The sequence below is a fragment of the Staurois parvus genome, unplaced genomic scaffold, assembly GCF_062004578.1.
Source record: "Staurois parvus isolate SC_StPar_1 unplaced genomic scaffold, SC_StPar_1.0 ptg000097l, whole genome shotgun sequence".
Lineage (NCBI taxonomy): Eukaryota > Metazoa > Chordata > Amphibia > Anura > Ranidae > Staurois > Staurois parvus.
This window is the reverse complement of record NW_028317893.1, coordinates 8,707,801-8,779,889: the sequence shown is the minus strand read 5'-3', so window position 1 is coordinate 8,779,889 and position 72,089 is coordinate 8,707,801. Positions and strand designations below refer to the sequence as shown.

At 40.0% G+C, this 72,089-nt stretch overlaps 1 protein-coding gene across 1 annotated transcript; it reads left to right on the top strand.

Annotated features, from left to right (window-relative positions):
• The first annotated feature begins 30,558 nt into the window (after window positions 1-30,558).
• On the top strand, window positions 30,559-39,395 carry LOC149467916 (uncharacterized). The gene is made up of 2 exons (XM_089671066.1): window positions 30,559-30,686; window positions 35,824-39,395. Exon 2 carries the CDS (start codon window positions 35,826-35,828, stop codon window positions 38,541-38,543), a length of 2,718 nt encoding a protein of 905 aa, XP_089527192.1. The 5' UTR covers window positions 30,559-30,686; window positions 35,824-35,825; the 3' UTR covers window positions 38,544-39,395.
• Window positions 39,396-72,089: the final 32,694 nt, after the last annotated feature.

The following is a 72,089-nucleotide window of genomic DNA, read 5'->3' as shown; positions in this document are numbered from 1 at the left end:
ACTTAATATGGGGGATGAATTAATATGGGGGATGAATTACTATAGGGGGGATGAATTACTATATGGGGGATGAATTACTATGGGGGATGAATTACTATATGGGGGATGAATTACTATATGGGGGATTAATTACTATATGGGGGATGAATTACTATATGGGGGATTAATTACTATAGGGGGGATGAATTACTATATGGGGGATGAATTACTATATGTGGGGATGAATTACTATGGGGGATGAATTACTATATGGGGGATGAATTACTATGGGGGATGAATTACTATATGGGGGATGAATTACTATGGGGGATGAATTACTATAGGGGGGATGAATTACTATATGGGGGATGAATTACTATGGGGGATGAATTACTATATGGGGGATGAATTACTATGGGGGATGAATTACTATATGGGGGATGAATTACTATGGGGGATGAATTACTATAGGGGGGATGAATTACTATATGGGGGATGAATTACTATGGGGGATGAATTACTATATGGGGGATGAATTACTATGGGGGATGAATTACTATGGGGGATTAATTACTATATGGTGGATAAATTACTATGGGGGATGAATTACTATGGGGGGGGATGAATTACTATATGGGGATGAATTACTATATGGGGGATGAATTACTATATGGGGGATGAATTACTATATGAGGGATTAATTACTATGGTGGATGAATTACTATATGGGGGATGAATTACTTTGGGGGATGAATTACTATATGGGGGATGAATTACTATGGGGGATGAATTACTATATGGGGGATGAATTACTATGGGGGATGAATTACTATATGGGGGATTAATTACTATATGGGGGATGAATTACTATGGGGGATGAATTACTATGGGGGATGCATTACTATATGGGGGACGAATTACTATATGGGGGATGAATTACTATGGGGGATGAATTACTATGGGGGATGAATTACTATATGGGGGATGAATTACTATGGGGGATGAATTACTATATGGGGGATGAATTACTATGGGGGATCAATTACTATGGGGGATGAATTACTATATGGGGGATTAATTACTATGCTTACTACGGGGGAATATTACTATACTTACTATGGATGACACATACACATCATTCATCTACTCTTGGTCCGGCCCTCGGGTCCAATATATGAACCCATTGCGGCCCTCAAGTCAAAAAGTTTGCCCACCCCTGGGCTAGACCATGACTTATTCAATCAATGTATTTATTTAATTATGTGACTAGACTTTAGAGTTAGTTTATGTGGTATTTACCGTACATTGTTAACTTGTGCGGTAAATACTGCATAAACTGCTAGTGTATTGACATTTTGAATATCACATTAGATAAATGGAAGCTGCTGGTATTTGATTAGTTCTCCTACCATTCCCAGTGATGACCCACTGACTAACCAGATCTCACAATACACCGAAACACCAATGGTGATATCTAGCTTTTATTAAAGCAGCAATAAGCCCAGAGGTAAAGTGTTGGTTAAGTAGTTTAGACAATAACAAGTAAGTATAAGTACAGTTGTGTTCAAAATAATAGCAGTCAGACATCACTAACCTGATCAATCACTGTTTTTGGTAGAAATTATTTTTCTACATGGCAAATAATATACTAGGTGTAGTAGAGTAATAGAAATCCAACAGACCCAACAGTCATGACATGCATGCTGCTGATTCTGTGTAATTGAATCACTAATTTAAAGGGGCATGTTCAAAATAATAGCAGTGTGGAGTTCTATTAGTGAGGTCATTCATTCTTTGAAAAACAGGTGGCAATTATTGCCCTTATTTAAGGAAGGAAGGCAGCAAATGTTGTACATGCTGGTTACAGTGCATTTCTCTCTGAAATTCTGAGGAACATGGGTCGTTCCAGACATTGTTCAGAAGAACAGCGTACCTTGATTAAAAAGTTGATTGGAGAGGGGAAAACTTATAAAGAAGTGCAGAAAATGATAGGCTGCTCAGCTAAAATGATTGCAAATGCTTTAAAATGGCAACCAAAACCTGAAAGACGTGGAAGAAAGCAAAAAACTACCATTCGAATGGATAGAAGAATAGCCAAAACGGCAAGGACTCAGCCAACAATCAGCTCCAGGAAGACCAAAGAAGGTCTAAAGTTACCTGTGAGTACTGTTACAATTAGAAGATGCCTATGTGAAGCCAAGCTATCTTCAAGAAGCCCCCGCAAAGTCCCACTGTTGAAAAAAAGACATGTGCTGAAGAGGTTACAATTTGCCAAAGAGCACATTGACTGGCCTAAAGAGAAATAGCGCAACATTTTGTGGACTGATGAAAGTAAGATTGTTCTTTTTGGGTCTATTGGCCGGAGACAGCTTGTCAGACGACCCCCAAACACTGAATTCAAGCCACAGTACACTGTGAAGACAGTGAAGCATGGTTGTGCAAGCATCATGATATGGGGATGTTTCTCATACTACGGTGTTGGGCCTATTTATCGCATACCAGGGATCATGGATCCGTTTGAATACATCAGAATACTTGAAGAGGTCATGCTGCCTTATGCTGAAGAGGAAATGCCCTTGAAATGGGTGTTCCAACAAGACAACAACCCCAAACACACCAGTAAACGTGCAACATCTTGGTTCCAGACCAACAATATTGACGTTATGGAATGGCCAGCCCAAGCAAAAAATAAAAAACCCAGAGGTGATTAAATGTCACCAAAAGAAAGCTCTATCTGTCTCAAATGATAAAAATTTCATATGGATAGAGTGTTGCATGACCGCGCAATTGTCATTCAAAATGCGACAGCACTGAAAGCTGAAAATTGGCCTGGCAGGAAGGGGGTATAAGTGCCCTGTAGGCAAGTGGTTAAAGAATCTCAAAATATTAGAAATAATGTCTTGGATACCTTTAAGGCTGTAATGTAAACAGATTCATTCCTATATTGTGTCCATATGGTTCTGGACCATGTCAGTGTTCAATTAGGGCTCCCAGTAAAATGAATGAGCCTGAGAGAGAGATAAGTGTCTGTGCAGTATTAGGCTATTTTTAACCACTTGCCCTGCAGAGGATTCCCCCCCCCCCCCCCCCCCTCCTGACCAGGCCATTTCTTGCAATACGGCGCTGTGTTACTTTAACTGACATGGTCATGCAATGCTGTACCTAAATGAAATGTATGTCCCTTTTTTCCCACAAATAGAGCCTTCTTTTGGTGGTATTTGATCATCTGTGTGTTTGTTATTTCTTGCGCTATAAACAAAAAAAAAAGTGACAATTTAAAAAAAACAAAACAATATGTTTGACTTTTTGTTTTAATACATATCCAATAAAAAAAATTACAAAAATCACATTTTGTCATAAAGTTAGACCAAAATGTATTCTGCTACTTTGCTAAAAAAAATCCCAATACTTGTAAATTAATCGGTTTACAAGAACATTATAGCATTTATAAATGGCAGTATATATACTGGAATTTTTTAATTTTTTTTTATACTAGTAATGGCAGCAATCGGTGACTTATAGAGGGACTGCGAGACTACGGGACTGCGGTGGGTATTCTGACACTGGAGGGAACTGACTAACTGTCACTGACATCCCCAGTGATACTAAACAGTAATCAGTGCTAGCAAAAAGCACTGACACTGTACTAATGATGCTGGTCAGGAAGGGGTGAACATCTGGCGTGATCAAAGGGTTAACTGTGTGCTGTGTGTCTTTTACTAGGGAGAAATGCTGTGCAAAGAGATACACAGCAGAATGCCCTTGCTGTCAGGAGAGAGACCTGTGTCATTTACACACAGGTGTCTCCCCTTTCAGTGATACTCAGCGATCGTCAGGTGCGGTGGAGAATCTCCGGGCAGGAGCCGGTGATCGACATCTGTAGCTGCCAATGGCGTCCTGCGCACACGCGCCCCCTACCCCAAACTCCAAAATAATTTATATATATGTGATTTTGCACAGTCCTGTCAACCTGTAGCAGTATTTCTGCTATAGGGTGGCGGGGAACCTGTTAACCTGCAAGCAGTATATGTAAGAGACCAGTGTTTTACAGGTCTCATGCCCTCTCTAGGAAATGCTTCCCATTACCACTCAACTGCTCACTCTACTTATTTCCAACCAAACAGGAAAGGATATCTCCATTTTCATTCACTTTTTAGAAATTTCAGTCTAGTCATAATATACTGCATTAATTTGTTTTTTTAGAAATCAAATGAAAATGAAAAATAGCATGTGGCAGAATTTTTTAAGTTATTCTGTCACCAAGAAAAAAGGAGTTTTGACATTCTGTAGTTTGCTAATTAGCTTGTTTTCATAAGTCTGTCAGTGTCCAGGTTAATGTTAAATGTTGTTGTAAATTGTAAATCTAATGGCAACCATGCAGAAAATGTTCTACATCAGCCTGGTTTCAGAGCACTTTACAGACTGACATCAATGTACTGTAGATATAGTTTTCTCTTTTAGTAGCGAGCAAAACATCAGATGCAGTAGTATTGCTAAGGATCTGTGATAGGATGCTTGCAAACTCACTTATTACATGGGAGGAGGTGATGCCTTCAATCTGAGTGGATATTCTGCTTACTATATTCTGTGAACTTAAAGTGATGCGAAAGGCAATTTTTTTTAACTTTAAATAACAAACATGTCATACTTATTGTGTACAATTATTATTATTGTGAACGGACAATGCGATAGGTAGGAGGAGAACCAGGAGAGAGCAGAATCTTGGAGGCCAAGAGAGTGGAGTTTTGTGAGGAGGAGGGGATGGTCAACAGTATCAAAAGCCTCAGAAAGTAGTAAGAGTATGGAGTAGTGGCCATTGGTTTTAGCAGTTAGTAAATCATTAGTGAGTTTTAGTACGGCAGTTTCAGTGGAGTGGAGTGAGCAAAAACCAGACTGTAAAGGGTCAAGAAGGTTGTTGTCAGTAAAGTAGGAGCTCGGGCAATTTAGCATGCAGACGAGACCATCTCTAGGTCCACGGTACCCAGCTGGTCGTGGGAAGTCTCCATAGTGTCCTAAGTCTTGCTCATTTTGAGGGATGGATCCTCTTCTTCAGAGACGAAAAAAAAAAATGCTTTAGCTCTGAAGAAGAGGGTCCATCCCTTGAAATGTGTAAGCCTTAGGATGCTACAGAGACTTCCCACACCACAGTCTGGGTACCGTGGGCTTAGAGGCAGTCTCATCTGCATCCCATTGCATGCCTACATATTATGTGTTTGTGAGTAGATGACCTACTTTTTCTATTTTGAATAAAATGTTTTTTGGTAATGCTCTAGGTTGGTGTGCCCTTTTTCTTTTGTTGTTAATGTAGCAATCATGCGCACAGAGATGGATGCGGTACAACCATCTCCCCTCATTCTCCCCCCCCTCTCTGAGAGTCACAGTGACATGTGGTCAGGTGTGTGTGTTGGAAGTGTCACAGGCCGGCCAGGGCACAGCAGGGAGCTCTGAGCTATAACACCCCAAGGGAGCTGGGGCCTTGCTGTCTAAAGAACCTGTGCAATCTGGCACATCGTAAGAAGATAACCCAAGCCTTCCTCTGAGTTCAAAGACATTCCCGAGGAGTAAGGAACTAGATAACACTTTTAAAATCCATTTTCCCCTCTGTCTTATATCTTGGAATATGAGAGACTTACATAAAAACGAGGTATATCTTCGGACTGGTCACGATCAGAAAACTCGTTTGATAGGTCACACTCCCTGACTGGAATACCTAGGAAAGCAGAAAATCACATCTCTTGAACCCTTCCAGTGTGTATTTCATATTTCATATCTAACCGTTCCTCAGAGGCATCTGCATATTACTCTACCCGCGGGTGGAATGTTACTTGTGCCTAGGAAAAGTTATGAGCCAAAATATGAACTAGGAGATATTTTGGTTCTAGTTTAGGTCTCTGTCCAGACATTCCTCCCCAAACGAGGCATTGGTCCTTGGCTTCAGAGTCACCCCCTGCTGGGGGATGACAAAATAGGCTGTCAGGCCTAAGGGTGTGAGTTGAAGAATTCTCCCATTTAACATCAGAACCAACTTGGGAGACGTGCCCTTTTGCTCTGAAACTTGATCTGCTTAAACCAAGGCTGAGGCAAATACTTTAACCCTTTACCCTCCTTTCTGTTACCTCTTTGCTGTGCTGTTGTTCTCTGTATATTTATATACATATTGGTTACATCTTTTCTCTGTAAATATTTTTATTGCACACTTTTGACCTTTTAGTAATAAATCTTTCTTTCTGAAAGTGTTGAACTGTTTCTATAGCTCGTTAATGCAACTTACGAATTCCTGCCTCTAAAAGAGCGCTACTGTGTTTGTTTGACCCTCTGTATAACCTGTCTGCGGTGACAGTGCTATACAGACGATTATCTCAACCATCATAGTGTTATTGCTGATGTTGTCGAGTTTCCTCTTTCTCTGTACAAAAAGGAGGTGGTGGCAGTGTGAAGGGTTAATTGCTTAATTAACCTGACCCAGTAACAATCGCTCCCAGGCTGCCGGTACATTGATTTGTGTTCCATTAGCTGGAAAATCATTGTTCAGGGTGCAGCTGGGCACATTTATTGTTACGCATGTGACATTGCGGCTTCAGATTGGCTAGTCCTTCAGTCACGAGTTTGGTGAGAAGGTCAGGGGTCTGACGCCGTGATCGTCACAGTTGATTTCAGTTATGTGAGGACACCCACAGTCCTGAGAGGGCAGCAAGACCTTTGGCACCATACCCACTAGCCCGACAAGTGGATTACACTCTTAACCACTGCACCTAAGCACAGGAGGTTTTACCATTGTTTCTTACTGGTGATCGAAAGCAGATATCAGTGGGGAGATTCCATAGCAGCTATGGAATCCATCCACTGCTATGGAATCCATCCACTGCTGTCCACTGTCAATCACAAGGAAAGTAGACTTGCTTAGTCTGTCAGAATCCCCACCAGGCTCTTCCCACTGTCAATGTTCAGCTCCATGTAATTAGTTGCTAGGATGCTGGGTTCTAGCAACCAATTAGGCTAATACATAGCATATTAATAATGGTAATGCACAACAGCTCCACTCTGATAACTCTGTCCTGTATCTGTACACCAATTTACCTACTTACCTCTAGTTTCCATATTTATAAATCAGTTGGTATTTTTTTTGTATTTGTCACAGCTAGAGATGAGCGAATCGAACCTGGCGAAGTGGAATTCGTTTTGAATATCAGGAAAAATTCGATTCGCATCGAATCCGAATTTTAGCAAACTTCGGGTGCACGAATCGAATTTTTCCCGATCAGCCGGCAAAAGTGTCACTGCAGAGAGCTCCGCTATTTCTGACAGTTCTGACAGTTCATTTACAGCTGTTGAAACATTGTATCTATTTGTTTCCATTTAGGATACAGATGTTTTTATTCGGAAATAAATAGATACAATGTTTCAACCGCTGTAAATGTGAAGGAACTGTCAGAGAACTGTCAGAAATAGCGGAGCTCTCTGCAGATACACTTTTTGCTGTACTGGAATTCTTCTTCTTTTCATTCTTCTTCTTCTTTTCATTCTTCTTCTTCTTTTCATTCTTCTTTTCATTCTTCTTCTTCTTCTTTTCATTCTTCTTCTTCTTCTTTTCATTCTTCTTTTCATTCTTCTTCTTCTTCTTTTCATTCTTCTTCTTCTTCTTTTCATTCTTCTTTTCATTCTTCTTCTTCTTCTTTTCATTCTTCTTCTTCTTCTTTTCATTCTTCTTTTCATTCTTCTTCTTCTTCTTTTCATTCTTCTTCTTCTTCTTTTCATTCTTCTTTTCATTCTTCTCATTCTTCTTTTCATTCTTCTTTTCATTCTTCTTCTCATTCTTCTTTTCATTCTTCTTCTTTTCATTCTTCTTCTTCTTCTTCTTTTCATTCTTCTTTTCATTCTTCTCATTCTTCTTTTCATTCTTCTTTTCATTCTTCTTCTCATTCTTCTTTTCATTCTTCTTCTTCTTCTTTTCATTCTTCTTCTTCTTCTTTTCATTCTTCTTCTTCTTTTCATTCGTCTTCTTCTTCTTTTCATTCTTCTTTTCATTCTTCTTCTCATTCTTCTTTTCATTCTTCTTCTTCTTCTTTTCATTCTTCCTCTTCTTCTTTTCATTCTTCTTCTTCTTTTCATTCTTCTTTTCATTCTTCTTCTTCTTCTTTTCATTCTTCTTCTTCTTCTTTTCATTCTTCTTTTCATTCTTCTTCTTCTTCTTTTCATTCTTCTTCTTCTTCTTTTCATTCTTCTTTTCATTCTTCTTCTTCTTCTTTTCATTCTTCTTCTTTTCATTCTTCTTTTCATTCTTCTTCTTCTTCTTTTCATTCTTCTTTTCATTCTTCTTCTTTTCATTCTTCTTTTCATTCTTCTTCTTCTTCTTTTCATTCTTCTTCTTCTTCTTTTCATTCTTCTTTTCATTCTTCTCATTCTTCTTTTCATTCTTCTTTTAATTCTTCTTCTCATTCTTCTTTTCATTCTTCTTCTTTTCATTCTTCTTCTTCTTCTTTTCATTCTTCTTTTCATTCTTCTCATTCTTCTTTTCATTCTTCTTTTCATTCTTCTTCTCGTTCTTCTTTTCATTCTTCTTCTTCTTCTTTTCATTCTTCTTCTTCTTCTTTTCATTCTTCTTCTTCTTTTCATTCTTCTTCTTCTTCTTTTCATTCTTCTTTTCATTCTTCTTTTCATTCTTCTTCTCATTCTTCTTTTCATTCTTCTTCTTCTTCTTTTCATTCTTCTTCTTCTTCTTTTCATTCTTCTTCTTCTTCTTTTCATTCTTCTTTTCATTCTTCTTCTTCTTCTTTTCATTCTTCTTCTTCTTCTTTTCATTCTTCTTTTCATTCTTCTTCTTTTCATTCTTCTTCTTCTTCTTTTCATTCTTCTTTTCATTCTTCTTCTTCTTCTTTTCATTCTTCTTCTTCTTTTCATTCTTCTTCTTCTTCTTTTCATTCTTCTTTTCATTCTTCTTCTTCTTCTTTTCATTCTTCTTCTTCTTCTTTTCATTCTTCTTTTCATTCTTCTTCTTCTTCTTTTCATTCTTCTTCTTCTTCTTCTTTTCATTCTTCTTCTTCTTTTCATTCTTCTTCTTCTTCTTTTCATTCTTCTTTTCATTCTTCTTCTTCTTCTTTTCATTCTTCTTCTTCTTCTTTTCATTCTTCTTTTCATTCTTCTTCTTCTTATTTTCATTCTTCTTTTCATTCTTCTTCTTTTCATTCTTCTTTTCAATCTTCTTTTCATTCTTCTTCTTCTTCTTCTTTTCATTCTTCTTTTCATTCTTCTCATTCTTCTTTTCATTCTTCTTTTCATTCTTCTTCTCATTCTTCTTTTCATTTTTCTTCTTCTTCTTCTATTCATTCTTCTTCTTCTTCTTTTCATTCTTCTTCTTCTTCTTCTTTTCATTATTCTTTTCATTCTTCTTCTTCTTCTTTTCATTCTTCTTCTTCTTCTTTTCATTCTTCTTCTTCTTCTTTTCATTCTTCTTCTTCTTCTTTTCATTCTTCTCATTCTTCTTTTCATTCTTCTTTTCATTCTTCTTCTCATTCTTCTTCTTTTCATTTTTCTTTTCATTTTTCTCATTCTTCTTTTCATTCTTCTTTTCATTCTTCTTCTCATTCTTCTTTTCATTCTTCTTCTTTTCATTCTTCTTCTTCTTTTCATTCTTCTTCTTCTTTTCATTCTTCTTCTTCTTCTTTTCATTCTTCTTTTCATTCTTCTTCTTCTTTTCATTCTTCTTCTTTTCATTCTTCTTCTCATTCTGCTTTTCATTCTTCTTCTTCTTCTTTTCATTCTTCTTCTTCTTCTTTTCATTCTTCTTTTCATTCTTCTTCTTCTTCTTTTCATTCTTCTTCTTCTTCTTTTCATTCTTCTTTTCATTCTTCTTCTTCTTCTTTTCATTCTTCTTCTTCTTCTTTTCATTCTTCTTTTCATTCTTCTTCTTCTTCTTTTCATTCTGCTTTTCATTCTTCTTCTTCTTTTCATTCTTCTTCTTCTTTTCATTCTTCTTTTCATTCTTCTTCTTCTTCTTTTCATTCTTCTTCTTCTTCTTTTCATTCTTCTTTTCATTCTTCTTCTTCTTCTTTTCATTCTTCTTCTTCTTCTTCTTTTCATTCTTCTTCTTCTTTTCATTCTTCTTCTTCTTCTTTTCATTCTTCTTTTCATTCTTCTTCTTCTTCTTTTCATTCTTCTTCTTCTTCTTTTCATTCTTCTTTTCATTCTTCTTCTTCTTCTTTTCATTCTTCTCATTCTTCTTTTCATTCTTCTTTTCATTCTTCTTCTCATTCTTCTTCTTTTCATTTTTCTTTTCATTTTTCTCATTCTTCTTTTCATTCTTCTTTTCATTCTTCTTCTCATTCTTCTTTTCATTCTTCTTCTTTTCATTCTTCTTCTTCTTTTCATTCTTCTTCTTCTTTTCATTCTTCTTCTTCTTCTTTTCATTCTTCTTTTCATTCTTCTTCTTCTTTTCATTCTTCTTCTTCTTCTTTTCATTCTTCTTTTCATTCTTCTTCTTCTTCTTTTCATTCTTCTTTTCATTCTTCTTCTTCTTCTTTTCATTCTTCTTCTTCTTCTTTTCATTCTTCTTTTCATTCTTCTTCTTCTTTTCATTCTGCTTTTCATTCTTCTTCTTTTCATTCTTCTTCTTCTTTTCATTCTTCTTTTCATTCTTCTTCTTCTTCTTTTCATTCTTCTTCTTCTTCTTTTCATTCTTCTTTTCATTCTTCTTCTTCTTCTTTTCATTCTTCTTCTTCTTCTTCTTTTCATTCTTCTTCTTCTTTTCATTCTTCTTCTTCTTCTTTTCATTCTTCTTTTCATTCTTCTTCTTCTTCTTTTCATTCTTCTTCTTCTTCTTTTCATTCTTCTTCATCTTTTCATTCTTCTTCTTCTTCTTTTCATTCTTCTTCTTTTCATTCTTCTCATTCTTCTTTTCAATCTTCTTTTCATTCTTCTTCTTCTTCTTCTTTTCATTCTTCTTTTCATTCTTCTTTTCATTCTTCTCATTCTTCTTTTCATTCTTCTTTTCATTCTTCTTCTCATTCTTCTTTTCATTCTTCTTCTTCTTCTTCTTCTTCTTTTCATTCTTCTTCTTCTTCTTTTCATTCCTCTTCTTCTTCTTTTCATTCTTCTTTTCATTCTTCTTCTTCTTCTTTTCATTCTTCTTCTTCTTCTTTTCATTCTTCTTTTCATTCTTCTTCTTCTTCTTTTCATTCTTCTCATTCTTCTTTTCATTCTTCTTTTCATTCTTCTTCTCATTCTTCTTCTTTTCATTCTTCTTTTCATTTTTCTCATTCTTCTTTTCATTCTTCTTTTCATTCTTCTTCTCATTCTTCTTTTCATTCTTCTTCTTCTTCTTTTCATTCTTCTTCTTCTTTTCATTCTTCTTCTTTTCATTCTTCTTCTTCTTCTTTTCATTCTTCTTTTCATTCTTCTTATTCTTCTTTTCATTCTTCTTCTTCTTCTTTTCATTCTTCTTTTCATTCTTCTTCTTTTCATTCTTCTCATTCTTCTTTTCATTCTTCTTTTCATTCTTCTTCTCATTCTTCTTCTTTTCATTCTTCTTTTCATTTTTCTCATTCTTCTTTTCATTCTTCTTTTCATTCTTCTTCTCATTCTTCTTTTCATTCTTCTTCTTCTTCTTTTCATTCTTCTTCTTCTTCTTTTCATTCTTCTTCTTCTTTTCATTCTTCTTCTTTTCATTCTTCTTCTTCTTCTTCTTTTCATTCTTCTTTTCATTCTTCTTCTTCTTCTTTTCATTCTTCTTTTCATTCTTCTCATTCTTCTTTTCATTCTTCTTCTTCTTTTCATTCTTCTTCTTTTCATTCTTCTTCTTCTTCTTTTCATTCTTCTTCTTCTTCTTTTCATTCTTCTTCATCTTTTCATTCTTCTTCTTCTTCTTTTCATTCTTCTTTTCATTCTTCTTCTTTTCATTCTTCTCATTCTTCTTTTCAATCTTCTTTTCATTCTTCTTCTTCTTCTTCTTTTCATTTTTCTTTTCATTCTTCTCATTCTTCTTTTCATTCTTCTTTTCATTCTTCTTCTCATTCTTCTTTTCATTCTTCTTCTTCTTCTTCTTTTCATTCTTCTTCTTCTTCTTTTCATTCCTCTTCTTCTTCTTTTCATTCTTCTTTTCATTCTTCTTCTTCTTCTTTTCATTCTTCTTCTTCTTCTTTTCATTCTTCTTTTCATTCTTCTTCTTCTTCTTTTCATTCTTCTCATTCTTCTTTTCATTCTTCTTTTCATTCTTCTTCTCATTCTTCTTCTTTTCATTCTTCTTTTCATTTTTCTCATTCTTCTTTTCATTCTTCTTTTCATTCTTCTTCTCATTCTTCTTTTCATTCTTCTTCTTCTTCTTTTCATTCTTCTTCTTCTTCTTTTCATTCTACTTCTTCTTTTCATTCTTCTTCTTTTCATTCTTCTTCTTCTTCTTTTCATTCTTCTTTTCATTCTTCTTCTTCTTCTTTTCATTCTTCTTTTCATTCTTCTTCTCATTCTTCTTTTCATTCTTCTTCTTCTTTTCATTCTTCTTCTTTTCATTCTTCTTCTTCTTCTTTTCATTCTTCTTCTTCTTCTTTTCATTCTTCTTTTCATTCTTCTTCTTCTTCTTTTCATTCTTCTTCTTCTTCTTTTCATTCTTCTTTTCATTCTTCTTCTTCTTCTTTTCATTCTTCTTCTTCTTCTTTTCATTCTTCTTTTCATTCTTCTTCTTCTTTTCATTCTTCTTCTTCTTCTTTTCATTCTTCTTTTCATTCTTCTTCTTCTTCTTTTCATTCTTCTTCTTTTCATTCTTCTTCTTCTTTTCATTCTTCTTTTCGTTCTTCTTCTTCTTCTTTTCATTCTTCTTCTTCTTCTTTTCATTCTTCTTTTCATTCTTCTTCTTCTTCTTTTCATTCTTCTTTTCATTCTTCTTCTTCTTCTTTTCATTCTTCTCATTCTTCTTTTCATTCTTCTTCTTTTCATTCTTCTTTTCATTCTTCTTTTCATTCTTCTTCTTCTTCTTCTTCTTTTCATTCTTCTTCTTCTTCTTTTCATTCTTCTTTTCATTCTTCTTCTTCTTCTTTTCATTCTTCTTCTTCTTCTTTTCATTCTTCTTTTCATTCTTCTTCTTCTTCTTTTCATTCTTCTCATTCTTCTTTTCATTCTTCTTTTCATTCTTCTTCTCATTCTTCTTTTCATTTTTCTCATTCTTCTTTTCATTCTTCTTTTCATTCTTCTCATTCTTCTTTTCATTCTTCTTCTTCTTCTTTTCATTCTTCTTCTTCTTCTTTTCATTCTTCTTCTTCTTTTCATTCTTCTTCTTTTCATTCTTCTTCTTCTTCTTTTCATTCTTCTTTTCATTCTTCTTCTTCTTTTCATTCTTCTTTTCATTCTTCTTCTCATTCTTCTTTTCATTCTTCTTCTTCTTTTCATTCTTCTTCTTTTCATTCTTCTTCTTCTTCTTTTCATTCTTTTTCATTCTTCTTTTCATTCTTCTTCTTCTTCTTTTCATTCTTCTTCTTCTTCTTTTCATTCTTCTTTTCATTCTTCTTCTTCTTCTTTTCATTCTTCTTCTTCTTCTTTTCATTCTTCTTTTCATTCTTCTTCTTCTTTTCATTCTTCTTCTTCTTCTTTTCATTCTTCTTTTCATTCTTCTTCTTCTTCTTTTCATTCTTCTTCTTTTCATTCTTCTTCTTCTTTTCATTCTTCTTTTCGTTCTTCTTCTTCTTCTTTTCATTCTTCTTCTTCTTCTTTTCATTCTTCTTTTCATTCTTCTTCTTCTTCTTTTCATTCTTCTCATTCTTCTTTTCATTCTTCTTCTTTTCATTCTTCTTTTCATTCTTCTTCTTCTTTTCATTCTTCTTCTTCTTCTTTTCATTCTTCTTTTCATTCTTCTTCTTCTTCTTTTCATTCTTCTTTTCATTCTTCTTCTTCTTCTTTTCATTCTTCTCATTCTTCTTTTCATTCTTCTTCTTTTCATTCTTCTTTTCATTCTTCTTTTCATTCTTCTTCTTCTTCTTTTCATTCTTCTTCTTCTTCTTCTCATTCTTCTTTTCATTCTTCTTCTTTTCATTCTTCTCATTCTTCTTTTCATTCTTCTTCTTCTTCTTTTCATTCTTCTTCTTCTTCTTCTTTTCATTCTTCTTTTCATTCTTCTTCTTCTTCTTTTCATTCTTCTTCTTCTTCTTTTCATTCTTCTTTTCATTCTTCTTCTTCTTCTGCTTCTTCGTCGTGCCCCGTGACTGCCCAAATGAGTAAAGTGTGCGGTGATTCTAAGATCGACGGCACTCATCTGCATGTCATACTGACTGATAGTATTATTTCTCTTCCCCAGCAGACTCCAAGGGCATTTAAATTAAAGGTACAGTGTTCTGCACTAATATAAAGGCTCTCTGAAGCCTAGAAACCCTTTTAATAAGTTAAATTCGCGGCGAATAAATTTGCATCGAATCGAATTTCTCCCGCAAATTCGGCGAATCAGCCGAATCAAATTTTTTAATAATTCGCTCATCTCTAGTCACAGCTATAGTGAGACATTGCAAAAGTGCTGCAAATAAAACTACATGAATTTGTTGCAGTGTTGAAATTCACACGGGTTGCAAAGCTTTCATGAATTAGGCACAGGAGTTTTTAAATAGACCGTAACACCAAAAAAGTATCACAAATGCTTTTTATGAATTCCCCTTTTATCTTATTGCCTGACAAGATGACAGATTCTTGCATGTGCATGAGATTAAAGTGTTACTAAACCCAGGACTCTGCTTTCAGTATACCTGGTCTCCCACAGTACACAGAACATGGAAATGCAATTATTTTAGTAATTATAAAATGCTAAATACCTTTTCTCATCAACAGTTAGAGCAGTCTTGTGACTTCGGCAGAACACTGGTTAAAGCTTGTAGGAGGATTTTTCTTTCTGTTCTAGGGGGATGTGAAACCTCTGACCCTCTGCCTGGACAGTGCTGATTTGCCCTGTGCTGATCACATGCACCCTCCCAAGAAAAAAACTTCTTTAGCAATACACACCAAACTAAGCATGTGCATGTGACCACGGGTTCAGTCTGTATCAGGAGGTCATTTCAACAACAGGAGGGGCAGAGAAGAAAGGATAAAACAGCCTTTTTACACAATGCAGAGGATTAACCCCTTAGGTTCCACAGTGAGTATAACAAGCATGCTTTACTGCATATACAGTGATGTGAAAGTGAAAAACCCAAAAACTCCTGCGCTTAGGGATGGACTCTATGTCATAGGGATCACACAACAAATGTCTTGGAAAATGCATGCCTTGCTGCCCTCAAAGAACCAGGGAGTCCGAAAGTACTAATAGAGAAAAACAAAACAGAGAGTGCTCCGGCCTTGTGCATTACCTTTAAAATTATGTTTATTAAATTTAAAAGAAGGTATTCCACTCACAAAATACTGACGCGTTTCGAGGATTAGCATCTTCCTCAGAGTTAGGCTCTGAGGAAGAGGCTAGTCCTCAAAACGCATCAGGTATTTTGGATGTCCATCATTCTCATCACCATTCAGAAATGCAGTGCGAATTGGACAGAGCGGTCTCATATGATGTGATTATATTCATGTACTTTTGTGGGTAGAATACCTTCTTTTAAATTTAATAAACATACTTTCACTGCATATACAGACTAATTTTACTGTTGTGGGTTTAGTAAAACTTTAAGCTGCCATGCCAGAGGTTTGTGGACAGTCTGTTGTTTTTTTTTGTAGATGGATGTTAGCAAGCATGTTCCTTTATTATGAATTGTAGAGTCCAGAAAGTTTATTTCTGTTTGAAAGTTTTTCATGTATTTCTTTTCCCAGAATACAAGATGCTGTTTGAATGGACAAAAATAGAGCAAAAGGCAGAGTGCAGTACAGGATCCCTTCACTGTCACAGTAGAAGCTTTCATTCTTGTACATTCCAGCATGAGTGAGACTTGGATATTGAAACTACACAACATAAATCCAGTCCTAGAATTACTGTCATTATTATTATTATACAGCATTTATAAAACGCCAATAGTTCGTTCAGCGCTTTACATTACAATGGGGGACAGAACAATAAAAATACAATACAATGCAAAACATGAGGGGATCGAGGGCCCTGCTCTTTCGAGCTTACAATCTAGGAGGGAGGGGATGGTGGCACAGGAGGAGAAAGCTGTGGGGGATGGAGTGGTAGGAAGAGTGGAGGAGGTCAGCAAGTTAGCAGGGGGTGGGGTAGGCTTCCCTGAAGAGGTGGGTTTTCAGGGTGCGCCTAAAGGAGAGGAGAGGAGAGTAGGTGATAATCTGATGGGTTGGGGCAGGGAGTTCCAGAGGATGGGTGACACCCTGGAGAAGTCCTGGAGGCGGGCATGGCGGAAGGAGACCAGGGTACTAGAGAGAAGGAGGTCTTGTGAGGAGCGGAGTGTACGTGTTGGGTGGTACTTGGATATTCAAGGCACCTTGTTTATGTAGAGCATATGTCATTTTCCCCCCTGGAGTTCAGCCTTCACATTAAGTGCTCTGGTTTTTGAGGCTCTACCCACATATCCTTAAGGTCCCTGAGAAAGGTAAGTTCATGCTGCCATCAAATTTGAAAAGTTCTCTGAGTGTAATTTACTTAGTCCTCCTTTAAACTGAGACCAATGTCTTATTGAGAAAGTAACCATTTGTATCTGCAATACATATACCAGAACAAAACAGGAAATACAAAGTGCATGTGCATTTGTATTATGGTCTCCACTTGGGGTGCATTTAAAGTTGTTATCTAACTTTCCTGCTGACATGGTAGCAGATGGCAATGCTACAGGCAATGCTTAATCTGCCTGCTGGTTTTATCTTCACTTCTCATTGAGGTTTTTGTTAATATAGTCATTATTGATTTGTTTATCATGTCTATCAAAGGACGTTTAGCGTAAAGACAAGTGTATATAATGCAGACCAGCTGCTGAACTTCTTTAGTTGCCAAACATTCAGGGTGAATTGAGATCAATATTGAATCATATCTCTCAATGCAATGGTTCATGTCTATAGTTTAAAAACTTGCTGTTTTTTTAATTTTTAGAGAAGTAATATTACTTCTTGGGCAGAATTGTAACTTTATATTTTAATAATAAAATATTTTAACTACTTTTCCATCAAATTATGAGTGCAATACTTTTACAAATGTATTGTATGATCCAGACAATGACTTTACATTTATTAAAAGACTTTAGCTGCTCCCTCCTTTTCCCAACTGAACACCTTGTATTCTGTGAAGAGAAATGCATGAATACACTAACAAACAATAAACTTCCTGGACACAACAATACTTATTAAAAGAACAAGTTCGCTAACATGCAATTATGGGAAACTCACATACTATCCAGCAAACCTCAGTCTTGACAGCTTTCATCCCAGGCACATAAAATAATTTGTCATCTAGTCAGTCCATAAAATATGGGGAATTCAGTAGAAGCATTTGCTACACATATTAAAATTAGAATTCCATTTCAGTCTGAAGTTGCTGAACTTTTTTTTAAATGTTCAAAAAAATTAAATGCAATATGACAATCTAGAGGTGTTCTGTACATTAGTGGTGTATGGAATGCACCCATAAATGTAATTTACTGCTTGTGTGATTGGCTCACTTATTTTCTCAGACATCTGCACTGGCATACAAGTAAAATTTTAAGAATACCCCACAATAGGAATTAAATTTTTGTTGAGAAACTCCATTATTAGTTGTAAAAGGATGGAGACACTGCCTGATCTTATCTGCACCAGCAGCCCGGTTATTGCCGTGCTCAAAGTTTCTGCTGTAGTCCAGTCTGGTCTGTTCAGTACCCAAAGCTCAGTCACTGCTGTTTCCACAGCCTATGTCTCTGCAGCTCAGTCACCATTGCATCCACAGCACTTTGCTACCCCTGCAGCCTCTGTTGCTCCCAGGGGCGGACTGACCATTTGAGCACTCGAGCACTGCCCGAGGGCCCGGGGTCAGTAGGGGGCCCCATGAAATGCCCCTGGTATCTTTTTTATAGGCTTTTTTTGAGTGTGGGCAGGGACACAGGGCCCCATGATCCCCTATTGCCCGGGGGTATGTTGAGTTGTCAGTCCGCCCCTGGTTGCTCCCCAGATGCCCTACAACCTCTGCTGCACTCACAACCTCAGTTGATCCCTCTCTACACTGTACCATCCGTCAGTATTTTTGCTGTGCCATCTCAACACTCACAACTTCTAGACTCTCTCCTGGTTTGCACTACCACACACCTCATATATTTCTCATTGTGTGATCCTCATTTCACTCTTGGAAAAAAAGGAAGAAAAGGATCTGGTATACAGATCCTTTTTGTCTCCTGTGGCCCTGCAAGTGAGCTGTTCTAGCACCTTCACGTGAAGTGGTCAGTAGATAGACTGTTAATTACTCACCAGGAGCAACTTTGTTTGTGTTTGTTCACACAGTGAAACTGGGACCTCACTTTTGGTTGTGGCACACAGTGCATGCTAAACTACACACCAGCTTTGTAGTGTCAATGGGTCCTTAGATTCACATCAGCGTTTAATGTTATAATTAAATTTCCCTTATTAAGTTACAATTTATCTCATAATAAACAAAAAGAATGTTAATATAGCTCTTTACTTACCTGGATTAGGTGACCAGTTATATAGAAAAGTAAGGTAAATCCAGGCAGATTTGATTTGCCATGATTTCTCTTAATTATCTGGAAGGTTTTGCAACTATATAAAGCAAATATGAGCAAAATGGAGTTGGGGATTTCCAAAACAAAATACATGTGATTGGAACAACTGAGAATAAGTGGATAATAAGTACTGTATGAATGAAAAAGTATTACTAAATCAATGTTAAAGCGGTAGTAACATTTTATTTTTAGGGCCCCCCAGTTGGACTACACCATAATGTGCTAATATGCACACATGGCATTTAGTATGTTATGGCAGACTTATTTGTCAAATGGTGCCCTCCAGTGCTGTGCTAGGATCGATCCGGCAGATCCCTGGTTCTTCCATCTTCACCCGGTCTTCCTTCCAGGTCCTGTGCTTTTGGCCTTTCAATAGACCGGGCAATGATGACGTCACTCCCATGCAGGCACACTGGAGTCACATAGCCACAGCATGGATTGGGGCCAGGGGTGGACTGACCATTCAGGAACTCTGGCACTGTCCGAGGGCCTGGGGTCAGTAGGGGGCCCCATGAGATGCCCCTGGTACCTTTAATAGGCTTTTTTGGGTGTGGTCTGAGTGTGGGTAAGAACACATGGGCCCCATTATCCCCTAGTGCCCGGCAGCCCCATGAGTTGTCAGTCCACCCCTGATTGGGGCTGTACATATTCGCTGAGATGCACATGCGTGGCTCACTGTACATGTTGGCTGACAGGCAGGAGGATGCATTTATGGCAGAAAAGACCAATAGGGTCTCTTCTGTCATAAATACCCTGTATGTCAGCAATTTTTAAAAAATGTACTATACTTCCACTTTAAAGTTTAATGAATATTGAATAATTTATTTAAATTCACTAGCTTTTCTCCATTCTCTAAAGAGTCTGAGAACTCTGGGTGAAATAATAGATAAGTGCAAGTGACTATACGTGTTTTATATATTAACTCTTTTTGGTCCCTCCAGGTGGCCCTTTAACTAGGTCTTAACATTGTGAGGTGGGATGGCTTCTTGATCACTGTAACTGGCTACCACTGTGGTCTCATGGTCGGGAATCCATCTCATTGGCTATCATTCATGAAAAGAGATGTCTGTGGAGTGCATGGATGTTAAGGCCTTTCCGCTCTGTCACTGCACATATGTGTTATGTGGCCAGCAATAGGTTAACACAGGCAATAGCAAGGCAGTACACATATGCAATACTGAGCAAACTACTGATCTAAGTGGCTTAGCTCTGATGTAAATTTACAGGTCGAGATATGTGTATCTTCATAGGATTTAAGGAAGCTGTAAACAATATCTGCTACCAGATTTTGTTGCACTCTCTGGTCACATTGATCTCAGAATCCCTGTGCAGGTTTTACTGGGACAAAGTAGGGATTAGTGAGTTTATGGTTGTTACTCTTTGCTAAAGTTTGATTTTCTGGGCTTTTTCAGATTTGTGTTGACAGGATGGGAAAAGAAAGTGGGGCTTAAATCCAGGCTAAACAATATTATTTTAAATATAGGAGCCATGTGTATACTTCCTTAGATCTTGGTGGCCTTTTTATATTTTTTTCACATATTGCAGTAATCCAGCATAAAACAAAGGGGGCTATTTACTAAAATTGGAGATTGCAAAATCTGGTGAAACCTTACATAGAAACCAATCAGCTTCCAGGTTTTATTGCCAAAGCCCATTTGAAAAAGCTGAAGTTAGAAGCTGATTGGCTACCATGCACAGTTGCACTGGATTCCAAGTGCTCCAGTTTTAGTAAATTTACCCCAATGTCTTCACTTTGCCAATTATTCCTATAATAAATACTGGTCACTGCTGCTCTCTCTCCTTGCACAGGGTGACTGGTCCTGTACTGTATATATATATGTATGTATATATGTTTTTTGCAGACAGCGTGTAGTGGGACAATCTGCAGGGTTCCACCCCTAGATCTGTTCTCTGTACAGGTTATGTGCGGTACACTTATGTTGTCACTGCTACTTTTAGAGGTTATATTAAGGTTTTTAAAGGTGTTTGGTGCATAAAATATTTATTTTATTTCAGGTACTTATATAGCGCTGTCAATTTACTTATATACTTTACATATATATTGTATATTCACATCAGTCCAAAAACCCTCAAGGGGTGTACAATATGGATTTTTTTTATCCTTTGCAGCTATTGAGGAATATATTGAAATTAAAGTATTTGTGACTGGCATTTAGCTTTAAGGCACTTTGCACAAAGGGCAGATTCTGCTTTACTCAACAGGGGATCTGTCCACTAATCCCCTGATGAGCAGATGACAGATCCGTGTCTGCTCAGTTTAGGCAGAGTTGATACGGACACAGCCTACTCTGTGGTTGGGTGTAAACCAGTGTTTCTCAACTCCAGTCCTCATGGACCCCCAACAGGTCATGTTTTCAGGATTTCCCTCAGATGAAACAGCTGTGGTAATTACTAAGGCAGTGAAACTGATCAAATCACTGGACGTCCGGCGAGAAGGACGTGCGTCGGCGAGCTCCTGCTCCCCTGGCCCCAATCCGCTGCCATCTGGGCAGCAGCGGACCCTAACGGGGGCCCCACGATCCTTCGGTCTCTGCTTATCAGCCAGGTAAGGCCACTGGACCTTTTCCCCGGACCTCCGGGACTTGCGGCCTACCCGGCACCCGAAGCCGCGGCCTCGATTTCTGGCGCGGCCGACCCGGATCGCCGGGCATCAGCCAAGGCTGCCGCTGCTCTGTTCCCCGGTCCCCGCCGATCAGCCAGCCTCCCCAGGGCCCCCTCACTGGCCCTGGGTCCATCCCGACCACCGGGTACCAGCTCGCCCGGAGCAGCCACGTGCTCGTCAGCTCCGGCGCCCCCGCGCCCGATCCGCTGCCATCCGGGCCCCTGAGCCTGCTGCCGATGTCCCCACCAACACCCTGAAGGGGACACAGACACTCCGTCCCTCCAGCGGAGCTCCGGCGGTCCGAAGCGGCTTGAGGCCTACCACGGCACCCGAAGCCGCGGTGTTTCCTGCCGGGGAAGCTACCACCACCACCAACGGTCCTCCTAACATAGGAGGGATCCACCTACACCCCGACGCTCCAGGACATCAGGTACTCCACCAGGGGCACCCACTACCCATCAGGGAGCCCAACCACGATCCCACCACCCACCGGAAACCCTAACCACCAGGGACCCCTAACCACTATCCCTCCAGCGATCGCTACTAACCCACCAGGGATAGCACGGCCACCATCCCACCAGGGATCCCCTGCCCTCCACCCCACCTGGGACTACCAGCCACCTCCCACTGCGTTTCGGACACTGCTTCGCCATCCCTGACCAGCACCCCCTCACCCACCCTGACCCTTCCTGCACCCCGCTCACCCCAACATGCCGCCCGCGCTCCTCCTCCTTGTCCTCCTCTCCTCCATCCCTAAAACCGCCTTCCTCTACCCACCCACCCCCGCTAAGCAGCTCTATATCGCCCCCTCACTTCTCCCCTCTCCCCACTATGGCACCCACCACCTCCTCCTGCTACTCCACTTCCCCGCTGACCCACTTGCCACCACTTTCAGACCCAAGCGCTCCTACACCTCCCGCTCCCACGCCACCTTCCTCACCCTCCTCCTTCTCATTTCAGCTGGGGACATCTCCCCAAACCCTGGCCCCTCACCACCTCACACCCCCCCTAGAGCCCCCCCTGCTCACGCCAGCCGACGCGACCCCCTCAACCTCATACATGTACCCCTCCTCCCCATATCTATCCCCCCTCTCTCGGTTGCACTCCTGAATGCCCGTTCGGTTTGCAATAAGCTTACCGCCATCCATGACCTCTTCATCTCCCGCTCCCTCAACCTCCTAGCCATCACCGAAACCTGGGTACAGGCCACTGACTCCACTTCCCCTGCGGCACTCACCCATGGAGGTCTCATCTGGACCCATTCACCAAGACTGAGCGATCGCAGAGGTGGTGGTGTTGGCTTGCTCCTATCACCGCTTAGCACCTTCCAGGTCCTCCCTAACCCACCCTCTCTTTCCTTCCCCTCCTTTGAGGCGCACTGCATCCGACTCTTCTCACCCACCCCCCTAAGGATCGCAGTGATCTACAGGCCTCCCGGATCCATAGCCCGCTTCCTGGATGACTTCGCCGCCTGGCTCCCCTTCTTCCTCTCCTCTGAGCTACCGACCATCATCCTCGGGGACTTCAACATCCCCATCAACGACAACACCCCGGCTACTTCCCAATTCCTCCACCTAACCTCCTCTTTTGCGCTCACACAGCACACTCAATCCTCCACCCACCTCGGAGGGAACACCCTGGACCTTGTCTTTTCCCACCTCTGTACCCTCAACCAGTTCTCGCACACCCCCTTCCCTCTCTCCGACCACCACCTCATCACCTTCTCCATCTCCCCTTCCCCCAACTCCCCCCCTCAAAAACACCAAACCATCACCAGCCGCAACCTCCGCAACCTGAACCCGGCCCCCCTCCACTCTGCCGCCGACCGCCTACACGACAGCATCCTCCCACTGTCATGTCCTGACATAGCCACCACCTTGTACAACGACTCACTGTCAGCTGCCCTAGACTCTCTGGCACCCCTAACCACACGCATCATCAAACCCAGACCGCTTCAACCGTGGCAGACCGACAGCACTAAACGCCTCAAACGTCGCAGTCGCGCACTGGAGAGACTGTGGCGCAAAACCAGGTCCCCTCATACTTTCTCCCTCTACAAATCTGCATTTCTTATCTACACCTCCTCCCTCCACGCCGCCAAGCAGGCCTACTTTGTTAACCTAATAAACACCCTCTCCTCCTGCCCCCGCCAACTCTTCTCCACCTTCAACTCCCTGCTCTCCCCCCCCCCCCTCCTCCACTCAGTACCTCTCTCACCGCCCACGAGATTGCCACCCATTTCCACAACAAGATTGACGCTATCCGTAAGGACATCGTCAACTTGCAATCTACCTCCCCACCTAGCCTCCTCGCCCCCGTCACCCCTTCATCTCCCACCTCCTCTGCCCTCACAACCGCACTGCCCCCCTCCTCTCCCAATGCCCCGCCCACCATAACCCCCCTCGCACTGCACTCCCTCAGCCCTGTCACTACTGAGGAAGTCGCCAAAGTCCTCTCAAAAGCCCGCCTCACTACCTGCCCCCTGGACCCTATCCCCTCTCAACTCCTCCGGTCACCCCCCTCTTCCCTCATCCGCTCCCTCACCCACATCTTCAATCTCTCCCTCTCTACTGGCGTATTCCCCTCCCCCCTAAAGCACGCGCATATCACCCCCATCCTCAAAAAGCCCTCCCTGGATCCCGCGGACCCCAACAACCTCAGACCCATCTCCCTGCTGCCACTCACCTCCAAGCTCCTTGAACGCTTAGTCTACGATCGCCTAAGCTCCCACCTTACAGACAATAACCTCCTTGACCCTCTACAGTCCGGCTTCCGTCCCCTACACTCCACTGAAACTGCCCTCCTCAAAATCACTAACGACCTACTCAACGCCAAAGCCAAGGGCGACTACTCTGTCCTCCTTCTCCTGGACCTCTCTGCGGCCTTCGACACAGTTGACCACCCCCTCCTCCTTAATAAACTACTCTCCCTTGGCATCGGAGATACTGCTCTCTCTTGGTTCTCATCCTACCTATCCCGACGCTCCTTCAGTGTCACCTACAATGGTGCCACCTCCCCCTCCCTCCCCCTCTCTGTTGGGGTCCCCCAAGGCTCTGTCCTTGGACCCCTTCTCTTCTCCATCTACACCTCCTCCCTGGGCAAACTCATACAATCTCACGGCTTCAACTATCACCTCTATGCTGACGACACCCAAATCTACCTCTCCACCCCTCACCTCACCCCCACTATCTCCGCCCGCATCACTCACCTCCTAAATGACATCTCAGACTGGATGTCGCTACACTTCCTCAAGCTCAACCTCTCCAAAACCGAGCTTCTCGTCTTTCCCCCTGCCAACACCCCCCCCCCCATCCTATCCATCATCACCAACAACTCCACTATCACTTCCGCCCCGCAAGCCAAAGTCCTTGGCGTCATTCTTGACGCGAACCTCTCCCTCCAACCGCATGTCAAATCACTCACAAACACATGCAGGCTCCATCTTCGCAACATTGCCAAGATACGCTCCTTCCTCACCCCAGACACCACCAAACTTCTAGTACACTCCCTCATCATCTCACGCCTTGACTACTGCAACTCCCTCCTCACTGGCCTACCCAAGTGCAGGCTCTCCCCGCTCCAGACCATCCTGAACTCAGCTGCCAGACTCATCCACCTCACCACCCGCTCCACCTCTGCCACCCCCCTCTGCCTCTCCCTCCACTGGCTCCCGATTGCCCAACGCATCAAATTTAAACTCCTAACCCTGACCTACAAAGCCGTTCACAACACGTCCCCTGACTACCTCACCAACCTTATCACCAAGTACCACCCTACCCGTACCCTTCGCTCCTCACAGGACCTCCTTCTATCCTGCTCCCTGGTCTCCTCCTCCCATGCACGACTGCAGGACTTCTCCAGGTCCTCCCCCATCCTCTGGAACTCACTGCCCCAATCCATCAGACTGTCGCCTTCCCTATTCACATTCAGGCGCTCCCTCAAAACCCATCTCTTCAGGGAAGCCTACCCCACCCTCACCTAACGGCCATCCTCCCTCATTCCTCCCACCACTTCATCCCCCTCAGCCACTTCCTACTGTACCTATTACCCCCTCCCTCCTAGATTGTAAGCTCATAAGAGTAGGGCCCTCTTACCCCTCATACATTGTTTGTTGTTGTTGTACTGTGCCATGTATTGTCCCCCCTATTGTACAGCGCTGAGCAAACCCTTTGGCGCTATATAAACTCGTAGTAATAATAATAATAATAATAATAATAAATCACCTGTGCAAAATAATGGAAATCCTGAAAACATGACCTGTTGGGGGTCCATGAGGACTGGAGTTGAGAAACACTGGTGTAAACAGACCAGCCATCCTCCTATCTAATCTGCCCAGATGGAGGGGAATGGATGCCCTTCCATTTTTTTTCAGCGGGCCATATCAGATCCATAGGGATGCATGGACCATCCTGCCAGGTCCACCTGAAAAACTGAAAGGCAAACCTGATCGGATTGCCTGTGTGAAAGGCCTAAAGTGTACTTCCTCTTTTGCAGTCAAATTGGAGAAAACCTCATTATATGTTTCTTATGTGTTCCCATTCACACAATATGACTAATACAATTTTTATATGTTTTAAAAGGTGTCATGGTTGATTCGAAGAATTTCTGGAGAGTCTCACTTTGACTCTGTTCCCATAAAAACTTTCCCTGAATAACATACAATGCAGGAGGACAGTTTCTATATTTTTAACCCTTTGTTAGGATAGACAACATTCCCATTTAGTTTAGAAACTGCTAATAAGGAGCTACAAGCACAGTACAGACATGATTCTTTATGTTAAACATTACTCCACAGCCCCCTCTTAAACATCCCAAAACTGGGAGAGCATGTAAGGATTTTTAAGCAAGTTAAAACACTTACAAAGGTAAGCAGCAATTTGTATTTTTCTGAGGTAATGCTATGTTAAAAGGGAACATGTAACAAATTTATAGTAGGTGCTATCCCAAATTGGCTGCAAACATGGAAATAAAGTGAAAGCAGAAACAAATGTCTTCTAGTCTAAAATTGCAGTGACTCTCATTCTTTTTCTCTCACTTACAAAAGAATACTATTACAGTTATCTACTTTAAGACCACCCGCCCATAATGTACTGCGGACGGGTGGCAGCTACAGGCAAAGCAATGTACTGCTATGTACCTTCTAAACAAGGAGGCGGAGCACACCAGCTGGGCACGCAGCGTGCCCCCCTCACATCTGCTGTGTTCACCGGACACAGCGGATTGAAGATCCTGGTGAACTATGCAATCACATGATCACAATGCTAGCAAAGCTGTTATGAATCAATCTGATTCATAACAGCTTTTCTTCTCTTCCTGTGATTGGTCCACAGCTCTCACATGGTACATGGGGCCAATCACAGCACCCTGCACCATGTGACTAGCTGGAGCCAATCACACATCACTGTATTTTGAACTGTCATGAACTTAACCCATTCATGACAGTTCAAAGCAAGCTTTGCATTGCAGTTCAATAATCTGTCTTGCTCCTGCAATGCAAAGTGTAAAAAAAAAAAAAACTGATCACCCCCCCCCCCCCCCCAAAGTAGTACAATGCTACTATGGTAACATTGCACTACTCTGATGAAAGTATTACAAAAAAATAGTAAGCATAAATAAATAAATAATAATGTCAAAATAATAAACACAAATAAAATATTGAGGTTTTTTCTTTAGGGTTTTTTTAACTACTTGCCAACCGCCCGCCTGCAGTGTGCAGACAAGCGGTGGCTCAGGGCAAAGTGAAGTACCCTTATGTTGCTTTCTATTTCTGGGGGTGTATACGCATGCATGCACCCCCCACTGCCCCCTATGTTGATTCAGGGAGTAAAAATACTACATTTTACACATATACGTTAGATTAGCACGTCTACACTTTGATCACCCCTTTTAACCCTTTGAGGGTTAAAAACCAGTGCCATTAGTACAGTGTCAGTGTATAGAATTTTTCACTGATCACTGTGGTACTGCCACTAGTGACATCAGATAGTGTCCAGGTCTGTAAGCTCCCCTCCCAGCCAGAGTCAGCTAGCTTTTGACTGCCCGCACACTATTGCACCTCGTTATAGGTCGCTGATCACCGTCATTGCTAGTATAGTGTTTGTAAGGATCAATATGTTGATCACTAACAGAACTATACTAGTGCCTCCTTCGTATGGTGTCCCCAAATAAAATGCAGTGTTAGCAAGATCAGCCCCATTTGCTGCCTGCACTAGCGTTTAGCTCCTCCTCTGTTTTTCACGGAAGATTTGTACCAATTGATTGTGGGCCAAAGCAATTTATACGCACAACAATTCATCGCCACCCACCCAAATTTAGCTCCCAGACAATTTGCATGGAAACCTATCACTTCTTTTGGCCTAACCCTCAACATGGGCATTACAAAACAAAATTCAATATGGTCATATTGGTCCACAAACCCAATTCATCATTTTCCCATGTTCTCTGCTGTTACATATATGTCCAACAAGGTCCAGCAATATATTGGTACATCTCTGACTTTGAGTGGATATACCGGGATGATGCCTGCAGCAACAGGCATCATTCTGGTATGGTTTTTTTCAGCTGGGGGTCAGCAGCATTCATGAAAAAAGCAATCATAGCAGCTAATTAGCCGCTGGATCATTTTTACAAGCAGTGGAAAGGGACCCCCCACCGCCTTCCACAGCTTTCTAGGCTCTCCCATCCCACAAGAGAATCAGAGAATGCAGCCTGAAGTTCCACAGAGCTGATCGGAGACTGGAATGCCTCTAATCATCTCTATGGTCTTGGAAGCGACAATCATTTCATCATTTCCATTTCACCGTATATAAACAGCACCATTTTAAAATAGGGAAAGCATCTGATCACACCGATCTTGGTGTGATCAGATGCTTTAAAGGCAGAGGAGAGATCTAAAGTCTAATAGACCCCAGATTTCTCAGAAGAGTACCTGTCACTGCCTATTGCTATCACAGGGGAAATTTACATTCCCTGTGATAACAATAAAAGTGATCCCTCCCAAAAAAGGGACAGTGTAAAAATAAAGAAAAAAATTCACATAAAAAAAAAAATCACCTCCCCCCTTCCTGTGCTCACATGCAAATGCGAATGCAAGCGTTGGTCCAGGGTCAGTATGGAAACAGAGATTGCAAAGGCGAGTGCAAGCATCAGTCCCGGGTAAGTATGTAAACAGAGATTGCACCATGCATGTGAGGTATCACCGTGAAAGTCAGGCCAAGGCCAGGGATTTTAGCACTAGACCTCCTGTGTAAATATAAAGTGGTGACCTGTAAAAGCTTATAAAGCATCACTTATCAATATTAAAAATGTACATAGTTTGTCGCCATTGCACAGACGAGTGCAATCTTAAAGCATGTCATATTTGGTATCCATTTACTTGTCGTAACATCCTATTTTATCAGTTTGGCAATATACTATGTTTTTGTGCATTAAAATTCAAAAAAGTGTATATTTTCCAAAAAATTAGCGTTTGAAAAATCCTCACCCAAATACTGTGTGATATAAAAAAATATAGTAGAAGCAAGTAGTAGAACTCAAATGACGTCTTTTTGGAAAGTAGACACTCCAAGGTATTTGCTACGGGGCTTGGTGAGTATTTTGCAGATTGCATTTGTTGCCAGAAATTTTTGTAAAACGAAGAAAGAAAATTAAAATTGATTTTTTTCTTTTCATTTTGTTTTCATTTTCAAACCCCTGTGACAAAAATTATTTCTGAAAAATACTCACCATACCACTTATACAATTCCTTGGGGTGTCTACTTTCCAAAAAGGGGTCATTTTGGGGGGTGGGGGGTGTTTGTACTATATAGGCATTTTAGGGCCTCCAAAACTGTGATATGTAGTGAGGAAGTGATATGAGGAAATATGCCCTTTGAAGCTTGGATGTGGTTATTGGATTTTGGAGCCTGCCAAAAAGTCTCTCAGATGTGGCTAGGCTGCCAAAAAGTCTCTCACATGTGGTATCCCCATACTCGGGAGAAGTAGCAGAATGTGTTTTGGAGTGTTACTTCACATATACGGGCAGCACAATAGCTAAATGGTTAGCACTTCCGCCTGGCAGCACTAGGGTCATTGGTTTGAATCCCAGCCACGGCACCACCTGCCTGCAGTTTGCATGTTTTCCCTGTGCCTGTGTGGGTTTCCTCCGGGTACTCCGGTTTCCTTCCACACTCCAAAGACACGCTGGTAGGTTAATTGAATCCTGTCTAAATTGGCCCTAGTATGTGTATGTATGAATGTAAGTTAGGGACCTTAGATTGTACACCCCTTGAGGGTTAGGGACTGATATGAATGTATAATATATATATATATATGTGTGTGTGTGTGAAGAGCTGCGTAAATTGACAGTGCTATATAAGTACCTGAAATAAATAAATATACCCATTTGTAATATTAATTTTTTAATATCCAAACTTTAATTCGGTCTTTAGTAGTTTTTGAAATATATGCTGGCAGAATATATATTCCCTCTTAATTGGATGTGAATGTGAGGTTTTGTATTTCAGTGGTCAGATGTGAATTATTTGTGTTTGAGTCTAGGTAATCAGTAGAGGTTTAAAGTCATGTTTTCTTTTAAAATACTCATGTAATGTATACCATATTGTGAATTCTTATAATGAGTCTGAGAGTTTAAATTGTAGTCATAAATCAAGGATTTTGACAGTTGTATGTAATATAAGAACTTCAGAAACCTTTTTCATAGTTTGTATGTCAATCATGATAATGACTTGGTGGTTTGAATGGGAACACATGTTTCTATTCAAGTTGGGAATGATTATGGGAGTAGTTTAGAAGCCCGCGAATTTGAAACAAAGCTTAATGGGAGGACCTAATTTCTCATGCATTTTAAGTATGCAGCTTTTCAAAGAACGAGGCAGAAGGCTCTCAGATAGACTACACTTCACTTCATTCACTCACACACAGAGACATTCTTTTCACACACTCTTACTCAAAGCACATGCTTGGACAAAGAACAAAAGAATAGCACATGGTCATTTCTTAAACTAGGCCAAGAAAACTTCTATCTAAGCTATGCAAAGGAACTACATTATTTCCTAATATCCAAGGCAATTTATTCTTTATTTTTATTTCATTTTAAGCTACATATATCTGAATTTACTGTTTTTTATTGACTTTGTATTTTTGGTGTGTGATCAAATAAAGTCACACTGCTCATACTGACCTGGTTTTCATAAGGATTTCTTCCCACTACCATCTACAAGAACCTAGAAATATTAATAGAGTTTTTTCATAACTCTGGAAATCTAACATTATTGGCGAGTGCCAGCCATTCGATTTTTCCACGTTTTTTCAATTTATCCTCGCTTCTTCAGAGGGGATTGAGATGAACTATTTCTATTGATTAAGCTTCGGAAAGATTGCAGAACCTGGAACGGAAAACGTTGGTTGTGGAGATTTGAGGATTCAAGTGGTGACCAGAAAAGTCTCTAAGTCAGGACAAAAGAGGAAATTTACTACATTCGGTGAGTAGAAAAATGGAATTTATTGATTCATTAGCTAATGAAAGTAAATTGGAATTTCAAGGTTTAGCTAGCCATGCTTCTGATACTGGTTTATGGAAAGCTATGTATGATCAATGTATGCAGGCTAATGTTGATATTGATAGCTCTAGATTTACGTTTAATAAGATGAAAAGAAAATTGCGTAACATTGTGAAGCTAGTTAGAGTTTTCAATTCTATGGTGTTTGAATTGCCAGAGAAAAATGTGGTTTGTGTTGTTAAGACAGATAGCAAAAATGTCTTACAGAGTACAGACATGCAGGATACTGTTGAATCCAATTGTGCAAATTGTGAAACTTTTTGTACCTATATTGAACATCTTGAGCAAGAAATTGAATCTCAAAATGTTGCAATATTAAAAAATAAGCAAATAGCTGTGGTAGCGAAGAAAAAACAATCAGAAACGGCCCTAGCCTCATTTATCCCGGACTCACCCAGGGGTGATGAGGAAGGCAGTGAGACTACTGTTCAGAGACAGAAATTACTTGCTAGAGCATCTAAGTTGAAGTTACAGATTCAGGATCAGTTAATGAAAATATTGAAGGATATACCAGCATATAACATGAGAGAAAATTCATTCCATAATTCCGATGTTTTTGAGAATTTTTGTGATAGGTTTCAATTAACTGATGAGCAAAGAAATCGCATTTTTGGGTTGTGGATCCCCAGTTTTATGGCTCGTAGGTTAGTCAAGACTCCTTTCATGAATGAGGATGATATAGAAATTCATAGCAATGCTACTGATAGACTACGACAGTTATTACTGTTCACAACAGGAGAGGAGACACCTAGTTTGGAAATTTTAGACTCCTTAAGAGCTACTATTAATGATGACCCTTATGATTTTAGGATTAGATATTCTAAGGCATACAGGATGATTTTTAATTTACAAGATGAGACCCCTGCTATGGTCAAGGATTTTGTAAAAAAATTTAAGTACCTTGATCCAGCATCTTTATTGATTGCTAATGAAAAGGATAATTTGGATGACGCTGCCTATATTATTGACAAAATTAGGAGACAATTAAAGCTAAATAATGTAAGACCAAAAATTGCTTTAATTGAGAATAATTATCCTAAGACTGACAGTCAGGATAAATTCAAGACAGGAAATGCTGCCCCCCGCAGGAATGACAGAGTAAGACAAGGGAATCAAAGACCACTCACTTGTTACTATTGTGCAAAACCAGGGCATTTGAAATGGCAGTGTAGGAAGTTTTTGAAAGACATTCAGATGAGAAATTTGGGTAAAGAAAATGGACTTATTTCTCCTGAACCGTCAGCTCCAATTCGTTCACAGGAAGTTAAGTCATCTTCACCCTACGCTCCTCTGATCAGAGAGATTAGTGAAATGTCAATTAGTAATGGAGGAAATGTGAACAACTCACATTCATCCAATACTTCAAGACAGCCACTATTACCTTCACCATGACTAGCAAAAGAAAAGGAAGTTGAACTCCATTGTCTGGAATATGTAGCTCCAATTTTCTTGGATAAGTGTGGCCGCCCTTATGTAAAAGCTAAAATTAATGGACAGAAATCTTCAATTCTTTTGGATTCAGGAGCCCAAATAAGTGTTTTAGGCATGAAAATACCAATTCCATCTAATGCAACAGTATGCACAGTTGTAGGTTTCAATGGAAAAGGTGATGTTCAAGCAAAAAAATGTAAAAATGTGTCTTTTGAAATACCAGGATGTTCGCAAATGGAGATAGACTTTTGGTATTGTCAAGGATCAGAGAACATTATTGGTGCTGATGTTTTGTCTCAAAGAGGGTGGATACTTGATTTAGCCAATGGCATTGTTTGGCAGGGCTCTGCTAATCGTAAGCCTATGGTAATTGACCCAACAGATTATTGTGAAGTCGGTAGCATCTGTTTGACAGAAGCAATTGATGCTGACTATAAATGGCCAGATACTGGAGATAATCTGGAATTGAAACAGTTAGTACAACTACACAAAAAACTGTGGAGTCAAGGTAAAAATGAAGCTGGACTGTTCAAAAATATTGAAGTTAATATTCAAGGCAAAGACCATCCCCCATTAAAACAATACAAGTTGCCGCCAGAATCTGATGAACCTGTATCAGTAATCATACAAGAATTTTTGGAACAGGGTATCATCAGGAAAGCTAATTCAGTTACTAATAATCCTTTGTGGGTAGTGGCAAAGCGTGATGACCCTAGTGCATATAGATTATTGATAGATCTAAGAATGCTAAACAAATACACTCCAAGTTGTACACCCATTGTGGCAGAAACTCCAGACATCATGTCACAAATAAATGCCAATGCGAAAGTGTTCTCTGTTCTTGACATTGCAAATGGATTTTTTAGTATTAAATTGGCTGAGAGTTGCCAATACAAGTTTTCATTTGTCCACAGAAATGTGCAATATTGTCTCAAACGTCTTCCAAAAGGATATCATTCTGCTAAGTATATCTTACATCAGGCATTAGCAAATGTTTTGTCTAAATTTTCTAGACCTGATTGTTTAATTCAACATGTAGATGATATCTTGCTTATGACGAATTCTGACACTGAACACAGGACTCTCTTAGCAGAATTGTTTACACTTCTGCAAGATGAAGGTCTCAAGCTGAATACACGCAAAGTTCAGCTCATGAAAAATGAAGTAAAATTTCTTGGAGTTCTGATTGGTCCAGGAAAGAGACAGCCTTTACAGGAAAGAATTGAGTCTATTGCGTCACTTCCTGTACCAACAACATTCAAAGCACTGAGACAGTTTTTGGGTTTGGTAAATTTCTCTAGAGATTTTATCGAATCATTTGCAGAAAAAGCCAAACCATTGTATGATTTGTTGAAGTACAATGAGGAAAATGTATTTGGTCCTTGGACAGAAATACAGCAAAAAGCTTTTGAGATGTTGAAAAATGATTTGCAAACAGCTCCAGCTTTGGCTACTGTTGATAAGCAAGCACCATTTGCCTTGCAAGTGCATGCTTCAGAAACTGCAATCTCAGCTGTCTTGATTCAGAAACAGGGAGGAGTCTGGAGAAGTCTTGGATACTTCTCACGTCTGCTTACCCCAGTAGAGAAAGGTTTTGATGATTGTGTCAGACAACTTGTGGGAGTACATTATGCAGTAAAAGCAACAGAGCATATTGTAGGATTCAACAAAATTATTCTACAAACTCCACATAGCACTTTGAAGTTTCTTTTTGAGAAAAATGTTCCGGGAGTTTCCAACCAAAGATTTTCTCAATGGTTGTTGGCTCTATCACCTAAGCAAATACAGGTTGAACATAATGCCAAGTATGTCCTACCTCAGTTGATGGAATACAACGGGTTAGAACATGAATGTTTATGTGAAGTCCAAGAAACTTCCTCTCCTCTTTTCCGTAGAGAGGCAGAGAAAATTGATGAACCTGTATTTGTTGATGGTTCTAGATACTGTATGTCAGGTAATTATTACAGTGGATATTCAATTTGGTATCCAGAGCGTAATTATTCCATACAGCACAAATTGCCAGGACATTTTTCAGCTCAAAGGGCAGAACTTGAAGCAGTAAAAACTGTGTTGACATTAGACAAGGAAGAGAACAGAAGTCCATTAGTGATCTACAGTGACAGTTCATATGTTGTACGTTCCCTGACAGATTATTTACCAATTTGGAAACGTAGAGGTTTTGTAGATGCATCTAACAAAGTCCTAGTGCACAAAGAGACACTTGAATCAATTTTTAAGCTAGCAGAGGAAAATCCTATTGCCTATGCAATTGTAAAAATTCCATCTCATAGGAAGGACAATGATGAGATGAGTGTAGGCAATAGAACAGCTGATCTCTTAGCAAAGGAAGCAGCTTTACATGGAGTACCAGTGATGCAGTCTGAACCAGTCTCAGTTAATGTTGTTAGGAAGACAGACACACAGATTCCCTCCTTTGCAGAAGAACAGAAAAGGGATCCATCTCTTTCTGCTTCTCAGGTTGATCCAAAATTTCCCTTTATATGTGAATATGGAATTTTGTATCATGACTTAAACGGGTTTCTGCGTCCTGTTATACCGCAGCATCTACAGGTAGAATTTACAAAATACAATCACGAAAGCCTAGGTCACATAGGTAAACAAAGATTGCTTGAAATACTCAAGGAAAAATTTTACTGGGACAAAATGGAAGAAACAGTAGACAGTGTAGTTCAATCTTGTCTAATCTGTGCTCAAGTGAATCCTCGACCAAAGGGTCAAAAACCTCCATTACAAAGAACTCCTCCAGCAGATGGACCATGGTCCACATTACAACTAGACTATATAGGACCGTTACCTACAGGTAAAAATGGGTACAGGTATGCTTTAGTTGTAGTTGATGTTTTTTCAAAATGGATTGAAATCTTGCCTGTTCGCAAAGATGATGCATTAACAACTGCTAAAATGCTAATTAATCATGTTTTTCCAGTCTGGGGTATACCAACAAACCTCAGTAGTGACAGAGGAACCCACTTCACAGGTAAAATAATGCAGGCAATGTGTAAAATCTTGGGTATACAACAGAGATTTCATGTGCCCTATCATCCACAATCTGCAGGTATTGTGGAAAGAATGAATAGGACTGTCAAATCAAGGATTGCAAAAATGTTATTAGACAGAGGAAATACTTGGGTTGATGCTGTACCATTGGTTCTGATGAGTGTCAGAAGTACAACATCTTCTGCAACACAGTATTCTCCTTTTGAGTTAATGACAGGAAGGAAGATGCGTATTGTTTTTCCCCATGAACCGTTTTTGTCAACGCCGCAAAAAGAGGCAATAGAAAAAACAAAGTGGTTACAGATGTTGCAAGACAATCTGAACACTATTGTACCACATGCAGCTACTCGCATGCAAAGAATGGTTCCTCCACATTCTTCTAAGTTCGAAAAAGGAGGACAAGTAATGGTAAAAACTTTCAGAAAAACTGGACCATGGCAAAGCAACTGGGAAGGTCCATTTGATATTTTGGATGTTCAAGGAGTAATGGTACAAGTGCAAAGACCTCTTACTTCAGTAAAAAATGCGCGCAGACAACAAACAATGTGGGTGCACAGTGACCAATGCAAATTGTTTATACCGAGATAATGATACTGCATTTCTTTTGCAGACATGGATTTCAATAATCCGGAAGAAACAAAGCATCGCAGATTCCAAAGAAAAATAAACATTACAACAAAAGAACATAAGGAAAATCAAAGCAGTAGAAAGAAAAGACTTATTACAGGATTGATTTTTTTCTTAGTGACAATGACAATATTAGTAATCTACAACATAAACTTTTCCAGCAATGCAGAAGTTAACAAGACTGAAGCCCTACATAAGAAAAACACTACACTTATTAGGAACAAAAGATTTTTTCCTAAAGACAGTAACATTAATACAGCTGAAGACTTGCTAGGATATATGTGCATAGGTTATGGTAGAACTTGTTGTTCGGAATTGTATTTCGTTCATAATAATGATATTGAAGTTAGAGCTAAAATAGAGTCTAAATCAAAATTTGTTAAAATGCAAGGATCTTATAGGATCAATAACGAAACTAGTAACTTTGAATGTAATTTATCCGATATGGGATACTGGTTAATAGTTTTAAAGGGAAATGAACCTACTATTTGGTCAGGAGATATTTCCATAGACATGTTAAATACTGGAAATATAGGTAGTTCTAAAACAGATATTTGGTATCAATTACAAAGTTATTCACACTTTCTTGATCCTGAACATTTGAATATTAATGGTAATGAAAAAGAGGACATAGTGAAAATATGGGATTTCCAAGTGACAAGAGCTTTGGTTCAAACTAAAGTCAAAGTAATTGTTACTGTGGTAGATTTGATTGTCCCAGAGATAAAAATATCTCCTCAATCATTAAGACTTGTAGAAGGAAAGGATAATCTGAATTTGATGTGTAATATACAAATACACCTACCTCAAAATTCATTATTAACTTGGAAAAGGAATGGTGAATTTTTGGGAAGTTTTCTTCATGATAAAACTGATGTTATCCATAAAAGTATTTTTGGTAATTTGAACTGGGATAATGATAACTTTGTGTATCATCAAAACACTATATCAATTAATGATACAGGTATATATGAATGCTGCATATCAATAGAAAATTATCCAAAGAAATGTGTAAATACAAATGTAATTGTACTATCCCCTAAAAGAACGCAGTGTACGGATAAGAAATTTATTCCAGCCAGTCCCTTCCAAATTAACCATTTCCAGACCAGACTTCTGTTGAGAGAAGGAAAATTTGTTATTATAGTGTGGAACTTTAACATTTCAGAATGGAAAATCTCAACAAGGTTTCCACAATGTAAAGAACATCTGGTTAACATGGAATTAGGTATTGAAAGATGGTTTGGTACTGATATTAGGAATCCTCACAGGAATAAACGTGGTATAGTTGAAGGTATTTTAGGAGGAATAGGTACTATTGGTAGTATTACAAATAGCATGGACATTAGTACACTAAAGTCTGATCTCGAGACAGCCGGTTTAGTGGGAAGCAATAGTATTAAAGTACAAAGAAACTTGAATCAAATATTGGAAAATATGGTGATTAAAACAGCCTATATTATGGGTCCATCTATATTACACTTAGAGAATATTACTCTTAATTTAATGTCAAGTGAACAGCATTCCCACATAGCCAGAGCATGTTTAGAAATTCAGATGGAATATTCCACAAATTTTAAAATAATAGCTCAAGCTTTTCAAAGTGGAATAACTCCTATAGGTATTGTACAAAATTTACCAAGAGAGTATGTATATGCCATAAACCATACTGATCTGTGGGTAAATAAGTGGATTGGATGTTATCAGAACATATGCTATAGTTCTTCAATGATTCCTGTAGCAGGAAAAGAACAAATGTTGGTTCCAATCACTGTCTTGGGATTACCAGTTAGCAACACACAGTTACTATATTATCATCTGCAATATACAGATTTTGCATTTACTGATAATAATTTTGAGTTAGAACAATTAGATCTGTCTTCATGTTTACAATTTCAGTCTAAAGTGATTTGTCTACCTAATCAAGACAAAGGTATATTTCATTCTTGTTACCATAACCATACTCTATGTTCAGCAAGGATAGAAAAGGTTAAAACCACTTCTGAGTTAATCTCAATTGTAGATAAAAAGAAAGTTTGTTTTCAAGTTATGTCTGACTCAGAAAGGGTTCAATCCTTCTTCTCTTCTTGTACACATACAGAAAATTTAAGTCGAGGTTTGTTCTGTATAGAAGGAGATATTTCAGCAATAAGTGTTAATGGGATGAGAATGAATTTAACAAACATGCTTATGAAAAATATAAGTGCTCTTCCCATACAGTACAATATATCTCAAGTGGATGAATTCCCATGGAGAGATTGGGCAAATGTTATTCAAAAAGATGAAGGTTTACTGATAGCATTATCAGATGAACTTCAAAAAGCAGAAATATTATTTAAACATGAACAAGGGAGTTTAAAAGATATAGAACATGAATGGTCTGAATTTTCAGGTCATTCTTGGTGGTCAAAATTTAAACGTACTGTATCAATGTTGGGAAAAACTTCAATTGCATCTGCAGCAGGAAATATTTTATTACATCCTGTAATAATTATTTTTATTATTATCGTATTATGTATTATATTTCAATTATGTTTGATGTGTAAAATGAACAGTTTCTATAAGCGAATTAGAAGTGAAATTAGGAAAGGAGATAATCTATTACAAGATATACTTCAGAGGAAACTACTTTCTGGTTATGCTGACTCAGTTACAAATAATGATACATTTGAGATTACTAAATCAAAACCTGAGTGTTTGTGATATAAATGATGTGTGCTTGTTATAAATTAATATGAATTTCATATTTCAGAGGGGAATGTAATATTAATTTTTTAATATCCAAACTTTAATTCGGTCTTTAGTAGTTTTTGAAATATATGCTGGCAGAATATATATTCCCTCTTAATTGGATGTGAATGTGAGGTTTTGTATTTCAGTGGTCAGATGTGAATTATTTGTGTTTGAGTCTAGGTAATCAGTAGAGGTTTAAAGTCATGTTTTCTTTTAAAATACTCATGTAATGTATACCATATTGTGAATTCTTATAATGAGTCTGAGAGTTTAAATTGTAGTCATAAATCAAGGATTTTGACAGTTGTATGTAATATAAGAACTTCAGAAACCTTTTTCATAGTTTGTATGTCAATCATGATAATGACTTGGTGGTTTGAATGGGAACACATGTTTCTATTCAAGTTGGGAATGATTATGGGAGTAGTTTAGAAGCCCGCGAATTTGAAACAAAGCTTAATGGGAGGACCTAATTTCTCATGCATTTTAAGTATGCAGCTTTTCAAAGAACGAGGCAGAAGGCTCTCAGATAGACTACACTTCACTTCATTCACTCACACACAGAGACATTCTTTTCACACACTCTTACTCAAAGCACATGCTTGGACAAAGAACAAAAGAATAGCACATGGTCATTTCTTAAACTAGGCCAAGAAAACTTCTATCTAAGCTATGCAAAGGAACTACATTATTTCCTAATATCCAAGGCAATTTATTCTTTATTTTTATTTCATTTTAAGCTACATATATCTGAATTTACTGTTTTTTATTGACTTTGTATTTTTGGTGTGTGATCAAATAAAGTCACACTGCTCATACTGACCTGGTTTTCATAAGGATTTCTTCCCACAACCATCTACAAGAACCTAGAAATATTAATAGAGTTTTTTCATAACTCTGGAAATCTAACACCATTACATGCATGAGCCATATATAATTTAAGAGACAATTTTGTTTAAAAAAAAAAAAAAAATGTAATTTTCCAAAAATGTGTGGCAAATCATAAAATCTTCCATGGATTCAACATTCCTCTCAGCAAATTCCTTGGGGTGTCTACTTTCAAAAAAGAGGTCATTGGCGGGGAGGGGGGGGAGTTATACTGCCCTGGCATTTTAGATCCTCAAGTAATAAGATGAGACAGTCAGAAAGTAAAGGCTGAATACATTTCAATATAGTTTAGTATATACCATAGTTTGTAGTGTGGTATATAATGATCACCTGCGCTTAGGACACACCAACCAATCGTGCACACTCAATATTAAACAAAATGCCTCTGAGGACGCCCATTGGGAGGGGTGAAATGCATCAAGCACGGATGTGGTGATACTAAGCTTAGGAGCTTTGTGGAATACTAGCGACCTACTATTGTACACTTGGAGATTCATGCCTGTTGTATCTGGAAACATGTAAGTGCGATACCAGTATGTCTGCTTTTATTAACAAACAGAATTACACTGTTTTGGTTGCCGCTCTTTATTCCTTACATGTATATATCTATCGGCTCTACATTTGAATCACAGGGAATGACAAGCAACATTTAATCGGGAGGACTACAAGCTCTAGCGTGACTTTCTATGCCCAACCAAAAGCGTGAAAGACTCTTATCTCACCATATGAGTCCATTAAAGTTGGTGAGTGAGAGGGTACACAGGCGGGCAGCACAGAGCACTTATCACCTTCTGGATGTGAAAGGGATTTTTGTTCACTTGATTTCACATTTAGGACTTTATTTCACTATTTATTGTTATGTGTTCGTTATTTAAGCATGTTTTTTATGTCATGTAACATACATTGAGGCAGCCCTCTTGCTATTTTGTGTATTATATAGTTTATAGTTTCACACAAAATAATTAATATACACATATTGGGATTTTTTTTTTTACCAAAGACATGTGGCAGAATACATTTTGGCCTAAATGTATGACTAACTTTGAGTTCATTGGATATTTTTTATAACCAAAAGTAAAAAATATAGGGTTTATTTCAAAATGTTCTGTCTTTTTCCTTTTATATCACAAAACATTTGTGTGAAAATAAGACATACATTTTGTTTGGGTACAATGTTGCATGACCGTGCAATTACCAGTTGACATGGCACAGTGCCAAATAGCAAAAAATGGTCTGGTCATGAAAGGGGGTAAATCTTCCGGAGCTAATGTTGTTATCAAAATAACCAAATATAGCAAAAGTTACAGCCTTAAAATGGCCTTTCATGGATCCAAATTTGCAGTCAATTCAGTTTTTTTTCCCATTGGCTAAGTGGAAAAACTGAGCTATGTATGACCATCTTTACTTTGTATATTAACTTTAGGTCTACTGTGGGAAGTAACTAAACAAACTTATTTTTCAGGAGGACATACATGAATTATGTCACACAGCAAGGCAATGCTAAACATGTGCAATAAGACACATTAAAGTGATCCTGTAACTAATTGGTGCAAAATAAATTACACCAATCCTGGAAAGGAGATGCTATATATCTACCTTTCTGGTGTTCTAAAACTCTGCTGCATTGCATATCTCTGGCTGCTACAGGTATCTTCACACTTCCAGTTTTGTTGAATACCTGCTCCTCAGTCACACCCTGTGTTTTCTTTTTCCTGTAGTGATGTAGGAGCCCTAGTGCATGCAAGGGAGCAAGTGTTTGGGAAATGTCAAATACCAGCGCAACCTGAGATCTGCATGGGAGGTTTCAGACATACTGTAGGTTGCTGAAAGAGTAAGAATACATTATCTTCTTGGTGGAGTATTTTGGACCCCATAGTGGCAGGGTTCATTTAGAGCCCTGGTTTAAGGTCTTTAGGCTTGGGTCAATGGGAAATGAAGCTTGTGTCCAGGTACATTCCACTTGCTTTTGAGATCAGTTTAAGACACTTTTGAGAGAGAAGACAGGGATACTAACACAGTTTTAGCTCAAAACTAACTACTTTGAACATGAATTATCACTATTGTGTTCATAGCTACTTGTGTGTTCATAGCTGCTTTCTGACCCTATGACACATGCCATATTTTAAGATTTTCTGATTAATCAAAATAAATATTCTGTTTTCTTTTGTTAACAAGTGATGTACAGCTACTTTTGTCATCAAAATATATAACTGTAGTGTTATGTTTTGTAAATTACTACCTATCTGTAATCAAATGATCAGTTTATTTAATGCAAAGCTTACAGATCACCATCAATCAAAAGCAGAGAATGCATGACATTAGTAAATTTATCTGCACATCATTCATCATTTTTTGTCATTTTAGATTATGTAATCTTGTCACAAATTCCTAGGAGTTTTCATGTGTCATTGATGCAGAATTTGCAACTGTGATTGCAATGTTAAACAGCACAAACATCCTTATGCATAAATAATTTTAAAGGTCTTATAATAAAAAAATAAAAATTCAGTGGGACTACTTTTATAGTCTATTTAGCCACCTCAAAATATGATGCATTTTCCCCCTTTGTGCCCAAGCCAATTCTCAGATTTCAGAGCTTTCACTTTTTGAATGACAAGTGCAAGAGAAACACTGTACCCAAGTTAAATTTGTATCATTTTTTGGGGCAACTAGAGCTTTCTTTTGATTGAATGTAATCACTACTGTTTTTTTTTTTTTCATTTTTTGCTATATAAGCAAAAATACCAAAACATTTTAAAAAAAAAAAAAGTTTTTTTTTGTTTCTATTATAAAATTTTGAAAAATAAATATTATTTCTTCATACATTTAGGCCAAAATGTATTCTGATACATTTATATGGTAATAGGTTGGGACGGCTGCCATTTTTTTGTGCCTAATTGAATGCAGGGATGCACTGGATGCCTTTGCTGCAATTTTGCTATAGCTGGGCGACACATGCATCCCTGTACCTATAAGTAGGGATGGGCTCCTCCAGGCACACCTGCCCTTAACCTATCTCTTGATATACACTATATTGCCAAAAGTATTGGGACGCCTGCCTTTAAACGCACATGATCTTTATTGGCATCCCAGTCTTATCCAATAGGGTTCAGTATTGAGTTGGCCCACCCTTTGCAGCTATAATAGCTTCAACTCTTCTGGGAAGGGTGTCCACAAGGTTTAGGAGTGTGTCTATGGGAATGTTTGACCATTCTTCCAGGAGCACATTTGTGAGGGCTGGCACTGATGTCAGACAAGAAGGCCTGGCTCTCAGTCTCCATTCTAATTCATCCCACAGGTGTTCTTTCAGGTTGAGGTCAGGACTCTGTGCAGGCCAGTCAAGTTCCTCCACCCTAAACGTGCTCATCCATGTCTTTATAGACCTTGCTTTGTGCACTGGTGCGCTGTCATGTTGGAACAGAAAGGGACCATCTCCAAACTGTTCCCACAAAATTGGGAGCATGAAATTGTCCAAAATGTCTTGGTATGCTGAAGCCTTAAGAGTTCCCTTCACTGCCCAACCCCTGCAAAACAACCCCACACTATAATCCCCCCTCCACCAAACTTTACACTAGGCACAATGCAGTCAGACAAGTACCGTTCTCCCTTTTCCTATCATAGCTGAAGCACATAGTCAATATGGCTGCTGTGACATCAGACGTTTATAAGGAGCAGACTTGCCTATATAAAAGCCCCTTTTCTTAACCCTTCCAAACCAGCTGACCCAAGTTCAAAAGCTAGAAGAAGCATTATACTTACAAAGCAGTTGGATTGGTGAATTCTTGAATTAATTTGCTTAGACCAGGAATTTCAAACATGCATGTATATTTTCAAACCCATGGCTGCAGTGAGCCTGAACCTCATCTGTAATCTTCAACTTTTTCAACTTTTGGACCTGCAAATGAAGTTACACAAATATATTATTATTATTGTTATTATTATTATTCTATGTACTGAAGATGTTAAGATATTAAAGAAAGAACGCACTAAAACGTGAATGTGTTCTAAGAAATCCAGAGTGCTAATCATAATGTCCAATCATCAATGATCAAATTCTCAGTGGATTATGAAGTCTTTGTAACTTTTCTTGAACATAGAGATATTGTAACCATTTCAATGTTTACAAGACTTTAGATATACTTTATTTGTTTAGCATATGTGTATTGTAGCAGGTATAATATTGTCTATATGAATGTCTCTTAAAACAGTTCGCTGGAATAGAATTATAGGCATATAAAACTTAGGTTGCTAAAAAAAATAAAAAAAATACCAAGCCTAGAATAATTTACTGAAGTGCTGAATCTGTTTTTTTGCTGCTGATATATAACAAATATGTGTTAGGTATGCAATACTTGTTTCCTTTGAAACTGCTGGTACATTTGTATTAAGTGCATTATATACATTTTACCTATATTATTATTCAAAGACTCACTCTTATTCAAGTAAATTTATTCCACAAAGAACCAAGCCAAGATATATCAATGTTGTGATAAAGATGACAGTCCAATAAATCTTAACTGAGTATAACTCAATATAACTTAATCTGCTGCAAGGAGAAATGTTAAAGAATTACTTATGAGTTTACCTACAGTTCATATCTAATCTCTGCATTGTATCTTTGGTGTATACAAAAGCATGCTATATATAAAAGCTTACGCTACATCTCACAAAAATATGTACCGTTTAGAGAAAATAACCATAGTGTGACCTGAAGATCAAACTATTAGAATTATTTTTAAGTGCACTTATACCAAGCATGTAAAGTTGTCGAAACAAACTATTCAAAATGATTCATGAACTATTCAAATGATGCCTGCTACCACAGAAAACAAGTCATGGATAAAGATTTGCAATTCTTTCTTAGTTTATTTTGATTATAAGTCGAAAACAACAAAACTTAGCTGGTATAGGATATGATTTTACCAACTTATTATGTATCACTTCTTACACATGTACATGACCAGTGGAATTGATATTTATGTACTGAAGGCACTCTGCTCCTGTAGTAAATGTAACTGGTTTATTCAAATAAGCCTGGTTTGAGCCAAACAGACAACATTAAATAAATTCAGCCTACCAAAATTTTCAAAAGCAAAAGCCTAGTTCAAACCATACATTATTGTTAGTGAAAGTATACCTTATGGCGCTTCTCCAAGCTATGTGTCAAACACCGCCTGGTGGTACCTCTAGCGATCCACAGGACAGGACTCCCCAGGGCGCAGCGTCTAAGTCCCAGTCTGATTGTTCACCAGGGCCCCTGATGGTGGGGATGGACTTGGAGCAGCCAGTGACCAGGTCGCGGCCCCTGAGTACACCCGCCTGTGGTAGAGGGATCCGCCAGAGGTATATACTGGTAGAGAGCCTGACGTGAATAGGCGGATAGGCCTGAGCAGCAGTGACCGGATCCATACAGGATGGATGGATGGCAGGGTAGTGTAGCGTAGTCAGACAGGCCGGGTCGTAACAGTGGGGACAGCACGGTACAAAGCTGCAGACAAAAAATAGTCAGGCCACATGCCGGGTTCAGTAACAGGAGGTCAGATAAATAGGGATATCCAGGAGAGTAGTCAAACGAGCCAGGGGTCAGAGCAGGAGATAGTCAGCAAAGGTCAGGATCAAGAAGAATCGGCAACAAATCAATCACCAGGAACACATGAGCAGGAACAGGGTAATAAGACCATACAGCAACTAGTGTCTGTGCAGGGCTGGTTTAAATAGTGCGCCCTGCACTGTCATTGGTGCCAGGCGCGTGTCCACAGTCGCGAGTGCGCATGCGTGGCCTAGCGCCTGCCGATTAGAGCGCATTGTTGTTCTGCGCATGCGCAGACCCGTGCGCCACCGCGACTGCTGACACTATGGATGGAAGGAAAAGGATCACCCCACTGGCAAGTGAGAAGATGGGAGCATGAGTCCGAGTGATTCCAGCGTCAGTCAATGCAAGTGAAGGGATAGACGCTGCTCAACCGACCCCAGGAGTCCAATGTTAAGGAATGGCCTCAGCTGCTGTATTGGCCACGTAAAATATGCTAAAATCCTTATAAATTAACCAAAGGGGATATTTTTCTCAAGGAAGGTGAAATTACACTTTAAGCCTAGTGTTTAAGTTTGTTCAATAAGCCTTAATATCTTTTTTGTCTAGCACCAGGTTGTTGTGCATAGTATCTTGTTGTATGTTTATTAAATGTAGTTCTGTTTTAAACTTTAATCATGTTTGTTGTATATTGTATGTGCATGTTTAGTGTTTTGCTTTGTATCACTAGTTTGCTGTGCCTGTTTTATCATGTTTTTCACTCAAAAATGTAGGCATTTTACACAGTAATTCATAGTAAGATCTCAATTTTCAGACCTGGATGTCTTCACCAAATCTCTGTTTGGGTATCAATTCGCTGTTTACTCAAAACGTTAGCAATCCTCATCTAAAAAGAAGATGTATATTGAGAAACAACATTTCTTTGTCACTGAATCCCACAATAAAAATTGTAGGGATGATGGTGGCACCCATAACAAACCAAGGTTAAGAAAGAGGCAAAAAACCTTGGGTAAGAATCCCTTGATCTCACAGCTTCTGTTATTTTCCCTAGAGATACTACTTATCTTGAAAGTGTGTGATTTGAAGCTGGTGATAATGATGATAATGAATTAACAAGAAGTTAAATAAAGACAGATAGATGCAGATATGTGTAGGACATTCTTTGGGGCATGACCCATTACTATTACATGATGGTAAAGGATTACATAGGTTTTACCTATTAGATACTAGAAATGAGTACATTCTCTAAAATCTGTGCTGTGTATAATCCCCTTGTGAATCTTTTCACAGGGTCAGCTTTTCATAATTCCTCTGCCTTTATCTCTTTTCATTCCATTGTAAAACTTTCTTTATTACATAAAAATGAACTTCCCACTGCTGTCTATGAAATGAACTGCTAAAGCAGTCCTTTAGCTAAAAATGGCAATGTGTTGGCTCTGTAGCTTGTCATTTTCTGACATTTTCTGACCTCAAGTGTGAGAGTCAGGAAACCAACTGGGATTTCTTATTTCTTTAACTAAAAGGTGTATGTGACATTAACAGTGTATTTTTTTTAGAAAATAGTGTCACCCAAAAGGAGTAATTATAATTTCCTTGTTGAGTAAACTATACAATTATGCTGCCATAATTACATCATTAAAGTAATTCTATCACACAGCCAACAATTAAATAAACAGGAAATCTACTTTGGTCAGAGAATACAAATGAGAGGACCCTATACCAGTCCATAAAGGGAATATGGGGTGTAATATGTGGTGAAAATCAATCAGTCTGTACTTGAGTATATTATCACTCATGTCTAACTGAATAATAATTCATATGTGTAAGTTTTATGTCTGTTTATTTTACCACAATCTAAACATGACAGTTTGATCTTTACATGCTCTCCATGTTATATTCTGTTGTGATGTGTGGAGATGTGTTTAAAATATTATTAAAAATCAAAACTAAAATAAAAATGTTTTTAAAAAAGCAATCAGGCTGAAGGATGGAACTCTATTTATGCATTTTTAGGTATCCATGTATCTTGTCGGAGACAGGCTGAATCTCAGTTAGGGTCAATTGAATTACTCATATTGAGTATCTAGCAAAAAATTTAAATGCTAATCAAATGGGGTAACAGCATTATTATATTGTATGGAAGTGTAGTAAGGCAAACTATAGATGGGACCACAGGTTGCAGGAAAGAAAATGACTCAATTCCCCCGTCAACACTGACTGCGTTTATGGGGGAATCCCTCCCACTGAGCTATTGTCTTCCCCCAGTAAGGGGGGGGGCTGTCCCATGAACACACAGTGAGTATTGCTAGCAGCTATGGCCGCTGGCAATAATCACATGTAGAAATCAAACATGCTTGTTGTACCCAAGTCGATCAATAGATTGACTTGGGTACAATCTAGGGTTGCACCTCACCCCTTTAAATCCGAAAACATATTAATCACACAGGTTCTGAGGCCAATTTAATGCAGATAAGGCACTAAGTGAGTTTAATTACCATCTTAATCAGCCACAGAACCTGTGTAATTAATATGTGTTTGGTTTTAAAGGGATGAGATGGCAACCCTAGTACAATCAGCCTACCCATAGATGGTTTGAATCTGGCCGGTTCCTGCTGAACCACCCAAGATTTGAACCATTACACATCACATGACCCCTTTTAATGAATGACTTGTGTAACATACCTTAACATTCATTGATTATAACACTAATGCTGTAGAGTAGCCACAAAAAGATATCTATTGCTATGGTCACAATGTCAGCCATCTGAAGCCCCAATGTGTCAGTTGCCCCAATGTGCAGTTCTATAAAAAATGTATGCAAACATCCACTTTCTTTATGACAGTATTTGCAAAGAATCAGGCATTACTCTGTGGGACAGTGCTCAGTGACATTGGTAGGACACTAAGACATCAAGCACTGCATTGTGTAAGGCAGCGGGAAAGGTGTCAGTGCTCACCATACCTGGAAGAGAAGACAATTAAGGGGGCTCCAGATGGGATCTGAATAAGGAAGCAGCAATGTAAAGCTAAAGGATATACTATACAGTACAGTCAGTCAGTTTTATTTGCTCTATATAAATTTACTGGCTATCATTACTAACTTAAAATGATATAAATATAGAAGCTGATTTTTTTTTTGTGGAATGCATAAGAGCTGCCATCTTTATTGTGGTTTCACTACTGACAGGTTCCCTTTAAGCAGGCAGTTGGTTTATTTACATAACAAAAGATTATATTTCCTCTTGCTTGTATTTAATTTTCTGCATGTACCGGTATTTGTTATTTAACAAATAAAGGACATTTTAACAAATATGGTTTTGTTGCCTCTTTGCTGAAAGGGACAAACATATTTCATTTATTTATTTTGTTTCTAATTACATATTATGATGCCTCCAAGTGCTGAAATTCATCTTCCGTAGTGTTACTACTATATAAATATGCTCTAATATTTTTCAGTCATTTCCTATTTTGTTCACTAGAGAATTTCCCATTTAATTATGCCAGATAACTAATGTAAATGGTGCCAGTAAGGATAATGTCATAGTGTAAATCAATTAAAAATATGTCTACTCGAAATGAACTCTTTCATAATAAGATTTATAATAATGCTAAGTAATTTATAATGAAAATATGCAGTATGTCAATCTCGCTGTTGTGATGTTTATTCATTCTGGAAATAGAATTTAACTCCATCAATATTCTGGTAGGCATTCTCCATGATGCAACAAGATTTCCTTCTTGTACATAACTGTATTTATATTGACGGCTTTTGTTTTATCTCCATTCAAAGCTAAATGAGTCTTTTCACAAAAATCAACTTTCATTAAGGTGTAAGATGATAAGTTTTAAGGTATAAAAATGTAAAGAGCATGTTTATTTTGTGTAGTGTATTTTAATGTGTAATCCAGTTGATGTGTCTGAAATCTCCTTTGGAGTCCCCTGTTAACAATTATCAATGTTTGGCAGAATAAAATATTAATAGGCTGATGTGAATTCCTAGGGGCCTCTTTGCCTTGGTCAGCCCTATTGCAGTTCAATATAAACATTAACTGCAACCTGTAGACCATCTGCATTTAACGTATGGTCATGGGATTACAAACAGCCCCTCTAGTATTACCTTGGTGGCCCATATGACATGTCCATGATTAAAAAAGGTATGTTTGGTAAATTACATTTCATTCTCCAATATAACAGTAGAAATTGCACACTGAGGATTATTAATCATAGTAAAACATGAGGATCTCTTTAAGCCACATATCCCAGTTGGTGCCTCATTCACATATATAATTGCATAAACAAAAGAGTGATAATCAGCACCACTTAGATACCCAAAATTACTTCTTTATTCATCGCAATAAAATTAAATACATATCAAATCCCCAACCAGTTCTTTCAGCTATTGTGCTCAGCACCGATCTAGTTTTTTTTGCTTACAAATTACTTAAAGTGATATTATAGGTATTTGTTTTAAATAAATATGTCATGCTTACCTGCTCGGTGCAGTGGCTTTGAACAGAGCAACCCTGATTCTATTCTTCTTGGGCCCCTTGCCGGAGATCTTGGCCCCTCCCTCCTGCTGAGTGCCCCCTAGCAAGCAGTTTGCTATGGGGGCACCCAAGCAGGCTTGCTCCTGAGCCGCAGCTATGCATGTTCATTCATACACAGAGCACAGCTCTGCCCTGCCCCCACTCTCTCCTTACTCATTGGCTCACTGGCTGTGACTGACAGTAGCAGGAGCCAATGGCTCCCGCTGCTGTCTCAGCCAATAGGGAGGGAGAGTCTTGGGAGAGCCGCTGCTCTCATACACATCACTGGCTCAAGAACGGCTCAGGTACGTATTAAGTGGTACTGGGTGGGCTGCTGCACACAGAACGTTTTTTTACCTTCATGCATAGAATGCATGAAACCTTGAGCACTTGCAATCACATTAAGTTGATTGTAGCCATTTTACCACATTTGCAACAACATAGCTGACTATTGTCCGTGATCCTTTTTTTTATTTGAACAAACAGTATTAAACAAATATTCAGGATAAGATTTTGGGGTATACCTCCTTTTTCTAAGGGCCAATCAGTACTTATAAACAAAATATGTGAGAATGAATTCCAACTACAGGGACACAAACAAGGCAACAAAACCTGGCAGCAAAATATACTGTAAACTGTGCAGTACCATCAATTGATTAAAGAACATTACACACACAAAAATAACCTTTGGCAATACAGGATAATATAGAGGCATCTCTAGTAATGAGGAGTATCTTATTCAATGTAAGAGAAATTATAAAAAAAAAACCAAATCTTCATAGACAATCCATAAAAGATGATCCATGCACATCTATGAATGCTATTTCTCAAAACCAAAACATTCTATGGAAAACATGATTAGGAGCACAAATGTTTTGGTTTTTGAAATACCCAGGAAAGGAAAACCTTTGAACTACAGTTGATAATAGACATGTTATGATTCGTTTTTCAGATAGACATTTCATTTTTAGAGATTCAGATGTAAATCACTAAATGGCAAATGTCAACAAACCTGAAAAAAAGTTATAACAAAATTAACAAATGCATTTTTTTCATTTGGATGATGTCACATGATGCGATAGTAGCTCAGCCCATAGAGAAATTAACTCAATTTTTAAAATCATTTGTTAATTCAGATTTGGATAACAAATGGATCCGAATCTCTTTCTATTCATTAGTTTGAAAGCACATGATGCCAGTCGATATTGTCCAATCAGGTCACGCCGTTTGTCTTGGTGGGTTTGACTAGCATTCAAAAATATTGAAACATTCCAATTCAAATCAGTCCAATTCGATAATATTTTGAATATATTATTATTATTATCATTATTATTATATAGGATTTATATAGCGCCAACAGTTTGTGCAGCGCTTTACAAAATGAAGGTAGACATTACAGTTACAATACAATTTGGCACAAGAGGAAACAGAGGGCCCAGCTCGCTAGAGCTTACAATCCAGGAGGAAGGGTTGACTGATACAAAAAGTAATAGCTGTGGGGGATGAGCTAATGGAGGAAATAAAAGGCAGTTTACTAGTTAGAAGCAAGATAGGTTTCTTTAAAGACAAAGGTTTTCAGGAATTGTCTAAAGGTGGATAGATTAGGAGATAGCCGGACAGATTGGGGTAGGGAGTTCCATAAGATGGGAGAAGCTCGGGAGAAGTCCTGGAGGCAAGCATGGGAGGAGGTGGCACGGGAACTAGAGAGCAATAGAAATCTTCCAGAAAAACAGCTACATTTTTTATCTACCCAGACCAACGAATATATAAAATGAATGCCAATGATACAAAACCAAATCCAAAAATTCTTCGATGAACAGAATGGAAATTTCTAGTGTGCACATGTCTAGTTGATAATTTCCTTTAACACAAAAATAATGGCCTGAATGTCACCCTCAATATTATTTAAATCATTATCAAACAGTTCTGTGACATTCTCACCTGCTCACCTTAACTATCTACTTAGCTATCTTTCTCAAGTTATGTTTTTTTTTTTTTCTTTTTAGAGATTGTTGTTTTTACCATTTTGCTAATGTTTTGTGTAACATTACAGCTTGGACCTTTGTAGAAGATACTGCAAAAGCGTGTCCTGAAAAAGTAATAGTTGTTGCAAATTAAAAAAGTGTCATGGACAGTAGGAATCTACTTGTATGCCTGGGTAATACATTGCTAATAAAGCACCATCTAATGACAACTTATCTGTGACAAATATTTCTGCTTTCAGTATTGGGGTACGTACCTCTCACAATGATGCCCTAATCCCCCCCCCTCCCAGTGTTGAATGTGCTACAAGCATGTATTCACATAGTGGGGAACCCATTCTTGCTAGCCCTTTCTCCATGGTGGTACAAGTTTGTATGCCTGAACTGAATTTTCTGGAAAGCAGTTCATACCTGGTGGGTTGTTTGCTAAAGATGGAGAGTGCAAAATATGTTGCAACTCTGCATGGGAACCAATCAGCTTCCAGGTTTTTTTGCCAAAACTTAACTGATCAAGCTGGAGTTAGTATTTGATTGGCTAGCATGCAAAGCTGCACCAGATTCTGAGTGCACCCATTTTAGTAAATCCCCCTCCTTGGTTTTTATTCAAAAACAATAGCAATTTTTAAACCCAATATAATATTTTTGAAAGCAGAAATAAAAGTTTAAGCACCTGATTTAAAAAAAACAGATACTACAATGCCTAAAGTGTACTCTTCTTAATGAATCTAGCAGTGATACCTTGTTAATACCATGTTTAATATGCATGCCTGAAAAACTACCATTACTTTGTGGTGGTTCAGTTGGAAAAGGATTCATCAGCCCAGATAACATTTTCATTCATTATGACCCTGTTTTCACATTCCACCTTTAAGTCAATTAGCCAGTTTAGGTGGTTTACTCTAAATAGAAAATGTGCTGTAATAAAACAAAAAGTAATGTGGCGCTACTACCATATAAATCCTTCACATATTGACACACTTAATTTGCATAAATATAAGTGAAATAGTGCAAATGAGTGAACAAATACCAAATCAACAATACATAAACCGTGATGGACAACAGTGTAAAGTTACCTCACACAATAACACGTGTAACAAGTGCCAACCAACAGGTCCAATTAAGGACCAAGCTTAGGATGACAGTGCCCCAAATGATCCAAATGGATCTAATAGTGATCAACAGACAACATAAAAAGTCCAAAAAGGGGACTCAGCATAAATGCGTGCTGCAAAACCTCCCACCAGAACAAATAAATTGTTCCAACTACACAAAAAAAAAATCACAAGTGCATTCCAAAAAACATATAATTAAGTCTAATCATGCAAAAAAATTTTTATATATAAATGCATAATACAACAGATAATATAGTGAAATATAGTAAAAAAAAGTCCAGTGAAATGAAAAAACACTTATCAGCAATCAAAAAAATAAAGTCCACATAAATTCTTTAAACACAAAGTGATGACAGGTGTGCGAAGATATCCAAAATGGCTGAATTGCCCGCTCACTTCCCTCTTGCGACCCACACAGGGTCAAAGAGCCTTTAGGATCACTAATACTTGGATACTTAATACCCACGACTCCACCACAACTCTCCACACTGGTCTCCCCTCAAGTACAGGCTCAAATACAGGCTCACAGGACTGCAGATCTCCTCTCCAGGCAATAAGATGTTAAATAGCCACTCAATCCCTCAGAAAATATAAGTAAATACTTGCATAGTGTAAAACCATTTATTCACTGATACAGCAGTAATAAAATCTAATATGCTCTCACATTATATATCATCTTTGCCATCTCATTTAATTTAAACCTCAGATCAGATGTAGTTGCATGGGTGTCCAAGGTGTCTCAAGATGGCGTCCGACCGGAAGTGCGTCACCGCCGACGCGTATCGTCACGCTTGTCACGTGACTTCATCAGGAGATTCCAATCACCAGTTGCCATCAAAGGCAGAGGCACTATGTGGAACCATGTTCAAAATGTTTTACTGGGTTTTAGAGGATTAGTGTGAATTGTGACCTCACATCTATCCACCTCTCCACCTTGTCCAATCAGAGAACACTTTGCATTCATTGAGAAAATTCAAAATGTTATTTGAATGGAGTCCATGCCGAGCGAGTGATCTTCTATGCTCACTAAGCAGTAGAGCAGCTACTTGGCATGGGGTCCAGAAGTTAGCAGTGATCACTGTAGTGCTGCCTACTATCATTTGTTCTCGCTTCCATGGGATCTTCGAGGTATGACATATGCATAATTTCATTGGTCCAAGCTGGACCAATGGACTATGCAGAAATATGCATGCCTGGAATTCAGCTTTAAAGGACTGAGTGCCTGGTATTCCAGATAACTATCCAGATAATTTTAATTTAATTGTTTCTCTGAACAAGGACTTGTTATGTGTTTATTATACTTAGTATAATATATTGTTTCATAGATAGAACAATAATGTTTATGCGCTCATGTAGTAAGTTAATGATAGCATAAAGCAAAGTGAATAATATGGTACCAGTAGAACAGGAATGCTATTCAGCTTTACCAAATAAGGCAAGCCTAAAAAGAAAAATGGCACCAGCCCCTCAAATGACAAAATGTAAACAATTCATTCTAAGCCACCATTTTTAAATAGCAGAGAATCGAAACGATAGATTTATCTTGCTTATCAGGCAGCATAAAAAGTACCTGTAAAATTTGAATGAAGATAGCGCTATACCTGAAGAATTGAAAACACATTAGAAAGGGTAAAGAAAACCATACTGCAAAGCTAAATGGTTCTCAAAAAAATATGTTTAATTTTATTTTTACTTTATATAAATGTTGAACCTGCTATTGTATTACAGTATGCAGTGATAATAATCCAGTACATTAGGTGATGCAACATATTTTCTATACTGATGATACCTATACTTTTAAACTGTACTTGATCATGAGATGTGCTTTTCATGCCCAATAGAAATGTCATATATATCTGTCATTTTCACAGCTGAAGTATCATTAGAGTATGGATGCTTGAAAAAAATAAATAAATAGCAAAGGTATGCTGCATAGAAAACATTACAAAGCAAAAGAAGGCAAGAGAAAAACAAGCAGTTAGGAAAGGGGAAACATAAGGCTGCCATATAGATAAAAGTAACACAATTCTGGATGAAAGATAAGTCTGAACAGCTCCAATATGAATGACTTGGTGCACCAGCTGCAGCATGATAAAAGATCAATCACAAACACCAAAGAAAAATAAAAAGTGGGCTTTAAAACACACAGTCCTTGCTGCTATGGAGCTATTTTGATCTTAAAAATGATGTTGTAAAAAAAGGGGACATAACAATAAGCATAATCATTTTTTGAGATGTTGTGTATTAAACAATAGATAAAATCAATGCCATTATTATCCAGTAAAAAAAAACTATCCTTAGATGTGTACAATGATTTTTCCTAGTGTCCTATAGCATTTTCTGTCAATAAAAATAAATACCTTTTTAAAGGGAACCATTCATGTGAGCTGTCATTGAATCAGAAAAACAGGTCGACTCTGATGCCACACCACATTGAAGGCCTGTTTGTTTTAATAAAAGTGCATGAAGCAGAGATGGGTTCTCAAGACTATAACTGGCACAACTGGGATGGAGAAAATTAAATTGAGGTTTATATCAGTGATTTTCCTGGGATTCTCCAGTGTACTGTTAGTGCTTTCATTCTGCTTCACGTGGTTCTGATTCCTAAAAGTTGTTACATTGCTTTGAGGAATGTTGCACAAGTGTGATTTTCCCTGAAACTATCCATAATCGTAGGAAAATGGCAGCCTCCAGCACTAGGTGGGAGCATTTGCTGTGACAGTATATAATCCATATGACAGAGTCCCTTTAAAAAGGTTCTTCATATAAATGCAAATGATCATCACCAAAAGTAGAAATGGTATCGCTGCAAATTCAAACTTCCAGACTTCATCGCTTTCATCCTCAGATTGTGAGTGTTTTATCACAGTTTAATTAAAGAGAACTGGAGCAACTGGATATAATCAGATTGTATTCTTCAATTTTCCAATTGTTCACCTTGAAAAAAAAATAATTAAAGTGGTCTGAGCTTGCCTGCATCTTATCAAAATCCTCCAGGAAGGTAGTAGCAGTCCATTTTAGTTAATGGCCCAGATTTACTTTTGCTGTTGCAAATATGCCTTATGGACCTTTAATTGGATGTGTCACCATATGTATGAAACTACAGATAACTGTCGCTAACTTGATATAGCAACATAGAAAATGCCAGATTCTTGACAGTGGTTTGGAGTGTGCCTGTGTCTTATCAATATCAACCAGCTAGATAGTAGGGGTCCAATTTTTAAAACTAACTTTGAATGCAGACTGGTTGCTTTTCAAGCAAAAGATTAGCCTTGTAACTATAAGTGTAAAGTACAGTAATTTGAAAGTTTGAAATTTAAAACATTGTTAACAGACCTGAAACAGCTTGTAAGATGGAATAGTGACCACATGAATGTGCGTTAGTGAAGCAGTGATCTTACATCAGGTTTTGCTAACATACTGTATGCTTTGGCAACTAGATTTTTTTTTCAAAACACACTATATTGCCCAAAATATTGGGACACCCCTCCAAATAATTGGATTCAATTCTTTCTATCACCTACATGACTACAGGTGTATAAAATCAAGCACCTGGGAATTCAGATTGCTTCTACCAACATTTGTGAAAGAATAAGTTGCTCTCAGGAACTCAGTGAATTCAAGCGTGGTACCGTGATAGGTTGCCACCTGTGCAATAAGTTCATCCGTGAAATTTCCTTGATACTAAATATTCCATTGTCAACTAATAGTGGTATTATAACAAAGTGAAAGCAACTGGGAACAACAGCAACCCAGCCACAAAGTGGTAGGCCACGTAAAATGACAGAGCAGGATCAGCACATGCTGAAGCACACAGTAAGCAGAAGTGTCCAACAGTCTGCAGAGTCAATAACTAAAGACCTCCAAACTTTGTGTGGCCTTCAAATTAGCACAATAACAGAGCATAGAGAGCTTCATGGAATGGGTTTCCATGGCCAAGTAGCTGCATCCAAGCCTTACATCACTAAGTGCAATGCACAGCATCAGATGCAGTGGTGTAAATCATGCCGCCACTGGACTCTAGAGCAGTGGAGAAGTGATTTCTGGAGTGATGAATCATGCTTCTCTGTCTGGCAATGAGATGGATGTGTCTGTTTTGGCAGTTGCCAGGAGAACAGTACTTGCCTGATTGCATTGTGCTAAGTGTCAACATACCAAGACATTTTGGACAATTTTGAGCTCCCAACTTTGTGGGAAGAGCTTGGGGATGGCCCCTTCCTGTTCCAACAAGACTGCACACCAGTGCACAAAGCAAGGTCCATAAAGATATGGATGAGCAAGTTTGGGGTGGAGGAACTTGACCGCCCTGCACAGAGTAAAGATCTCAATCCCATAGAACACCTTTGGGATAAATTAGAGTGGAGGCCTTGTTGTCCGACATCAATGCCTGACCTCACAAATGTGCTTTTGGAAGAATGGTCAAACATTCTCATATACACACTCCTAAATTTTTTGAACAGCCTTCCCAGAAGAGTTGAAACTGTTATGGCTGCAAAGGTTCGCAACTCAATATTGAACCCTATGGACTAAGACTGTGATGCCATAAAAGTTCATGTGTGTGTAAAGGCAGGTGTCCTAATCCTTTTGGCAATATAATGTATGCATCTGTTTGGTCCTCATGAAAGATCAACACACTGGCACAAAGACATTTGATTGAGGCAGCTACTTGAGGTGCACACAGTACACTCACTATACCTTTCCTTTTGTAACAACTACATTTCTGGCTGTTATCGTGATTCTTTGGCAGCAATGCTGTATAATTAATAACCTAGAACAAATATAGAACTAACTTAAGAAGACAAGCAATGACAGCAGTTATATTTCTCTCATGACAGAGTCACTTGGGTCAATGTGGGCTGTCATGCTACAGTTGTGGGCTTTTTATCACGTTTGTTATTTATCTTTCAAAACAATTCTGGACAAGTGAAATCTCACACATATACAATATCAGCCCCTACAATCTTTAGTAATTCAAAGTTGCCTTAGACACAACATTTTTGACAGATTGTCGAGATGAATTCATTTTTCTGTAAATAATAATTACCTATAGGTGATGGTGTGATTTCTTGAAGCTTTGTACCACACCTTGCTGGACTCTTTCACCAGCAATGACCTACAAAGCCTGATTTTAGAAAATATATAATTTTCTTACAAAGGGGATTACCTGATTGTGTCGCCCAAAATATAGATTTTAACGTGTTCAAAAAAATGAAAAAATTGCTTTTAGGGGAGAGGATACATTCACTAGTTTTCCATTTGTGTATGGCTGGTTTATAATTTGATTATATATTCTACACAAAATGCACAGGATGCCCTTCCCCTCTCCCATGTGAAGGGGGGGGGGTAGGTATTATTACTGTTTTTTTAAGAGTGGTGTAGGGTTAACAATGGTGTATGGTCAGGGGGCATGCTAGGCCCTTTTACAGGCATGCAGCCTGGGTGGCCATGGAAGAGAGGGCAGTGAGCATGTAACTGCCTCCTTCCTGTACCAGACACATGACTTCCAACATTTCAGGGGGTACATTTCCAGGGAATGAGCACAGGGGTACATTAATACCTTTTAGTAACCATTCCAGAAGAGTTAAAAGGTGAATAAACATACAGTCACCTTTAACTAAAAAGAAATAATAATCACAGACACGTACAAAAACCTATTTTATTAACAACCCCTTCTTGTAATCCACATCACATCATCCAGTGATGTAATCCAACTTAAACATGTGACCCATCACCTACCAATCAACAAAAGGCATTTGCTTATATAGATTAATGTTCTATAAGCAAAAACATATGAATGCTTCACAATAGTGTGATTATTGCTGGGCTCACACTGCGAGTGCTGCCAAGGTGCCATGACCAGTGTTTATGCACCAGAAACTGGTGGTCCTTCATTTTATGTATACATACCAACACATATTTAGGAGGGGGTGCGTAGGAGGTGTGGCAATATATGTATATACACTCGGGGGCGTGTCCAAGATGGCGACCGGAGCAGCCACATAGTAACCAGCTCCGGCGCCTCTCAGCAGTATCTGCGGCCATCCAGACGGCGGTGAACTATTGGCGGGCACCAAAGGCCTCCCCGACCCTGCCCGCACCTGGAGGAGTGGAGCGGGGTGTCTCTGGCCCCTCTTTGTGGCGCTGATCGAGCCCGGCCTGGCGGGGCCTACCGCGGCCTACTGCATCACACCTTCCCCATATAATCCGCTGCCATCCGGGCAGCGTAGAGCCTCTGGTGGGCACCGGAGATCCTCCCGACCTCCCTCCCCCGCACCTGGAGGAGGGGAGCTGATCGGGTTTAGTCCCTCTCAGCAGTAGCTGGTATACCCGGCCTTCTGGGGCCTACCGCTGCCTACCTCGATACAGCCTGGCCCCAATCTGGATACCTTCCGGCCCCACAGTGAGTACAGCCAGCGGAGGGGAAGCACAGTCAGCACCCATCAGGCTCTCTGCTGGTGCTCCGGGGACTGTGACAGGTGTCTGTAGCCCCGGACGCCTATATCACCATACACGCAGTCCATATTGGGCCTGGAGGCTTGCGGTGGCCTACAATTTGCATATAACCACATAGCCCAAAAATTTGGATACACTCCAGCTGGTGGACTCCTGGAGGGCACATAATGTAGGAGCTAAAGATTATTCATTTTACTCCCACCCACATGTCTCTTATGCTAGACTAGATTATATCTACTGTTCCCCCATCCTGCTAGCTAACTCTAGGAAAGCTTGCATTCACTTAAGCCCTTGGTCGGATCACAATATTATCGCTCTATCCATCACATTTATAGGATTAGCACCTACCCCCTATTCCTGGAGACTTAACGACTCTGTGCTCACGGATACTATCTCCTGCCAGGAGGTGGTTGCTTCCATTCAGGAATTCTTTCTGTCAAACACAACTCCCGATATCTCTCCTGCCACATTCTTCTAGAAATAGAGAACGGTGGAAACAAATTCAGAAACTTAGAAGCACATTATAGAGCTCATGTTGGTAATCCATCTCTCCTTAACAAACAGTTGTTATCACAAAAGTGTTTAGAACTGAATGCTTTACTTTCCCAGAAACTGAAAAACTCTACGCTGGTCGAAGGCCTCCTTTTTATTACGTAGTAACTCAGCATCTACTATGTTCGCAAGGAAATTAAACCATTCTATAGGACCCCCACACATCTATAAGTTACGTACTAAATCCAGCAATATTCCTCTCTTCCTCATGAAGTCCTGGGTATTTTTGAAAAATTTTATTCCAACCTATTAGCTCCCCCACAATCAACTTCCGTTTCCCCAAACTGCTCATAGCTAGATTCTATATCCCTCCCTGCTCTCATACCCTCTCAGATATCCTCTCTCAATGCCCCATGTACTTTGGAGTAAATAACCCGTGCGATTAGCGCACTAAAAACTTCCACAGCACCGGGCCCTGATGGTTTTACCGACAGTTATTATAAACATTTTGCACCTACATTAGCTCCCTTTTTGATGTCTTTATTTAATGTTGTTTTGCAGGGAGGTAGGTTTCCCGAGGAGATGCTGTTGGCTAAAATGTCTCTATTACCTAAACCACTAAAAGACCATCATCTACCTCAAAATTATAGACCAATCTCGGTAATGAACAATGATTTGAAAATATTCAGCCGCATTCTGGCAGATAGGTTGTTATCTCCTCTTTGGTCTCTCTGGACCAATTGGGATTTATCCCAGACAGACTAATCACGGATAACATTCGTCTCACATTAAATGTTATTCAGGATGCCAATTTGCACTCTAAAGAAGTTTTGATGCTGAGCCTGGACATTACCAAGGCCTTTGATAGTGTCCTCTGGCCCTACTTGTTTTCATTGCTGCAGAGGATGGGCTTCAGTGACGAGTTTTTGTCTGGCGTACATGCCTTGTACGACTCCCCCAAAACAAGAATAAGGCTTCCAGGCTGCAACTCTGATTTTTTTACACTGGGCAGGGGCACCTTTCAAGGTTGTCCTCTTTCGGCCTTATTATTTGCGCTAGTATTGGAACCCTTGGCAATTGCAATAAGATCACATTCGGATATCTCTGGTTACCCATTATTGGTTTCACATTTCAAAATATGCATGTATGCTGATGATGTTATGATTTTCCATACTAAACCGTTAATATCATTGCCTAATTTATGCACAGTACTGAATGACTTTGCTATAGTGTCAGGTCTTACTAAATCTTTTATTAAATCAGTAGTTATGCCTATCAATGTTTCTGATTCCCTGAGTGCATCTCTCCATAATTATTTTCCATTTCGTTGGGCCACAGATCGGAATTCCTACTTAAGTATTAACCTCCCAGATACTCAAAAATATTTGCTGCTAATTTCCCACCATGTGTGTCGTGCCTCTCTACTCTATTAAAGATCTGGCATAGTTACCCTATTTCATTCTTGGGTAGAGTCACGGCAATCAAAATGAATATCTTGCCTAAATTACTTTATCTACTTAGAGAACTCCCAATCCCTGTCTCAAAAATGTTCCTAGATCGCTTTCAACGGATGATTAATAATTTTATCTGGTGTAACAAACGTCCCCGCTTTACTTCATCGGTTCTATACCGGTCGCAACGGACAGGAGGCCTCGGTCTTCCCAATTCTTAGCTTTATTACCTGTCGGCCCGTTTTGCACAATTATCACAATGGGCGACTATTAATTCCCAGATCCCATTGATCAGATTTGAATCTCAATCTATACGTCCATTTTACTTACCAGGCATATTGTGGTCCAAAATCCTCCCCCTCGCTTGTTAAGTATTCATAATTCCATTGTTGCTCAATCATTGGTCCCGATATAAACTTAACTTAAATCTGGTCTCCTCTGTCTCTCCAGGTGCATAATTTTTTGGTGACCCGAATTTTATTACGTCATTTTCATCCCCACAGGTGTTCCGTTGGTGGTACGATAGATCCTTTATCAGGTTATCTGACTTTCAAAGAGGAAGATCTTATACCACCTTTGAGATGCTACGCATACTTTTTGATATCCTTCTTCATGAATATTATCGTTATCGACAGTTAGACATTTTTTTAATACACATTTTGGCCTTATACCTTCATCTCCGATTTCATTCATCGAACGAATTAGCCGTGACTCTCCTAGGGGCAAGGGTCTTATCTTTGATTTGTATCACCAATTCCTGGCTAGTTCTTTTCCCACACCCCTTCTATATAGACAAAAATGGGAAGCTGATAGTGGTATCACTTTTTCGGATGAAGATTGGGATTCCATGGTGGATAACATACGTAAGAGCTCCAGATCTCTCTCTGTGTCCGTGAGGCAGCCCTCAAGGTATTAACCAGATGGTATTATACCCCATCTAGATTACATGCCCTGTATTCAGAGATGTCCCACCTATGCTTCCGGGGCTGTGGCCTTGCCGGTACTCTGGTGCATACATTCTGGGCTTGCCCAATCCTCTCCTTGGTGTGGCGCAGGATCTCTGAGGTGGCTTCTGCACTGGTGGGTGGCCCAGTACATCTGACTATGCAGTCCTGCCTATTGGGAACTCGTATCCTGGGGTTCAGACTGAGGTTATGAGGCTAATCCATACCATTTGTATATCCACCCTATGAGCCCTACACTGGAAATCTATCACAGTACCATTGGCCTCTGTTCTACATAGAGTTGATGCTGTGATGCTCATGGAAAATTCATTATACTTTACTGGACAAGATGCACTTATTTGATAGAAAATGGGAAATTTGGAGAACTCATAGACATTTACTACATGACTAAGGACAATCCTTATTTGGATTGATTGACTTACTCTGTTGGTAGATGTATAACTTTGCCTACCTCTTTATTTATATTGCTCATGTACTTAAACTCTATTCTCTTTTCTTCTTTTCTCTTTACTTTTTCTTTACTCTATGATTGTGCCTTTTTCAAATGTACACTTCACGTGTGCCTTGTTACTGTTTTACACACCGTTTGAAGCTGTAATGTCATTTTACAGTCTATTTCTTGAAAAATAAAATAGTTTGTAAACAAAAAAATAAATGAATATACACTCACTGGCCACTTTATTAGGGACACCTTGCTAGTACTGGGTTGGACCCCTTTTTGCCTTCAGAACTGCCTTAATTCTTCATGGTGTAGATTCAACAAGTTTTTGGTCCATATTGACATGATAGCATGACACACTTGTTGCAGATTGGCTCTATTGGATTTAGATCTGGTGACTGTAGAGGCCATTGGAGTACAGTGAACGCATTGTCATATTCAAGAAGCCAGTTTTACATGATTTGAACTTTGTGACATGGTACATTATCCTGTGGGAAGTAGCCATCAGAAGATGGTTACACTGTAGTCATAAATTGTTGGACATGGTCAGCAACAATACTCAGGTAGGCAGTGGCATTTAAACAATGCTCAGTTGGTACTAAGGGGCTCAAGGTGGCCAAGAAAATAATAAATATCACCCACACCATTACACCACCAGCCTGGACCATTGATACAAGTCAGGATGATTGTCCAATTTTGGTGAGCCTGTGCAAATTGCAGCCTCTGTTTTCTGTTCTTAGCTGACAGGAGTGGCACCCAGTGTGGTCTTCTGCTGCTGTAGCCCATCTGATTCAAGGTTTGATGTGTTATGCATTCAGATATGGTATTCTGCATACCTTTGTTATTGCGAGTGGTTATTTAAATTATTGATGCCTTTCTATCTTTTTGAATCAGTCTGCCAATTCTCCTCTGACCTCTGACATTAACAAGGCATTTTAATCCACACAACTGCCACTCACTGGATATTTTCTCTTTTTTTGACCATTCTCTGTAAACCCTGTTTGTGCATGAAAATTCCAGTGGATGAGTATTTTTTTAAAATACTCAGACGAGCCTGTCTGGCACCAACAACCATGCCAAGTTCAATGTCTCCTAAAGCTCTTCCCCATTCTGATGCTCGGTTTGAACTTCAGCAAGTTGTCTTCACCACATCTAGATGCCTAAATGCATTGAATTGTTGCCATGTGATTGGCTGATTAGCAATTTGTGTTGCCAAGCAGTTGAACCTAAATAAGAGTCCAGTGAGTGTATGCATGTGTGTATGCCTGCAACATGGACTGTCAGTGCTGATCCAGGACAGGGCAATATGAGGGTTGAGACCCGGAGACCTCTGTGACATCTCTAGTCTGGACTTCCACATGCAACATGGATTATATATCAATATTGACTGGAGAGAAAAGAGAAAGATAACTTTAAATTGTTCTTTACATTTTTTCAATGTTTTTTTCTTGCAGTTGCTCCAGTACTTGCAGTATGACCAGTAGCAGTTCTTTGTGAACAGGGATATCAATGAATACCTCCATGACAGCTGTGGGGAGGTTTCAGCACAACCAACAGTGCTGCAGCTTCACCACTGTTTGAGTGTCCTCATGTAAAGGAACCACCCTTTCCTCCAGTATGTTGAGAAGAGTCACCTGACCTTTAAATTTTTGTTGTTGAAATCTGTATTTTCTGTCTGATTCAAAGCTCCTACACCCACTAGCCACTTTGGCTTATTTATTGCTGCGCCTCTTATTTCTCTATTTTAAAACCTAGGTAGTAATCTACTGGTCAACATTGTTTTTTTTTCTTTTTTCTTTCCTAGCTACAGCTGTTCATGGATGAAGATGGCTGCTCTGGTACAGCTACAGTGGCGGTGCATTGCCACGCTTGTATCCCCCTTTTAATCTGTGCAGGAACAGCCACCACAAGACAACAGTTCCTCCACAGAGGAAGAGGAAAAATGTAATCAACATGGCACCCCCACACAGCCCTCCAGCCCACAAAATAGTCAGGAGGTGGATCAGGAGAAGAAAGCACACCCAAGCTAAGACCCATAAGAGGAGGAGGAAGATGGTAAACCAAAATTAATACTATGTGCCAATCTCAAAATGTCATTTTTGATTTAGTTAAAGTACATCTATAGTCAAAATGTTTTTCTTAGTTTTTTATGGAATGGAGAAGGATTAAACCCTGATCAAGTTTTATTGTCATCCAGGATCTCCCCTGACTGTTTCAGGTACAACAAGGGTAACACTCCAACAGCAACAAAACTCTCTAACAGCAACAAAAACAGATTATTTTTTAAGCAAAGGTAGGGAATGTTAGAATGTCTGTCAGCCTTGTATTTTTGCATGTGTTCCCTGTCACTTCCTGTATGGTAAATGTTTGTCTTATGGGCAAAAAATTCCATAACGGGGCCCCAGTGTCAGGGAGCGAGGAGCCAGACACATAAGGAGGTGCAATTAAAGGTAGGTTTATTTACACAGAAACAAGGCAAGAGTCTATGCAAGTGCGACAGCTCCCCCACAATCCAGGATAATCAAGTCGAGAACCAGCGCGAATCGTAGCCAAAGCCGGGATCAGAAGCCAGGAAGAATGGTCGCCAGAGCTGGGGTCAGAAGCCAGGAAGAATGGTCACCAGAACCGGGGTAAGAAGCCAGGAAGAATGGTCACCAGAGCCCAGGTCAGAAGCCAGGACGAATCTTAGCCAAAACCGAGTCGGTATCCAGGAGAGCAAAGAGTTAACTGAACAGGAGCTTGCTGCTGTGCAACAGAAAGGACACAAATGCAATGGACAGCTGCAAACAGCAGACTTAAATGTGATAAGCCGCTTCCTCCTGGGAGGAGCCGCAGAGGGCTGAAAGCATAAAGGATCCCACAATGCTTTGCAGAACTAAGATGGATGCCAGCACATGGAGCAGCACAAGCCCTGAGGAAAGGTAGGACCTTGATAGTACCTTCTCCTTAAGGACCCCTCCCCCTCCGTGGCTCAACATAAGGCTTCTGTGGAAAGCGGGCGTGAAAAGCACGGAGGAGGGCAGGAGCATGAACATCCGTGGAAGGAACCCAGGAACACTCCTCGGGACCATAACCACACCAATGGACCAGGAACTGCACCCAACCGTGGATCAACCGAGAGTCCAGGATGCGGCTCACCTCATACTCCTCATGACTGTCAACCCAGATAGGATGGGGCCGAGGCAGTGAGGCAGTAAAGCGATTGCAGACCAGAGGCTTCAACAGGGATACATGGAAGACATTGGAGACACGCATCCCAGGAGGAAGAGCAAGGGCATAGGCAACTGGGTTCACCCTGCGGAGGATGCGGAAAGGACCAACAAAACGGGGATCCAGTTTCAGTGCGGGCATCCGAACATTGAGGTTACGAGTGGACAACCACACCCGATCTCCGACCTGGTATGAAGGAGCGGGCAACTGTTTACGATCAGCCTGGAGCTTCTGGCGCTGTGCTGAGTCCTTCAAGGACCTCTGGATCTGCTCCCATGAAGAACGCAGGGCAGCAAGATGGTGCTCCACAGGCGGAATGTTCTGTGGTGAGAACAACTCAGGCAATACAGCGGGTTGGAACCCATAGTTGGCCATGAAGGGAGACATGCCGGAGGAGGAGTTGACAGCCGAGTTTCTCGCAAACTCTGCCCATGGCAGGAGATTGACCCAATTGTCTTGATGGTCTGAGATATAGCAGCGAAGGAATTGTTCCAGGGCCTGGTTGGAACGCTCTGCTCCTCCATTGGACTGCAGGTGGTAGGCCGAAGAGAAGGAGAGCTTGATACTCAACTGGGAGCAGAAGGCGCGCCAGAACCTGAACACAAACTGGCTTCCACGGTCTGAGACAATCACATTAGGCAACCCATGCAAGTGAAAGATTTCCCTGGCGAAAACCGTAGCCAGTTCTTGCGCAGTCAGCAATTTCTTGAACGGAACACAATGGCACATCTTGGAGAAACGATCAAAGACCATAAGAATGACCATATGGCCTTGAGACGCAGGGAGGCCCACAATGAAATCCATGCCCAGGTATGACTAGGGACGCTCCCCATTGGGAATGGGTTGCAGAAGGCCAAATGGAAGACGCCAAAGAGATTTATTCTGGGCACAAACAGAACATGCCACTACATATGAGGCGATGTTGGAACAGAGAGATGGCCACCAGAATAGACGAAAAATGACCCAGGACAACTGGTTCCTCCCTGGATGACTGGCAGTCTTGAAATTATGGTAGGTACGCAGCAGACGGGTGTGCAATCCCTCAGGTACAAAACATCTACCAGCTGGTCTCTCAGAGGGAACATCAGTTTGAGCCGACAAAATCTGCTCCCCAAGGGGAGAAGTCAGGCTGGTACGAATGGAAGCCAGGATCTGATCCGGAGGTATGACCGAGGTCGGCTCAGAGTCCTCCCTGGACAGCTCAGAGTATTGCCGTGACAAGGCATCAGCCCTGACATTCTTGGAGCCAGGCAAATAGGAGACCACATAGTTAAAATGCGACAAGAACAGAGCCCATCTGGCCTGACGGGGCGTCAACCTCTTAGCCTCCGAGAGATATGTCAGGTTCTTGTGGTCAGTGAGAATGAGAACCGGAACCGCAGAACCCTCGAGCAGGTGCCTCCATTCCTTGAAAGCCTGAATAATGGCCAACAACTCCCTGTGTCCAATCTGGTAGTTGCATTCTGCGGAGGAAAGCTTCCTGGAGTAGAACCCACAGGGAGGTAGAGGTCCATCGGGCGACCGACGCTGAGACAGGAGGGCGCCTACTCCCGTCTCAGATGCATCAACCTCGAGGACAAAGGGCAACCCAGGATTGGGATGAGACAGTATCGGAGCCGAAGCAAAGGCGGATTTCAGAGTTTCAAAAGCTAAGATGGCCTCGGATGACCACTCGTGGGGATTACTGCCCTTCTTGGTCAGATCTGAGAGAGGCTTGGCCAGCGTGGAGAAGTTCCTGATAAACTTCCGATAATAGTTGGCGAATCCCAAAAAGCGCTGAATGGACCGAAGACCACTGGGACGAGGCCACTGCAGAACCACCGAAACCTTCTGAGGGTCCATGGAGAATCCCACAGCGGAAATGATGTAGCCCAAAAAGGCAACCTGGGATCGGTGAAATTCACACTTCTCGAGCTTACAGAAAAGCTTGTTTTCATGTAACCGTTGCAGTACCTGCTTGACATCCTGGATATGAGACTCCATAGATGCAGAGTAAACCAGGATGTCATCCAAATAAACCACCACGCACTGCTGCAACAAGTCACGAAAGACATCATTAATTAACTTCTGAAAGACCGCAGGTGCGTTACACAACCCGAAGGGCATACCAGGGATTCATGTACGCAGCCCTAAGGTCGAGTTTAGTAAAGACCGTTGCTCCCTTGAGGCGGTCGAACAACTCGGTGATCAACAAAATTGGGTGAGTATTCTTAATCGTGATTCGATTGAGACCCCTATAATCAATGCAAGGCCTCAATTCACCACCTTTCTTTTTCACGAAGAAAAAGCCAGCTCCTGCTGGGGAAGTAGACTTGCGAATGTGCCCCCGGGAAAGCGCATCCGCAACGTACTCCTCCATGGCCTGATTCTCTGCAACCGAAAGAGGATACACCCTGCCACGAGGAGGAGTGGCACCAGGTTGCAAGGCTATGGCACAATCGTATGGACGATGAGGAGGCAGAGCACCTTGTCAAACACTTCCAGGTACTCCCCATAGTCAGTGGGCAACACAGAGTCCGAGGAGGCACACAACACCTTAACAAGTCCATGGATGCAACTGGCCCCACTGTGGAGACCACGAGAGAATCTCGGCCGACCGCCAATTAAAGGTCGGATTGTGCTTCTGAAGCCAGGGATATCCTAAAACCACGGAGTAGTGCGGAGAAGAAATTACCTGGAAACAGGCCAACTCCCTGTGAACAGCCCCAATAGCTACTTCAACCGGCAGGGTCTCGTGGGTAACATGCGTCGGTTGCAGGGGTCTGCCATCTATCACCTCGTGAACCAATGGAGTAACTTGAGCCTGCAGAGGAATGGAGTACTGAGCAGCAAATAAACTGTCCATAAACAACCCTCCAGCACCAGAGTCTACCAACGCCTGGGCCGTCACCGAGCCTTCCGCCCAAGAGAGGACAATGGTGATTAGCGGTTTATCTTTGCGGGACACCGGGGACGAGGAAACTCCACCCAAGATCTGCCCCCGACAGGATCTCTGGTGCGAGCGATTCACAGACGGACCAGACAGGACTGCCGAAAATGCCCACCGAGACCACAGTACAGGCAGCGACCCTCTCGACGCCGAGAGGCCAGCTTCCCCTCGGAAAGGCGAGCAAACCCCAGCTGCATGCCAGACAAGCCATCCCCAGGAGGCGTGGGAGGAGAGGGAGGAATGGGTGGGACAGAAAACGTAGGCGCCAATCGGTTAGGAGGCCTCCGCAGACGCTCCTTAAGTGAAGGCCTCTCCCTGAGCCTGGTGTCAATCAGGATTAGGAAGGAAATGAGTGCTTCGAGCTCCACAGGCAGTTCTTTGGCTGCAATCTCGTCCTTCAACGCATCTCAGAGACAATGAGAGAAAGCAGCCACCAGAGCCTCATTGTTTCAACCCACCTCTGCCGCCAGGGTACGAAATTCTATGGCGTACTCGGCAACGGTCCGCGAACCCTGATGCATGGACATTAGCAGCTTGGCAGCAGAGGCGGAGCGAGCAGGCACATCGAATACCCTACAGAAGGAGGCAACAAAACTGGCAAACTCGTGAATCACAGAGTTATCGTTCTCCCATAAGGGATTTGCCCAGGCCAAGGCCTTGTCCGAGAGCAGCGAGATTAGGAAGCCCACCTTTGACCTCTCAGTAGGAAAAGCGTGAGGTATCAACTCAAAATACATGCCCACTTGGTTAAGGAAACCCCGACACTGACTCGGCTCACCCCCAATGCGCTGTGGAAGGGGGGCTGAACCAGTCATACCTCTGGGCACCGCAGGTGCAGCAGCAGATGCAGAGGTAGGCGCAACAACCGGTGCAGCAGCGAGAGCGACCACAGGAGTGACAACCGGCCTAATTGCACCAGGAGCAAGGTGCGCTGTGCGTGCAAGCAGCGTCTACAACGCCTGAGCGAACTATTCCAACAAGAGATCCTGCTGATTAAGTCTGGCAACCAACATAGGGAGCGAGGGCGTACCTGCACTGTCAGGATTCATGGCATTCGTGTAGTGTCAGGGAGCGAGGAGCCAGACACACAAGGAGGTGCACTTAAAGGTAGGTTTATTTACACAGAAACAAGGCAAGAGTCTATGCAAGTCCGACAGCAACAGCGGATGACTTGGTAGGACAGAAGTTCTCCTGCCGAGGTCGTCTTCCAGGATAACCAAGTCGAGAAGCAGCGGGAATCGTAGTCAAAGTCGGGGTCAGAAGCCAGGAAGAATGGTCGCCAGAGCCGGGGTAAGAAGCCAGGAAGAATGGTCACCAGAGCCCGGGTCAGAAGCCAGGAAGAATTTTATCCAAAGCCGAGTCGGTATCTAGGAGAGCAAAGAGTTAACTGAACAGGAGCTTGCTGCTGTGCAACAGACAGGACACAAATGCAATGTACAGCTGCAAACAGCAGACTTAAATGTGATAAGCCACCACCTCCTGGGAGGAGCCGCAGAGGGCTGAAAGCATAAAGGATCCCACAATGCTTTGCAGAACTAAGATGGATGCCAGCACATGGAGCAGCACAAGCCCTGAGAAAAGGTAGGACCTTGATACCCCAATAGCAGGAAAACCTGACGGAGAGTCTTATTTTTTCCATTCCATCTAAAAAAATAAATTAAAAAAATAAATAAAAAAAAATATGGGGATAGATACTCTGTGTTTTATCACTTACCATAGGGAATAAGGTTTACTTGTACCTTTGTCCATCCTATTTTATTATTTGCGATTGTACATTCTTTTAGCTTCAGCCCTTCACTTAGCTGGGTTAATTATAGCTCTATATATTTAACATGTTCTAGTCCTTTAATATAAAATGAAACAACTAGAGGGTTCTGTTCTAAGATTATTATAAAGACTTAAATGAAATAATGAATCAAATGGCAGTTTACATAATGCATGTTAAATAGCGCTTTTCATGAACCATCAACATCACTAGTGACGTCATGATGAGTGCTTTTTAACCTGCATTATGTTGCCATTTGCTTCCTTATTAAACATAGGCATCTTTATAATACACTTGGAACAGAATCCTATGTTGTTTATGTTTGTATTTATGTAGTGATTATCTGTGTCCTAATCCTGCCTATGAAGGGAATCTCTGTGATGTACAAAAAGGGCTGCAGCAGCACTGACATTTACAAAGAAAAAGAGACATCCCCATACAGCAAAGACACAGCACAATCCAGAAAAGAGACATCCCCATACAGCAAAGAGACATCCCTTCCAGCAAAGAGACATCTCAATCTAGCAAAAAGAAATCACATCCAGCAAAGAGACAGCCCAGTTCAACAAAGAGACAGACCTGTTCAACAAGAAGACAGCTCAGTACAGCAAATAGACATCCCATCCAACAAAGAGACATGTCATCCAGAAAAGAGACATCCCAATCCAGCAAATATACATCCTGTCTCTTTGTGGATTGTGCTGTCTACTTGCTGGATGGGTATGTCTCTTTGCTGGATTGGTATGTTTCTTTGCTATATGAGGATGTCTCTTTTCTGGATCGGGCTGTCTCTTTGCTATAGGGGGATGTCTGTTTGATGGACTGGGACATCTCTTTGCTATATGGGGATGTCTCTTTGCTGGATTGTGATGTATCTTTCCTATATAGGGATGTCTCATTGTTGGACTGGGCTTTCTCTTTGCTGGATAGGATGTCTCTTTGCTGGTTGAGATGTCGCTTTGCTGTATTGGGATGTCTCTTTGCTGAATATAGAGGGGGAACTGTGATTTCATCTCTAGGAGCACTGTAATGGAAAAGGGCACTGTGATATAAAGGGGACTGCACTGTAAAGGGGCACTGTAATCAATACAGTGCCTCTTTACAGTGCAGTTCCTTTTTTATCATAGTGCTCCTTTACATTACAGTGTGGAGGACTCCATGAATATTCCATAACCAACTGCCCCAGGAAACTCCCTTGAACCCCTCTCCCTGGATAAATTGGCTGCTCAGTCTAAAATGCCTGGGCCTATATTTTGTCCCAAAAAATATATAAAGTAATGCCCTAAATACCAACTCACATGAAAATGGAGATAAATACATAAATAAAATAAAAAATATATTTATAAATGTCTGTAATTCATATATAAGTCCAAACACCAAAATAAGTGATTAAAAAATCTCTGGTCATCATGCCTTCATAACTTTAGAAACGCGTAGGGTGGGGCTTAGTGAATGGGACGTCAGGATGCTCCTCGAGACTGTCGGCTGTGATCGCGGTGAGCGAGGCTCGTCCCTGCTTTAGCTTTTTGAGACTGATATTGCTATTATTGCTGGTGTCGGTTGGACACCTTTCTTGTGAGTGCATATTTAAGGCTACAATAAAAATTATCTTTGTTTTAATATACTGCACCATGATACTCTTCTTTGATTCCATGAGCATTTTCAAAGTTATGAAGGCATGATGACCACTTGCAGTTAAGGCTGTTCCATGTGTGCTGATTTGGCTGATTGCAGTCTATTGCTCCTGGATATTCCAACAGATCATCGCTCCCAG

Coding starts and splice junctions, on each gene's coding strand:
- LOC149467916 (XM_089671066.1), top strand. CDS start 35,826: ATGGATTTCAATAATCCGGAAGAAACAAAGCATCGCAGATTCCAAAGA.